Source organism: Entelurus aequoreus, linkage group LG05 (assembly GCF_033978785.1).
Source record: "Entelurus aequoreus isolate RoL-2023_Sb linkage group LG05, RoL_Eaeq_v1.1, whole genome shotgun sequence".
In the NCBI taxonomy this organism is placed as follows: domain Eukaryota; kingdom Metazoa; phylum Chordata; class Actinopteri; order Syngnathiformes; family Syngnathidae; genus Entelurus; species Entelurus aequoreus.
Window position 1 is genome coordinate 70,454,392 of NC_084735.1, and position 72,089 is coordinate 70,526,480.

Here is a 72,089-nt window from a genome sequence, read left to right on the forward strand (position 1 = left end):
AATGACTGATGAACACCTTCGTTCGATAATGAGGGATGCCTCAGCTCAAAGCCTGAGCCCCGACATTATGAACTAGCATCCAAGAAAATATGGCAGGTATCTGGCTTGGGCACATCAGATTAGATCAATGTGTTGCAAATTGAGCAGTTTAAAGTCCTGAATGGTTGGTTTATTCATTATTTTATTTTCAAACGTATACCTGTGGAAAAAGTTAATGTTGATATTTACCTCAGAAGGCTGCAAATAGAAAAGAGGCATTCAATTTTTATTTAAATTGTATTTCATATGCCATTGATATTTTTTTATTATTATTGTTATTATTTGAAACTCGATTTTGCATGTCACTATAAAGTTATATAAGCCTTGCTTGTTCAATATGTAATGCAAAACTTGTTTGGGTCCCTATCAAAAAGGTTAATTTGTTCAACCTTGGCCCGTGGCTTTGTTCAGTTTTAAATTTTGGCCCACTCTGTATTTGAGTTTGACACCCCTTCTCTAGTCCATCTATAAGGCGCTCTAAAAAACATCCAAAACCAACATAAACATTTTATATACATTCTATAAGTATATATTAATTGTAGTAACAATCACATTTATAACAACATGTAATATTTACGCATTTTGGTCATTTTAAACATATGGCGGCGTATTTATACAGACACATCATGTTTACTTTTGCCTTTAACAACAACAACAACAACTACCAATCATGACAGCCTTCATGAAAACCATCCTTGAATACCTTGGGACAAATGATGATCCAGAACTTTATTTTATTGCGCCTGAATATAAGGAGGATGATCTACAAGTTTTAGAAGCGTTGTGTTAAACAGATGTAGCTTTAGTAAAACACCAAGCCTCAAGTAGCAGTATGGACAAGTGCTAAACAAGAAATACAAACTATCGTATTTTTCGGAGTATAAGTCGCTCCGGAGTATAAGTTGCACCGGCCGAAAATGCATAATAAAGAAGGAAAAAAACATATATAAGTCGCACTGGAGTATAAGTCGCATTTTTGGGGGAAATTTATTTGATAAAACCCAACACCAAGAATAGACATTTGAAAGGCAATTTAAAATAAATAAAGAACAGTGAACAACAGGCTCAAGAAGTGTACGTTATGTGACGCATAAATAACCAACTGAGAACGTGCCTGGTATGTTAACGTAACATATTATGGTAAGAGTCATTCAAATAACTATAACATATAGAACATGCTATACGTTTACCAAACAATCTGTCACTCCTAATCACTAAATCCGATGAAATCTTATACGTCTAGTCTCTTACGTGAATGAGCTAAATAATATTATTTGATATTTTACGGTAATGTGTTAATAATTTCACACATAAGTCGCTCCTGAGTATAAGTCGCACCCCCGGCCAAACTATGAAAAAAACTGACTTATAGTCCAAAAAATACGGTACAAACATAAAAAAACAATGTCTTACTGTAGACTGTCTGCTCTTATTAAGATGCAGACTGATGGGATGTTCAAATCTTTCCGTTTAGATGAAACTGGAATCATAATCCACCCGGAGGCAAAAAATTTAAATAAAATAAAAAATAAAGAAAGCTGCCCTCTTTTTTGTGTCTTTCTCGCCATCTCCGGGTCCAGGTTGGCTGTCAAAGTTTACCAACTTCTCAGTTTATGACCACATGCTTCTACTACCCAGGTGAGGGGCATGATTTGTTATCTAGAATTAACTTTTGCCAATTTAGGGGCAATGCAGCAGCAGCAGCTCAGGACTGTATGTCAATACAGCTACCTAACCTCGTTAGCTCTCTGTGTTCACAGCACCGCAAAAATAGTTTGTCTGCGATCATTTAGATCGTACATGATCTAAATGGAGTTTTTTTGGCTGTTTCTTAGAGGGCTTTATGGGCGCAATAGTGTACTCCCATTATCTGCATTATTAGCCACCTCATATTTTCTGTATATTACAAATTAGAATGCACAAAAAAGAAAGACATATGTCTTCTTGTCTTACATTGGGATTGCAAATGACAGGAAAAATTCCAAAAAAAGTGCAGTTCCCCTTTAAAAAACCATAACCATTTACCCAGCTGTTTTGTTGACTAAAACGTTGGCTATAATCCAATCACTTTTAAAAACCTATAGAATGCAACATTACAATTCAAAGTAAACAAAGAAATATGCTTTCAGACCTTTTTGCTCTTTGCTTTGTCCTTAATGATGATTTCATCAGACACCATTGGCTTTTCCTTCTCCTTCTCTTCCTCCTCGTCAGGAAACTGTGGTGGGTTTCCGTACAGCTCCATCTCTCTCTTTAGCTTGTCTGCGCAGGCCTTGGCAAAGACAACATGCATTTGCAGTTAGATTTGTTCATTCACAGAGCAGGTATGAGACCTGTCTTTGGGGAAAAATAATCACTTACTCTGATTGGCATTCCTGTGCAATGGAGGCCAAATGGGAAAAGGCATTTTTTCCCTTTTAAGGCCTGGTAGCCAACTGCAAACTGACAAGGAAAATACATACACATTTGAGAAATAATTTTTAAGTTTTCTTTTTAAAATATATCCAGCTTACCTCACACTTTGACAAGCTGAATGTGTGACCGAGATGCAACCTCCCATTCATGTATGGGTAGGGGAAGGTGACAAAATACTTGTTTTTGCTGTGGAAAGAAGCGTTTTAGGGCAAGTGTGAGCAATAGCAAACGTAGGGAAGGACAATTAATTGAATTTTGTATTCAATTATGGCTTGTCACAATCATAAAAATATGTGCATGCAAATTCCGAGGTCCGTAAAAGGTGAAACAGATGGAGTGCATGAGTGAAAAAGAGCACGTTTGGGATCTCACCATGGTCGCTACTTTTTGCCTAATCAATAATCACTAAACTCACCAAAAAAAGTAAGGTCATATGATTTCCGTGTTCACGTAACCGCGGACAGTCACTTAATTGGCCAATAAAAACAGAATCTGCTGTTAAACGCAGAATATCACAGAAATTGACATAAATGTAAGTGAAATACTGTCATTGTGAGAAGGAACATTTGTTAGGGAAAATAATGTGTCCGGGACCGCTCATTCATCCCCGAAACACTCAATTGCTCTGTTTTGAACTTAACGTCGAAACGGCCACTTGAAACAACGACTCAACTACGAAGCTATCAAGAAAAAAATCCATACAACACATCTCATCTGCTTGTGTTGTAAAAAACATCATCGATGTAAGATCAACGTACAAACAAGCTTTCTCTCTTTTTTTGCAGCTTCAAGTCGTCTCAAAACCTGTCAACTCAGAACAGCAGCACACTTCCCCCCCTTCACAATACCAGAACTCTGCGCCAAATCCGGTCTGACTGCGCTAACAAAATAAAAGTTTCAAAAAGTACCTTACATACTTAAAACACTTACTATTGTAATAATAAACATTAACACGTATTAATAAACATTACAAACGTATTATGCTTTGTTTTAAAATAATGGTCAAAATTTTCCAAAGATGTATTGCACCAATAAATGTGAGGATTTTTGCATTTAATTAACAACCCATCCATCCATCCATCCATTTCCTACCACTTGTCCCTTTTGGGGTCGCTGGAGCCTATCTCAGCTGCACATGGGCGGAGTGGACAAGTCGCTAAAATTAACAACCATTTTATCAAATGTAATATATGACACAAAAAGCACACACTTTATTGGGGTAAAATGAGTGTAAAGATAAACAGAATTCAAAATAGTTTAAATGAAAAAACAGAATTTTATTGTTTTCTATATTGCTTTTGTTATTTGACTTTGTTATTACTATCATACTTGTTGTGGTTTGTTCGTTGAAACTATATTTACAGTTGAGTTTTGTTGGTACAATTAATACTCATGTTTTCAAATGAACATTTAATCGTGTTATTAATGGTTATTACAAGAGCGATCAAAATAACAGTGATTATTTTTGCCATAATCGTCCGGCTCTAAGTGAATGTTTACATCTCGTTTCCATCTCTGCTAAGGCTAAATAAGACGTGTTATATTATCTAAATTGACAAACGGTGCACTGCCTCAACAATTTAATGTGGGAATTAAATCATAAGGTATCTACATCAAAAAAAGAGGAATTGTAACATCCTGGAGGGTAGAGACAAGGCTTATATTAAAAAGCCACCAATAGTACGTGTCCCTCACAATACGAAGGTCCTGGGTTCGATCCTGGGCTCGGGATCTTTCTGTGTGGAGTTTGCATGTTCTCCCCGTGACTGCGTGGGTTCCCTCCGGGTACTCGGCTTCCTCCCACCTCCAAAGACATGCACCTGGGGATAGGTTGATAGGCAACACTAAATTGGCCCGAGTGTGTGAATCTGAGTGTGAATGTTGTGTGTCTATCTGTGTTGGCCCTGCGATGAGGTGGCGACTTGCCCAGGGTGTACCCCACCTTCCGCCCAAATGCAACTGAGATAGGCTCCAGCGACCCCAGAGTTTCCCACACATTCATTTATTTGTGGCGGCCCGCCACGAAAGAATTACGTCCGCCACAATTTTTTATTTTTTTTTGTCCTGTCCAGCTTCTCAGGCAAATCATATGATGTGGATGCCCATAGGCTGTTCAGGTTTACTTTACAAAAGAGAAGTGTAGGATACTTCTCTTGTTGCCTTATTTGTATTTGACCACTACAGTTTTCTGTTTATTTGTTACTGACTGTGGCAGGACACCTCTGCCTCTGTTTCACTTTATGTTGCTGGTAAATAATATGGTTGTAGTAGTAGGCTAAAGTTAAATTATTTAGTATGCACTAATTAAAGGGGCAGAGCTTTAAGAGACATTTTAGCTTTTATATTTTATAAGATATATTTTTTGTAAGAACCACAATTAATAAATATAGTTCAGTGAATAACTTATTGTTCAGATCTGTATATAAATATGTACATAAAGTGTTGTAATTATATTGTAAAATGGATGGATGGATGGATGGATGGACATTTAAAACAAAACTGTTATTATTAATAATTAGTAAGTATACATTTTTTTAGCCTTTTTAGAGAATCATATCACTGTAGTAAATTATGCAAATTACTCGATGATGTCACGGTAACCACGCCCATGGCCACGCCCCCACCGCCACAGGTATCTTGGCAGTTTATGGGAAACACTGGACCCCGAAAGGGACAAGCGGTAGAAAACGGATGGATGGGTATGTATGATCTGCACATTTGTTTTCTTGGCATTCAAAGCCTCTGACCATTTATTTTCCTAAAATCTACTCACTGTGCACTTTCCCCAAGGGTTGCGGGCACATCATTCTCAAAGGCTTTCTCCTTTTCCCATTTAGCTTGGATTTCCAGCTCGATTTTTCTCAAAAAGTCCAACTTTGCTGTTCCCTTGCGCTCCTGCAAAAGCCATGACAAGAAACAAAGTGTGCATCAAAGCAGTTGCAGGTCTGACACTCACCAGTGCAAATGCAATCGTAAAAAGAAGATAAAGGCGTAATTTCATTACAAATGAATATACACTTACAACAAAGAATATAGCAGAATGTCTTAGTCACATATTTCAAAGTCTGTCGGATGTGTTTTAGTACTACTAATCACAAGCTGTTAGCTGACTTTAGCTAGCAGCTACAGAAAGTATGTGGTTAAACATGTCCACGTGTGCTAGTCCTACACTGGCATTATCCACCCAAGAATTCCTCTCCAAACAGCTTACTTACCGTCATCTTGGCACAGGCGATAATGTAACTGTTTTAGTCGGTTGCTTCGCAGAATTAAATTGACAGTATGACAAGGGAAGGGAAACCCACGCCACCGCTCACCAGTGCGCGGCTGATGACATCCGGAAGTCAGCCTCTTCGCAATGCTTTCTGGGAAATGAAGTCCAAGGCAATGTCCTGTGTGATAACGTTCGCTATCCGACTAAGCACTGTACGTCACGACGAGTGGCGGTGACGGCAACGACACGGCCACTCGTCGTGAAGTAACCTGAACTTTTTTAACTATGATTAAAAAATTAAACGACACCAGGAAGCCAGAAGCTGTACCATGAATTGATTAACGTGGACCCCGACTTAATTGATTGAGACTTTTATTAGTAGGTTGCACAGCGAAAAAGTTTTTAAACTTGTTTAAGTCGGGGTCCACTTAAATTGATTCATAACAATAATTAAACAAGTTGAAAAACTTATTCGGGTGTTACCATTTAGTAAGCAATTGTGCGGAATATGTACTGTACTGTGCAATCTACTAATAAAAGTTTCAATCAATCAATCAATCAAGCAGAAGAGGGAACAAGGGGGCTGGAGCCTATCCCGGAAGGCAGAGTACACCCTGGACAAGTCGACGCCTCATATTTAGAAATAAACAAATAATTATAAACTAGCTCAGCATGCCCCTTCTTTCTTCAAGGTGCTTTTGTTCTGCCCTTTATTTTCTAAAAGTAAGTAGCAGATCACCAACTAGATCATAGCTTTTTTAACTCTTCAATATTCAATGGACCAAGTCCATTGAATATTGGCCAATATTCCCTGGAGACCTGTGCAGGCACGAAAGATAGTGAAGTGAATTCCATTCATCCATTTCCTACCGCTTGTCCCTTTCGGGGTCGCGGGGGGTGCTGTAGCCTATTTCAGCTGCATTTGGGCGGAAGGCGGGGTACACTCTGGACAAGTCGCCATGCACCTCATCAGCCAACACGGATAGACAGACAACATTCACACTCACATTCACACACTAGGGACCATTCAGTGTTGCCAATCAACCTATCCCCAGGTGCATGTCTTTGGAGGTGGGAGGAAGCTGGAGTACCCGGAGGGAAACCACGCAGTCACGGGGAGAACATGCAAACTCCACACAGAAAGATCCCGAGCCCAGGATTGAACTCAGGACCTTCGTAATTTGAGGCACATGCACTAATTATCTCATATTATGTTTTGCATATGGTGAATGTTTATTTTCAGCTTGGAGAAAGCGAACCACCAGGTTTAAGTAAATAGTAGCATTTCAGTTTGGGCACATAAGTTTAGTACTGACATTTGTGTGTGAATTTGATTAGTTCTCGCGGAAGACAAGGCAATAAAATTGAACCTGTGCAAAGGTGATGGCCCTATCCGTGAGAAGAGACTACATGTTTAGCCCAATGACAGCATCTGTTTTCTTTTCAGTCACTTACACACAAACGTCCCCTTTATGGCCAAGATGTGCTCTCCTGACTTAGCACACACACAGAGACAGGAGGTAGTTATATTAAACTGATGGTTTGGCTTCTCCAAGTTAGGAGTCCTTCATTTTTGACCTGACCTTGTCCAGGAACTGCAGTCCTGTATAATGACGCTTGCTTGTAATAAAGCAACTTTAGGTTCAGTGCAGCGTCTGCGACGTCTCTTTTGATGCAGCCGCACTGCCAAGTTGTCCTTCTGCCCGGGAGAGGGCGACAAGGCCACAAATACACATGCAGAAGGGCAGCAGATTGAAGCAGCAAATGGGGGAGTTACCATTGCTGATTGAATGTAATGACATCCCAGACAAATGTGATGAATTCCCGACATCCAAAGTAGCTCTCCATTAGCTTCACCTGAAACATCTTATCAATGAGATCCAGCCTCTTGACCATCAGGCTCAAATCATTCTACTCCTTTAGAGAGACATCATTCGAGCTCACAAGGTGATACCAAAGATCAATGTACCTGAAAAATCACCTTTTGCCCAAAACTTAGATATTGGTTATGTCCTGGTTGGCAACATGGACTTTGGGAACAGACACAAACCAACAGTTGGCAGCTTTAAAACAAATGTCCTTCAGAACGGCATACTTTTGGTGTTCGCACCATGCGCAAGTCACGCCCATCTAATAGAAACAGGCATCCCCCAAGCTGCTACTTCGGTTTGAAAACTATCAGAGGCCATAGCAAAAAGATGAATATTGATAGTCTTGGACACATTGTTTTTCAGAAAACAACAGGTGAGAATAAGCTCGCTCTTCCAATGGACGATGAACTCTTTCTCTGAGCGATGGATAAAGAGGTCTTTATCTTTCTTTCAGATCCCACAGACCACTACTTAATAAGAATAAATACCAGGTGCTAAACTGTCTTAATATTCTGAAGCGCACACTTGGCCATGCACCAAAGATGAAATTATATTTTGTAACCTTCACACACAATCATTGACCGAAACCCCGCAAAGCCAGCACCTATACTGCCCAGGGGAAACTGGTACTGGTACCTACCCCCCTTTGGGGTCATCCATCCCAGAAAACAGAACAGATTAGAGTACAATTTGACTCTAGCACACAGCTGGGTGGCTTCTTTCTCAACAATATCCCGTCTCAATATGTTCACCCATGCGATGTTCCTCATCCAGAAAGGCAGCAATCCACCTCCACCTGGAATGTTCTCATGTTTTGTGCCTTTGGGTAGCTTTTTTTGCCCAGTAAAAGCTTTATTAAAACACCGCTTTTGACCAAAAATGTTTAATCAGTCCAACAAAATAATATACAGAAATAGACTTAGACTCAGACAAACTTTATTGATCCACAAGGAAAATTGTTCTTTTTGTTCTAATACAACAATATTCCAATTCCAATTCCAAACGAAACCCGGTCCAGCAACATTCCGAATAGCAATCAACAGAGTAATTGAGAGGACACACAAACATAACACAAGACAATCCAAAGTAGTCAAACAAAAATGAACAATATCAACAACAGTATCAATATTAACAATAATTCCAACATAACAGTGATTAACAATCCCTCATTTACATTGTCACCACAGCCTTTTATAAAAAAAAATTATATATATATATATATATATATCCATCCATCCATCCATTTTCTACCGCTTATTCCCTTCGGGGTCGCGGGGGCGCTGGAGCCTATCTCAGCTACAATCGGGCGGAAGGCGGGGTACACCCTGGACATATATATATATATAAAGAACAATAGTGTCACAGTGGATTACACTTGCACCGCATCTCATAAACTTGACAACACATTCTGTCCAATATTTACCACAAGGATAAAAACACGTCATATTTTAAGTGCATTTAATAGTCAAAACAAATTTAAATAATGGATCCCATATTCCAATATATGACTCATTGTTATCTAAACTAAATGCACTTATTTCTACTGATATCATCTCCATAGCTTGTGTATACCAGTCAGTATGAGTTAGACTATCAGCATCTATCTTTTTTTTTTTTTTTAAATGTTACCGTTTTTGTTATAATGCATATTGAAAGAAATACACTTTTATTTTTCAATGACACGTTATTAAATTGATGCAGATCACCTGGAGTACAAGTTTGCAGTGTCATTGGGATGCTTATATTTAGGAATGTGATTGATTCTTTTGTTGTTTTAAACCATAACTACTTTTATTCTCTGACATTCCCACAATAAATGACTAAGAGTTCCCTCCGCTGCCCGACACTTCACACATTTCTTGCTATCTACTGCACCAATTTGAAAATTGTTAGTGTTAATTACACATTTGATAGAATTTATACATGTTAATATAAGCATGTTGTAATTTTGATAAAAACTCATAAAAAATGTTTAAGACTGAAAAAATTAGTATGTGATGTGTTTTAATCGGTTAAAGATAATGAGTTTTTTGGGGTGGATGGCCTGTCGGGTGGAGGGGGACCCAGGTACCCTCTTTGCCTGGGGTCACCAAATACCTTGAAACGGGCCTGAAAGAACAGACTATATATTGGTTAGTTTTATTTAATTGTTGTTTCATAACTATTAAAGAAAACAATAGTGTCACTTGCATCGCATCTCATAAGCTTGACAACACATTCTGTCCAATATTTACCACAAGGACAGAAATAAGTCATATTTTTGCTTCATTTAATAGTCAAAACAAATGTAAATAATGGATCACATATTCCAATATATGACTCATTGTTATTTAAACTAAATGCAGTTTTTTTCTGCTGATATCATCTCCATAGCTTGTGTGTACCAGTCAGTGTGAGTTGGACTATCAGCATCTATCCATTTTTTTTTTTTAAATATTAAGTATTTGTTATAATGCATATTGAAAGAAATACACTTTTATTCTCTAATGACACGTTATTAAATTGATGCAGATCACCTAGAATACAAGTTTGCAGTGTCATTGGGATGTTTATCTTTTAGGAATGTGACTGATTATTTTGTTGTTTTAAACCATAAATACTTTTATTCTCTGACATTCCCACAATAAATGGATAATAGTTCCCTCAGCTGCCCGACACTTCATACATAACTTGCTATCTACTGCACCAATTTGAAAATGATTAGTGTTAATTACACATTTGATAGAATTTATACATGTTTACCATGAATTGATTAACGTGGACCCCGGCTTAAACAAGTTGAAATACTTATTCGGGTGTTACCATTTAGTGGTCAATTGTACGGAATATGTACTGTACTGTGCAATCTACCAATAAAAGTCTCAATCAATCAATGTTAATATACACATGGGGCAGGACGGTGATACAGGGGTTAGTGCATGTGCCTCACAATACAAAGGTCCTGAGAAGTCCTGGGTTCAATCCCGGGCTCGGGATCTTTCTGTGTGGAGTTTGCATGTTCATTCTGTGACTGCGTGGGTTACCTCCGGGTACTCCGGCTTCCTCCCACCGCCAAAAACATGCACCTGGGGATAGATTGATTGGCAACACTAAATGGTCCCTAGTGTGTGAATGTGAGTGTGAATGTTGTCTGTCTATCGGTGTTGGCCCTGCGATGGGGTGGCGACTTGTCCAGGGTGTACCCCGCCTTCCGCCCGAATGCAGCTAACACCCTCCCTTCCACATAATACCTCTTTGGATTGTAAATAATCAAATGTAGACACTTTTTCTTATACTTTCTGATCTCTCTCTCTATGTCCACTACTTTCTGTACATATCCTACCAAGTCAGTCCTACACTGTTTCAATGTCCATTTCTCTGATGATGCAATTGTTGATCTTGATTGTTGATGACTGAAGTGTTGATACCAACCAAACCAACCCCCCTCCCCCCCATTCCATATCCCACACCCCTGATTGTAAATAATGTAAATATTTAAATGTATATACTCTGATGATTATCTTGTGTGATGACTGTATTATGATGTTAGTATATATTTGATAGTATATATCTGTATCATGAATCAATTTAAATGGACCCCGACTCAAACAAGTTGAAAAACGTATTCGGGTGTTACCATTTAGTGGTCAATTGTACGGAATATGTACTTCACTGTGCAATCTACTAATACAAGTCTCAATCAATCAATGTTAATATACACTTGGGGCAGCACGGTGGAACAGGGGTTAATGCATGTGCCTCACAATACGAAGGTCCTGAGAAGTCCTGAGTTCTAACTATCTTGTGTGATGACTGTATTATGATGTTAGTATATATTTGATAGTATATATCTGTATCATGAATCAATTTAAGTGGACCCCGACTTAAACAAGTTGAAAAACTTATTCGGGTGTTACCATTTAGTGGTCAATTGTACGGAATATGTACTTCACTGTGCAATCTACTAATAAAAGTTGTAATCAATCAATCAATCAGCTGAGATAGGCTCCAGGCTAGCACCCCCTGCGACCCCAAAAAGGGACAAGCGGTAGAAAATGGATGGATGGAATATACACATGTTATAATGTTGATCAAAACTCATAAAAAATGTTTAAGACTGAAACAATTACTGTGTGATGTGTTTTAGTCGGTTTAAGATATTGAGTTTTTTTTTTTGGGGGGGGGGGCCCAGGTCCCCTCTTTACCTGGGGTCACCAAATACCTTGAAACGGGCCTGAAAGAAGTTTTATTTAATTGTTGTTTCAGAACTATTAAGTTGACAAATAATTGGGTCAATTTAAAGTGTTATGGTTGTTTAAAGGCACGCTACGAAATAACGTCTGCGCGCGCACTCGGCGTTGCGACACCTCGAGTGTGTTGTCATGCCGTAAAGCGCTTTGTGCGACCTGCCAGTGGAGAGAGACAGACAGCAGGCCCAGTAAGCTTATACATTTATAGACGATGAAAGCAGGCGTTTTGGATCTCCGTTTCATTTTATAGGCACTCCCACCGTCTCTTTCACGATGATTATAGAGAACGTGGACGCCCTGAAGTCGTGGCTGGCGAAACTACTGGAGCCAATGTGAGTGTTGAGATGTAATGACATTTTTAGCATGCATCCTACGTAGCTAGCTAGCGGCTAGCATCAATGGAGGGGGGGTGCTTGCTTGAAACTGATGGCCAATTCCTGCAGGAGTTAGCGAAGCACCATGGCCGCTCGCTCCCTTGCTTATTCGAGGAAAACAGTTGGACTTTCCATTTACTGTACGGTAACACGTGCTTCCCGTGATACTAGTACTAGTTGCAATAGTAATCAATGCAACTTAGTTAGCTCCCAGTCACGTAACTTTATCCGAGCTGTGTAGCACGCCTCTTAACTACAACACAGCATGCATGAATCTTTATGCATGTTCTGAGATCGTCAGCTAAATGTAATATATATATATATATGCATATGTAAGCTTTCCACGAATGTTACGATATTTACCGACTATTTTGAGCAACATGACATTTGTGTATTCAGGGACAAGCGGTAGAAAATGGATGGATGGAAGTCTATTCTGATTTACACTCAATTGGCAACACATTCCAATCACATCCAACACAAAGTGCTGTTTTGAAATATATATATATTTTTTAAAATAGAAATAATATCAAAATAGCCCTGCATTCTTGACTTTTCAGTATATTAGTCAGGCTCGAAATAAAATATAAAAAAAACATAAACTTTCTGATTTATACTCACTTGGGAACACATTCTAATCACATCCAACACTGCAGTATCACATATTGTTTTCCTTTTACAAAGATAATATTGGCCCGCAGCATATTGTCGGAAAAAAAGCAGAAACCCAGCAAAATATCGGAATGAGAAAAATCATACATTTAAATAATATTATTATACATTTAGTCACCTATAACACAAAGTGTTGTTTTGAAATATATATACCGTATTTTTCTGACTATAAGTCACAGTTTTTTTTCATAGTTTGGCCGGGCTCCAGTGCGACTTATATGTTTTTTTCCTTCTTTATAATGCATTTTCGGCAGGTGCGACTTATACTCCGGTGCGACTTATACTCCAAAAAATATGGTATATATATATATATATATATATATATATATATATATATATATATATATATATATATATATATACACATATATATAATTTATTTCTTTTTTTTAATAGGATTTTTTTAAATAGAAACAATATCAAAATAGCCCTGCATTCTTGACTTTTCAGTATACTAGACTCTCTCGAAATAAAATATTAAAAAAACATAAACTTTCTGATTTATACTCACTTGGGAACACATTCTAATCACATCTAACACTACAGTATCACATATTGTTTTCCTTCTACAAAGATAATATTACAAATTTTTCATTGACACTGGTCATCCTGCGTAAAAAAGATAATCCAAGTATTCTAGCGTCATAACACACCGTTTTACTTTATGTTCTCTGTCTTGCAATTGATCACTTTGTATTTTGCAGGTATGTCCAATTATTTTTATATTGAGTGTCCAGGGGCCATTAGCGAGCCGCAGACTGAGTTTTGTTGGCCTGCAGCATATTGTCGGAATGAGAAAAATCATACATTTAATTAATATTATTATATATTTGGTCACCTATAACACAGTGTTGTTTTGAAATATATATATATATATATATATATATATATATATATATATATATATATATATATATATATATATATATATATATATATATATATATATATATATATATATATAGCATTTTTTAAATATAAATAATATCAAAATAGCCCTGCATTCTTGACTTTTCAGTATACTAGACACTCAAAATAAAATAAAATAAAAACATAAACTTTCTGATTTACACTCGCTTGGGAACACATTCCAATCACATCCAACATTGCAGTACCAAATATTGTTTACCTTCTACAAAGATACTATTACACATTTTTCATTGACACTGGTCATCCTGTGTAAAAAGATAATCTAAGTATTCTAGTGTCATAATAACACACACCGTTTTACTTTATTTTCTCTGTCTTGCATTTGGTCACATTGTATTTTGCAGGTATGTCCAATATTTTTTATATTAAGTGTCCAGGGGCCATTTGCGAGCCGCAGACGTGAGTTTTGTTAGACCCGCAGCATACTGTCGAAAAAAAAAGCAGAAACCCAGCAAAATATCGGAATGAGAAAAATCCTACATTTAATTAATAATATTATATACTTAGTCACCTATAACACAAAGTGTTGTTTTGAAATATATATATATTTTTAGCATTTTTTAAATAGAAATATCAAAATAGCCCTGCATTCTTGACTTTTCAGTATACTAGACACTCTCGAAATAAAATAAAATAAATACATAAACTTTCTGATTTACACTCACTTGGGAAAACATTCTAATCACATCTAACACTACAGTATCACATATTGTTTTCCTTTTACAAAGATAATATTACAAATTTTTCATTGACGCTGGTCATCCTGTGTAAAAAGATAATTAAGTATTCTAGGGACATAACACACACTGTTTTACTTTAATTTCTCTGTCTTGCATTTGATCACATTGTATTTTGCAGGTATGTCCAATATTTTTATATTAAGTGTCCAGAATCAGAATAGTTTTTATTGCCATTGTTTGAGAACGGGTTCACAAACTAGGAATTTTTCTAGTTGCAATCGTGCAACATAAAACACATATAACACAGAATAGGTAATAAAATGAGCTGTAAATGAGCTATCAGATCTTCTTATTGTTGAAGTGTCTGATGGCCGAGGGGAAAAAACTGTTCAGGTGGCGGGAGGTGTGGGTCTGGATCAGATCAGAATAGTTTTTATTGCCGTTGTTTGAGAACGGGTTCACAAACTAGGAATTTTTCTTGGTGCAATCGTGCAACATAAAACACATATAACACAGATTTGGTTATAACAAGAGCTCGAACTGAGCTATCAGATCTTGTTCTAGACTTAGAAAGGAATTCAAAGGAGCTACTGTTAGGAGTTATTGTTCATGTGCCTGATGGCCGAGGGGAAAAAACTGTTCAGGTGGCGGGAGGTGTGGGTCTGGATGGACCGTAGTCTCCTGCCTGAGGGGAGAGGGGAGAATAGTTTGTGTCCAGGGTGAGAAGAGTCAGCTGTGATCCGACCCACACGCCTCCTGGTCCTGTAGGAGAACAGGTCCTGGAGGGATGGGAGCCCTCAGCCAATCACCTTCTCAGCAGCACGTACGATACGCTGCAGTCGATGCTTATCCTGGACTGTGGCGCCGGGGAACCATTTGCGAGCTGCAGACTGAGTTTTGTTGGCATATTGTCGGAAAAAACCCAGTGAACATGTAAAAAAAACCCCAGCAAAATATCGTAATGAGAAAAATCAAACATTTAATTAATATTATTATATACCCAGTCACCTATGACCTATGTTGTCTTGAAATATTTATGTATTTTTTAAGCATTTTTAAATAAAAAAAATATCAGAATAGCTCTGCATACTTGACTTTTCAGTATACTAGACATTCTCTAAATACAATAGAATTTAAATAAAATAAAAACATAAACAAAGTTTAGTTAGTTAATTAATTGAAAAATTAAAATAATACTAACTTATGAATTAATTAATTTGAAAATGTACAACAACATAAAAAAAATTAAATATGTAACTGAACATTAAAGGCCTACTGAAATGAATTTTTTTTATTTAAACGGGGATAGCAGATCTATTCTATGTGTCATACTTGATCATTTCGCGATATAGCCATATTTTTGCTGAAAGGATTTAGTATAGAACAACGACGATAAAGATTGCAACTTTTGGTATCTGATAAAAAAAAGGCTTGCCCCTACCGGAAGTAGCGTGACGTAGTCAGTTGAACATATACGCAAAGTTCCCTATTGTTTACAATGATGGCCGCATGAAGTGAGAGAAATTCGGACCGAGAAAGCGACAATTTCCCCATTAATTTGAGCGAGGATGAAAGATTTGTGGATGAGTAAAGTGCAAGTGAAGGACTAGTGGGGAGTTGAAGCTATTCAGATAGGGAAGATGCTGTGAGAGCCGGGGGTGACCTGATATTCAGCTGGGAATGACTACAACAGTAAATAAACACAAGACATATATATACTCTATTAGCCACAACACAACCAGGCTTATATTTAATATGCCACAAATTAATCCTGCATAAAAACACCTGCGTGTTTGTTATGCTAGCTCCTAGCTCCTCTGCTAGCTCCTAGCTCCATAGAACACGCCAATACAATTCAAACACCTGATCAACACACACAATCACTCAGCCCAAAAGACCGTTTACCTAACCCAAGGTTCATAAAGCTTATATATTTTTAAAAAGTTACGTACGTGACGCGCACATACGGTCAAGTTATCGAATGTTTAGCAGCCAAGGCTGCATACTCACGGTACCTGATATTCAGCTGGGAATGACTACAACAGTAAATAAACACAAGACATATATATACTCTATTAGCCACAACACAACCAGGCTTATATTTAATATGCCACAAATTAATCCTGCATAATAACACCTGCGTGTTTGTTATGCTAGCTCCTAGCTCCTCTGCTAGCTCCTAGCTCCATAGAACACGCCAATACAATTCAAACACCTGATCAACACACACAATCACTCAGCCCAAAAGACCGTTCACCTAACCCAAGGTTCATAAAGCTTATATATTTTTAAAAAGTTACGTACGTGACGCGCACGTACGGTACGTGTTATGCTAGCTCCTAGCTCCTCTGCTAGCTCCTAGCTCCATAGAACACGCCAATACAATTCAAACACATGATCAACACACACAATCACTCAGCCCAAAAGACCGTTCACCTAACCCAAGGTTCATAAAGCTTATATATTTTAAAAAAGTTACGTACATACGCAAAAAAAAGCCAAAGCTGCATACTCACAGTAGCACGTCTGCGTCTTTGTCATCCAAATCAAAGTAATCCTGGTAAGAGTCTGTGTTGTCCCAGTTCTCTACAGGCGTCTGTGTATCCAAATCAAAAGTCCTCCTGGTTAGAGTCTCTGTTATCCGAGTTCTTCCATCTTGACTGCATCTTTCGGGAATGTAAACAAAGAAGCGCCGGCTGTGTACTGTTGTGGCTGACTACGTTCGAAAAATACGTCCATTTCGCACCGACAACTTTCTTCTTTGCTTGCTTGGCTTCCTTCTCCATAATGCAATGAACATGATTGAAACAGATTCACGAACACAGATGTCCAGAATACTGTGGAATTATGAAATGAAAACAGAGCTTTTTCGTATCGGCTTCAATGTGGAAGGCATACCCGTGTTCGCCGGGCTACGTCACACGCATACGTCATCCGCAGAGGCGTTTCGAACCGGAAGTTTAGCGGCAAATTTAAAATGTCACTTTATAAGTTAACCCGGCCGTATTGGCATGTGTTATAATGTTAAGATTTCATCATTGATATATAAACTATCAGACTGCGTGGTCGGTAGTAGTGGGTTTCAGTAGGCCTTTAATATTTTTGTACAGGAATAATTTTTGACAGGCTTGGTTATGCAGTTACACAATTGTGTTACAATTATGTATGCTTACTGGGGAAAAAGCAACAGTAAAATGTAAGAAATAAGAGCCAACAAATCAGAATGTAATGAGAAAAAGATAAAATGTTCTGATAGTTGATAATAATAATATATTTAGTCAATTATAATACAAAGGTGACACAACGTTTTGTCTTTACATCTATATAATAACTGGCTTTAGCATTGTTTTTAAGAATAAAAAAATATACCAAAGTGACCCTCGAATACTTAAACATATTTTTTGTATGCGGCCTTTGGTGGAAAAAGTTAGAACACCTCCGATTTAGGGTGTTAGAATGTCTTTACCAGAAGTTGTGTACATTTTAGTTATTGTTTTCACAAACACGAAACATTTTGAAGAAGTCTTACATAAACCGGCAATTTACTGCCATTTGAAGCATATTTGAGTCTGTGGGTAAAAGATAGTTTTTCATTTAATTTTAATTCACGTTTATTATTTAAAATGCATTTAAAAAAAAACAATCCGTCGTCATGTCTTTCATAATGATTGTGAACACTTGGAACTGCACTTTTTTAGCAATCATTAACAATCCTTATGTAAGACAAAACAAACATGTTTTTCTTTTTTTATGCGCTCTAATTTGTAAACAAATTTTAGCAAAAATCAACCAACCATGGACCCAATGGGAGTGGCTCTATTCCGCCTACAAAGCGCTCTAAGAAACATTCAATGCTGTAAGTATATATGTAATGAAGAAACAGGCACATTCATAATAACATGTAATATTCACACGTTTTGCTAATTTCAAGCATATGGCAGCGTATTAATTTCATAGACACATCACAACTTTTGCTTTTTCCTTCAACAACAACAATGACCACAACTCACGACAGACTTTGTGAGAGACAACAAACATAAAACATACACTGTAGAATGTCTGCCCTCACTAGCAGGACGACTGATAGGATGTTCATATCTTCCCATTTAGATGAGAAATGAATCATAATCCTGGCAAAGGGTTCAAAAAAGGTGAAGCAAACACTTATCTTGTCTTTCTCGCCATCTGCTGGTCTAAGATGGCTGTCAAAGTTGACCAACTTATTGGTTTATGGCCACATCCTTCTTCTATCCAGGTGAGAGGGCATGATTTATAATCTAGAATTAACTTTCCCCAACTCAGAGTCGATGCACGAGCTCACCAACCCATGTAGTCAATATAACCATAAGCTCTCTGTGATCAATGAGCCGCTAAAAGAAGGTCCTTAATGTTGGTGCTTATAATAACAATATTGCTAATACTTGGTTATAATTCAGGTCACAAAATGGAAATGGAGTAAATTTAGCGGTTTTTGGATGTTTTTTTTTTACTATGCTTTAAGGGCGCAGTAGACCCAATCAAGTCATGACTCTCATTAGCTCAATTGTTAGCTGACTTTGCTGGCGTTTATTTACGATTTAGAAATATAGATTAAAAAAAAAAAGGTATGTGTTCTTGTCTTACATAAGGATTGTGAATGATAGGCAAAATAAAAAAAAGTGCAGTTCCCCTTTAAGCCCTGTTTTAGATGTACAAAGACGACTTGGCAATATTCCACCTTTTGAGGTAGCACCCTCTTTCACAGTGGTTCGTAAAAGCGGTCTTTCTTCCATGTGTTCTGTTTGAACAGCTCCGACAAGGAATAGGGAAACAAAGTTGACCCCCCTTTCATAAAATTCACACAGCCTGTAAACGGCACAGGTGAATAAATGCAGGTTGCGTGTGGGAGGGGGGCTACTGATATTGACTTTATGATTTTTGCATTTAAATGTTTTATATCTTGTATGCAGATGTGATGCCGATCCCTCTGCTTTAGCCAATTATGTCGTGGCTCTGGTGAAGAAGGACAAACCGGAGAAGGAGCTCAGAGCGCTCTGTGCCGATCAGCTCGATGTCTTCCTACAAAAAGGTATACTGTACCTAGCACACACCAGACATATATATATATATATATATATATATATATATATATATATATATATATATATATATATATATATATATATATATATATATATATATATATATATATATATATATATATCACGTTTGTGGCACTAATTAAATTAGAAAGTGGGGGGGTGATGGGGGGCATGCCCTTCAAACAGTTAATGTCATTACGAGGGAGGTTCCAATTTAAGTTGTGTGCTGCCGATTCCGATACCCAGCACATGCATTAACTGTACATTTTTCAATTTATTTAGGGTGGCATGGTATTGGTAGAGGAAGGAATCTTAGGGCACCACACGATTTGCTTACGATTACTATTCAGGAGATACGATTCGATTAAAAATGTATTGACACATCTTTAATTGATGTATATTGATGCAGTATTACGTTTCTTTTCGTTTCACTAAATAAGCAGTCATCACTTGCAACTTTTTTAAAACAGTGCATTTGTAATAAGAAACAGTTAAATTAATTCCCATTACATTTATTAAACTAATGGAAATGTGTGCAAAACTGGAACATAGGTTCCGTAAAATAAAGAGGCTGGTCGGATCTCTCTGTGAGGTGGCCTGCTGTTGTCAGCCAAATTCTAGAACTGTCTGCAATAACTATATTTACAATAAATATAGTAATGACTATCAAATACATAATTATCGTACATTACGATGCCTTTGACCCAGCCCCCTCTCCAACATCTCTTGACTTAAATGTGTCGGCAAAGATTCTCACATTTAAAACAAAAATGACGATTGTAGACATTTACTAATTGACTTTTACAATCGCCCATGTCTGAATTGCGATGCATCTAAAATAAGATTATTTCACCCACCTCTAGTTTTTGACAGTTTAACAACAGCAACACAATATTTAAACTAGTTCCTTATTTTATTGCATACAATTGTTTGAGCAAAACAAAGTCAATAGTACACAATAACTAAACACAAGCAAAACTACGCTCTGCTACTACATCATTTGGGTTTTGCCCTCAAAGTCATCCTTTGTCCAGGGAATTATTTCCCCAGTGTGTAATCATTAACAAAACAACAAAAAAATTATTTTGAGAAAATGGAAATATTGATCAGATCCTTCTAGTATCGATCATATACTGATACGACCCTTAAAATCAACACCACCAGTTTATGGATCAATCCGATCCTCCATTTACGTGTTGTGTACTGGCTGTGACAATGCTGACACACCAACAGTGTGTCAGCATTCCTCTCTCTAACTCTTAATAATCTATCTATTATTTTCTTGTTGATAACAGCTTACTTTCTGCTGTAACATGTTTCCATTTACACTTCTTAAACTTTACTAAGCGCTTATTTCTTGGTGTTGTTTAACTTAGCTTAGTTATTATTAGCATGCCTGATCCTGGCTTGCTCACGGTGTGTAACATTCCCTCATTCCCCCACGGTGTGTAACATTCCCTCATGCTCTAATGATAATAATACTTGATAATGATACTTAAAATACTAAGAAATGCAGTTTATTTGTTATAATGGAGATGATTATTATTAGTTTAAGGGTGTGACCCCACACTGTGTATGCCGATTATATGCTTTTTCACAAAAGTCAGCCCATACCAATCGGTGGCCAATCGATCCGTTCATCCCTAGTCATGACAGGCATAAAATATCTAAATTTGGAAGGATTTAATTAGGGATGATGTTTGATAAGAAATGATTGAGTTCGAGCCTATTATCGAATCCTCTTATCGAACCGATTCCTTATCGATTCTCTTATCGAGTCCAGATAGGTTGTTGTATATGGAAAAAAACACACAATATTTGGTTTAACAAAAGCTCACTTTTATTATATAAGAAAAAAATAAAATCTAATAAATGAATAAATATTGACTGTTACCCCTCTAAAAAAATAAAATGAAATAAATAAATATTGACTGTTGTTACCCAAAGTATATTAAGTGGGATTTTTAAGAAAAACAAATATATACAGTAGCACAAAAACAACCTGTCTCTGTGATCACTATAGGTGTATAAATAATAATATAGTGTTAAATAAAATCAGTCCCTTGGGCACAAAACTGAAAATAATACAGCTCTCCAAAAAGTGCACTTCTGCTGCTATTTGACATAACTGTTTGTTATGATGCTTTGACATTTTTGCACTTTATTTCTTTATTGAAAGAAAATTCTATGAAGAGAAAAGTTGTTTGCAAATGTGGTTACAATGCTAAAAAATTAAAAGTTAAAGCTAAAAAAAGAAATACACTTTATTGAGTTAACATTATTTCTTTATAGGGGGAAAGATGTGATGTTATGAGCTAGGAATATAACAACTACACTACCCAGCATGCAACAGGAGTGACGAGCATGCGCGGTAGCCCCGAAAAGTGTTGTTGCATGTCACCACCCGGCAGCTAAGAATGAGGTTATGAGCACGCTGTGAAAGTAAACGTCAAGAATTCAGCCAACACGCCTCGTCTGCATTATTTATAATTAGACAGACAACACATATACAGTGTGATTTTGTTTTGTTTACAAGGAAAGAAAAACAAAAGTAAAAAAAGGGAGATGTCATATATGTATGTGCTGCGGTTGCTTTAAGAACGTTGCGACAGCTGCCGTAAAGGAGGTGCGTTGCTAGCCTTGTTGCTATGTTTCCGGTTGGTCGTAAAAGTGTTCGTCATGTGTTTGTACCCTGCTCAAATCTCTCAGTAATGTTATTCATTGGATTATACCTTTTGTTTTGAACTTGATAACACCTTGGAGCGCTTTTTCCGGTGCATTGTTTTTCCTGCTTTCCCTATCTGCGCCTAATGACTGAGCTACGTGACGTCATTTACTGTGATGTCACACGGAGGATTTCTGGTCGGGACGGGATTGGTCCCAGGGATTCGAATAAAGAAGCAACTCTTTTTCTTTACTATAGTGGTCTCGATAACGGGTACCGGTTCTCAAAAAGGGATATGAGTCCGAGGACTCGGTTCTTTTCTTATCGAACAACCGGGAAAACCGGTTTCGAGTATCATCCCTAGATTTAATCCCATATAAACAGATCATAATTAAAACATGGGCGGCACGGTGGAACAGGGGTTAGTGCAGGTGCCTCACAATACTAAGGTCCTGAGTAGTCCTGAGTTCCATCCCGGGCTCGGGATCTTTCTGTGTGGAGTTTGCAAGTTCTCCCCATGACTGCGTGGGTTCCCTCCGGGTACTCCGGCCTCCTCCCACCTCCAAAAACATGCACCTGTGATGAGGTGGCGACTTGTCCAGGGTGTACCCCGCCTTCCGCCCATGTGCAGCTGAGACCCCCCGCGACCCTGAAAGGGACAAGCGGTAGAAAATGGATGGATGGATAATTAAAACATTTTACTGTTAAACATCTAATCATTTGATGTCATATTTCATGTCATATTTATGCTGTGTCTCTTTTTAAAAGTTTAAAGTCCAATAGAGAGACAGAGTGGAACATCGGCACCGTTCACCAATTGCATTTTGTTTACTGTAGATCCTCAAAGCCGCCACCAGAGGGTAATATGACAAATATGACTAGATGGTATTTAGTGGCTAGATTCTATGGGTTTACAGTACTTTGAATGGGTAGGATTTCACTGACAAATAATTGCATTATTTGACCATCTTATCCCTTGTTTATTATTTAATTCCAGAGACTGTAGGCTTTGTGGATAAACTATTTGAAAGCCTGGCAACCAAGAACTACCAGGGCAACCCTGTTGCTAAGGAAGCTCTGAGAGAAGTAAACCTCCCTGCAGCCAAATTGGATGCTGTGGAAGTAAGAAATGTATAATCATTTTCTGGATTTCTACTTTCCTAACATTCCAAGAAAGACTTTTGCTTTTTTAAGACATTCTTTTATCTCTCTTTTTTTTACACAAAAAAAGGTGGAGGCTCCAGAGGATGAGCGGGAAAACAGGCGGAAGAGAAGTCCTCTGAGGAACCGCTCCGACTTCAACGAGTCCAGGTTTGACCTAATTACTCCTACACATTAGTGATGGGTGATAGGGCCTGAAATCTATATTGTAATATATAATGAAACATCATGTGATAACAATATACACCACAATATATTATTTGGCATATAAATGGAAATAAAGCCGTTTAAAAGGGTTGGCATCTGACACATGCGGTATCAAATCTGTCTACTTGTTAATTTACTGTTAATATATTAGATTCTGTTGTAACATGATTCTTTCTACACTTCTGTTAAAATGTAATCAGCACTTGTTCTTCTGTTTTTAGTTTAGTTCAGTAGTTTTGGGCAATACAGCAAATGTGGGTATCAATCCAATACCAAGCAGTTACAGGGGCAGTACTGGCCATACCAATGCTGATACCGATACTTAACATTTTTAAGATACTTTAATGATTACAAATGAAAACACAGGATGGTGGTATAACAATGTCAAATAAATATTGTTGCCTTATTCCGACAAACCAAACAATCCAGTTGTGATCGATTGAATGCCCCCAGATTACAGTGACCTGGATGAATGAGAACAATCATATACTGTACTTATTCCCACTGCATTCAATGTGGTCTGCCACATCGCTTAAGTGTCCCGCGACGTAAATTTATGTGGTCTTCCACGTCATTCAATGTGGTCTTCCACATCTTTCAATGTGGTCTTCCACGTCTTTCAATGTGGTCTTCCACGTCTTTCAATGTGGTCTTCCACGTCATTTAATGAGGCGCATCACGTTATTTAATGTGGTCTTCCACATCATTTAACGTGGTCCCCGGCATCATTTTATGTGGTCTTCCACGTCATTCAATGTGGTCTTCCACGTCATTCAATGTGGTCTTCCACGTCATTCAATGTGGGTTTCCATGTCATTTTAAGTGGTCTTCCACATAATTTAACGTGGTCCGCGACGTCATTTTATGTGGTGTTCCACATCATTCAATTTAGTCTTCCATGTCATTTAATGTGGTCATCCACATAATTAAATGTGGTCATCCACATAATTAAATGTGGTCATCGACATCATTTAATGTGGTCTTCTACATCAGTGGTCCCCAACCACGGGGCCGCGGCCCGGTACCGGTCCGTGGATCGATTGGTACCGGGCTGCACAAGAAATAAAAATTTTTTTTTAAATTTTTTTAATTAAATCAACATAAAATAAACAAGATACACTTACAATTAGTGCACCATTATTGGGGAAGAATGGCGTAGTGGGTAGAGCGGTTGCAGGTTCGCTCCCCGTCTCTTGCCATCCAAATTGCTGCCGTTGTGTTCTTGGGCAGGACACTTGACCCTTGCCCCCAGTGCCGCTCACACTGGTGAATGAATGATGAATGATAGGTGGTGCCCGGAGGGGCCGTAGGCGCAAACTGGCAGCCACGCTTCCGTCAGTCTACCCCAGGGCAGCTCTGGCTATGAAAGTAGCTTTCCACCACCAGGTGTGAATGAATGATGGGTTCTGATTTCTCTGTGAAGCGCTTTGAGTCTCTAGAAAAGCGCTATATAAATCTAATCCATTATTATTATTATTATTATTGGCTCTGATTGATATCCTTTGGTTTTTGCCCTTGAAGCCCTCCTGTGTCCAATGACTCATTTCCCGAGTATGTAAACAATTATGATAATAAAAAATATTTATCTAATCACTATAGTATCGACTATATACTGCTACTTTACTTGGTATTGTTATTGTTGATATTTGTATCAATTTGTCCACCCCCAGTTTACATTCAATAGTTCTAGCTTAGCACGGCTTCAAGGCTTGTATCCTCTTAAGGTGTGCAGTGTAGCATGTTTAGCTAGTCCCTGTCTGTAGTTTATTTGCTGCCATGGAGGCCAGGATGAGTGACTTAGAAGCAGCTTCGCACCGTAGACTGACATTCGCTAACATTTAGCGTTCGCTTACTGCTGTCAAATTTGCGGGACACAGAATGTGTCATCAACATTATTACAATATGACGAGAATATTAAAAAGCTCTATTGCAGTTGTTCTCAAACTTTTTTCATCAATAACCACCTCACAAAACACTTGTTTTTTTCTAGGACCACCATATTGACCAACATTAAAATAAATGTGAGCATAGTAGGCCTAAAGATTAATTTCAAACAAGGCAGAGGTTTTATTTAACAAGTAGATTTGATATTTTTGGCTGCTGTAACATCACATACAGTTTGAACAGTAAAACTGTGTTTGAATATATAATTGATTATTTGGCGTACCACAAGATAAAGCCTGCGTACCACAGTTTGAGAGTTACTGCTCTATTGTATGCCAAATTCATATAATTCATTCCGTCTATATCGTGCGACCATAAAACCTTGAATTACTACTATTTAGACATAAAAAGAGGCATAATAATAGTTGTAATTTAAACTTTTGCCTTCTTATTTTGGTTGCGCTTAATCCATTTAATGTTTTCAACCTCACAGGAGTCGCGAAGACAGGAGGCGGGACGAGCGCAAGAGGCGGGACTTTGATCGGCATGGGAAAAATAGCAGTGGCGGCGGCGATTCTCACCGTGAGCGAGAGCGACACGAGCGGCGCAGGGGGTGTTCCCGCGGGAGGAGCTACAGCAGGAGCCGAAGCCGGAGCAGGAGTGGCAGCCGGGGGAAGAGCAGGGGACGAGGTGAGAAACAACAACAAGCAGAGAGAGAGAGAGAGGTTCAACTATATTCAGGAATATTTTCAACCTGTTGGACGCTCCTTCAGTCAAGATAAAATGTGGAGCGCTTTGCATGTACCTCAGAGGGGATTTAGTAACACAGGATGGAGTTATTATCCTCCAGGTTCACGATAATTTTTTTATGTGCGCTCTGATGTGTTGATGTTCTTTTTTCTTACTTGTTGCTTCTCTCGCAGACTTCAAGTCAAAGTTTGAGGCGGAGCGGAAGGACGTTGACGGCTACAACTCATCCAACACAGGCGGCTCCCAGCAGCCTCAGCAGCACACGTCGTCTCTCCTGCCCACGCCGCCGCACCCCTTCTTATCTAATGCAGGCGGGCTGCCAGGGCTCGGCGGCCTTCCCGCGGCAACACCGGTGCACATGCCTGATGGCACCACCGACAGCTGGTCCGGCTACTTCGGAGCAAAAAGGCAAGACGGCGTCGGCAAGCCGTTCAGCAACAAGAGCCTTCCTCGCAAACAGCGGTGCAGGGACTACGATGGTAAGGAATCATGTTTTGTAATAGACTCCCTAATTAATGTAAACAATTACGCGCCTCAAATAGGTGCTCTAGAGTTGCGCAATATTGACAATAAAAATATATACATTTGGACGACGATAGAGCTTTTAAAACTATTGTCATATCGTGATAATGCATGTTGATTCTACGTGCAAATTTGATAGCGACAAGCAAAGGAACGTGTCAACGCAATGTAGCATCCTCGCTAGCGGCTATAGTCCCTCCACAGTGCAAAGCAACGTCACTAATCCTCGCCTCAATGATGGCAAATTAGGTGTCATCCCTGAAGGACTAAGAATAGCTAAACATGCTACGCTTCACACAGTGATAGGATATGCTAACTGCAAGATAGAGCTTTTGTTGTATTTGTTTTTGATAATGTTTACAAATTCAGAAGATAAATCCCAAAAAACAAAGGATTTAAATCAGAGCTAATAGTGGAAAATTATTTTGATATTGAATTGATGTTGTCATACCGCTATCCTGTTTTTTTCTGATTATAATTCAATTATCTTAAACATTTTAAGTATCAGTATCAGCATTGGTATGGCCGATACTGCCCCTGTAACTACTTAGTATTTGATTGATACTCAAATTTGTTATATTGCCCATGCTGCAATATATATCGCGAAATAGATTTTAGACTATATCAGATATTATGACAACGTATTTATTTTGCGCAAATAAGAACAGAGGTCTGCTAGTCACTTCAGTTGAGTACCGTACTATCTGCCACGATTTGGGGAACTACTGAGTGTTGTTTTGTAGAATGCAGTAAGTGTGCTGTATCAGCCGTCTAGTGTTGTTTCTCCCTATAGGGGTTATTGATGAACCTGTTTAGTGTCATCACTAATGACCACTAATGTTCAGCGCTCAGGCTCTCATCCCTAGTGGGAGGTGGGGAAAGCAAGCAAGCAACGGGCTCAAGCACACCTCTCCAGAGGTAGCCAAGACTCAAAGATATCCTGCGCCCCCTGAGGCTGCTGGCGCTATCACAATAGCAACACTCATCCCTGAAGGATCTGTTCCCATAATGAGACACTGCAGTACATACTGTTTGCTTTAGCCACACAGAATCTCAACAAGTCTACAATGTGTCTATCAACTGTAGCTCACATTGTCTGTTGGGATTACTTTTAGCGTTATACATGAATGAGTACTGTACTGACAACATCTTCTAACGCAGAAAAGGGATTCTGCGTCCGTGGCGACCTTTGCCCGTTTGATCACGGCAACGACCCCCTCATCGTAGACGACGTCAGCCTCCCCAACATAATCCCCTTCCCGCCACCACCCGTGATGCCACCTGCTGGCCTTCCCCGGCTGCCGCTCATCACTGAGCCACCCCCCACCCTGAGGATACCGCCGCCTCCGATGCCGCCGTATGGTCAGCCGCCGCCACCTGGTGTCTTCTCAATGACTCGTAAGTAGTGTGGATACAGTGTCTCACAACCATATTTATTACAGTGTACCTTTTCAAGGGACAATAATATTAGGAGAGTCCCGATCCGATTTTCACTACTTTTCCATGCACTAAACTAGTCGGACTTCACAAAATACAAAAAAACTGAATGATTTGAGAAATCAAAGTGTCCATGCACTTTCTCTAATCTGCAACGATTGGTCATACGCCATGTGCCTCTGTACACAGAGGGGCGCTTATTTCATTTTAGCGCGGTTAAATGAATTCCTTTTCCGGTTGACCTTTGACATCACACTAGCCAATTGAGGATCCTTACAACTAGTTTTAAGTGATGTCTGCTGTAATTACAAATATTATGTCTCTAATGGCTATGCTGATGTTAAATAGCAGACAGCATCAATAAATGATACTGGATTGCGCTACAAACATGACGCTACTACCAAGAATACATCAGGACAGATGCAGGACAAAAGGAAAGACAGACCGGCGGAAGAGATTTTTGCGAAGGAATTTTCGGACAAAGAATCATGGAAACAAAACTTTTGATTGTCTCGGAGTTCATTCATAAGGCTCTGTGGATTAATGGAAGGAGTTTTAAATCTGGAGGCAAAGACCGTTCGTGCCACCGTCGATACTGTTCCAGATGAAGTTTGCAATGTTCTTGACTATCTTGCCAGTTGTTTGGAATACAGACTTATTCTTAATCAGTTTGGCTTGCACAAATTCAGCATGAAGAGGTTTGTGTATGCTTTATTATTCGCCTTTAGTATACCTGTTTCATTTTCTTGCATCTCATCCGTATTTCCTTCGGGAGTCCGAATTAAACCGACATTTTACATTTTCTTAGCTACCTTCTTAAATGAATCTCCGTTTCTTGTTTTTGACCATTGATGCACTCAAAATGTTTTGTTCTTTTTATTCATAAAGCAAATAGAAAGTTGCCTTTTGAAGACAATTGTTGCTATATTTTTATTGAATGGTATCTGGTTCCGGGTTGTACCACATGCGTTGAGAATGGTGCATGCACGCATGCACCATACGAAGGGTCTTCTACTTGAGAGATCTGGTTCTCAATCGCATAATCCAGGTGTGTTAGTCCGACATTTGAAAAAATAGAACACGATCGGATTAAGGTGTTTCCATGGGTTTTGGAGGCTTATTTAGAGCCAAACTTTTTGAGAAATCGGACTAATTTAGTGCATGGACACATCCATGTATCAAATATCGGATGATTACATCTAAAATCTCAGATACAAGCAGTTCTGCAGTGTGTTTACTTGTGAAAAGCCCTACAACCAATTAACATGTAAATGTCCTCCAATAGCACACAAATTTGATCTTTTCTTGTATTTTAGTGAAGTAATTTACAAAAGGTAAACATGGAAGGCCATATTGTAGGCTAGTAGGAGCTAACAGCTAAACACACAATTACACACAAACTAGACATACGTAATGAGTGTCCTTAATTGAACAATATTGCAATTTAAACATATTTGCCAATATAAGCAAGTATCAAATATTTATAGTCACATATTACTTACAGATACAACGCCTCCAGAGAGAAGCGTATTATAAATTATCCAGTAACACACATGTCCGCATCCTTCCCTTTACTGCGTCATTTGCTTAATTTAATGAAGTATTGTGAACAATAAGTGTCGCCAAAAACTGATTAACACGCCACTTTAAAAGCATAAATTTGTAATAAGGTTGCTGTTTTTACATACCTATCATTGTTATCATTAATTTCACTTGATCAAGTGTGTTCTAACATTACACACTATAAAATAATAAAAGTATGAATGACTTGTGCTGATATCGAATCATAATAATATCGACATCTGCCAATACCCAAGGCTCCAATATTGGTATTGTATCTGAAGTGAACAAGTTGCATCTGGACATCCCCAAATACTATTATAAACTTAGATGTAGGTCGGTCAGTGTAGAGCTGGTATAGAACTCTACATTTACTATCAACATATCGTCGTTATTGTCTAAAATAGCTATAGAAAAATACATTTCTTGCTTACAGTTAAGCAGGGTTGTAGTGGCATCATTGTTCGGGGGCTGCATGACTGCTGTCAGCACTGGGAAGTTGTGGTTCCTTAAGGGAAACATGAATTGGTTGTCAAACACAATATTGACTGTATTTTCGTCATGTCCTGTGCTGTACACAGACTAGTTAACGTTGTATTCAAGTTCATGTTTATTGTTCTATATTTTGAGTATTTGTGGTTAAAATTATTTTGGTTTTATCTTATTTTTAGAATTATAAATCAGGTCAGATCAAATTGTCTCGCAGACTACATTTGGCCTATGGTTAATAGGTTGCACACCCCTGGTTTAAATTGTACTTAAAATATTTTATTTCATTGTGGTCAATTTTATGGTACTTCTTTTTTTCCCAATTGAATGTTTTGTTTCTCAGTCATTAGCCAAATTAATGTTTGTTTATGCAGCTCAATAACTGTCTTAATGTCCAATGAGACAATAATTGAGAGTCAGTGAGTGAAGAACTCGCTATCAAGAGACATTAGTTTGGGCTTGTGTCTCCCTCAGGACCTCCACTAATAACAACCAGTGGAATCGAAACCCCCAACCACCAATCGGCAATCACGTCGTCGCCCCCTATCGGACCACCTGGCGTGGGGTTGCCGCCAAATCTTCCTCTGCCTCCTCTACCGCTTCCTTCCTCATCATCGGTGTCGCTCCGCCCAAGATATGCCCAGTCCGAATGTAAGAAGATTGGAACTGTTTGTTTTGTAGGCGACCTGCTTGGGAGGGAGGATTATATGTTAAAGTCTCCATCATATTTCATTTGTCATATATAATGAAGACTTAAAAAAAACGTGTGTGTGAATATATATATATATATATATATATATATATATATATATATATATATATATATATATATATATATATATATATATATATATATTATATATATATATATATATATATATATATATATATATATATTATATATATATATATATATATATACATATATTATATATATGTATATATATGTATATGTATATGAATATATATATTATATATATGTATATATATGTATATATATATATGTATATGTATATATGTATATATATATATATATATATATATATATATATATATATATATGTATGTGTATATATATATATATATATATATATATATATATATATATATATGTGTGTGTGTATATGTTTTTGTGTATATATATATGTACACATACTTTTTCTTTTTATTATATTTTTTTGTTTCTTTAATTCTTTATTTTCTTGATTTTTGTTGTTGTTACGGTCTTAAAATTGCAGTATCTTCTGTTGACCAGAGGGTGACAGTGCTGCTTTTAAAGTCGTTATTCAATTCAATAGTTTTTTGTCATGCGTGCATGCAGTTCCTATTTCCATTTAAAATGATGAGTATTACAAGATACAGTATACATGCAGTATGCTTCTATGCATCATGTTCCCTTTTTTAACATAAAGCATATATTGTTATGTATCCATACAACAGATAACTACGACCCAGAGGGCTATAACCCAGAATCTCCAGGACTGACCGGAGCGGGTCGGAACCAGTATCGGCAGTTCATTCCCCGAGTGCAGACGCAGCGCTCCAACCTCATCGGCCTCACCTCCAATGAGGGGCAAGGCTGCAGAGGTAGCAAGTTCTTAGTCTTGTCACACAATACATCAAAAAGTCTTAAAACTAATACAAAGAATCATAATTTTATATAACTCTTTCAGCTGCCAACATAGTGATCCAGACAGAGCCTGCCACGACTCCTAGTCCAGCAGGATGTTTTAACACAGAGCAGTACAATAGGAAGAGAACCCTGGGCTGTGCAATAGCCGAGGGGCCAACGATTAAAAAACCCTGGATGCAAAAGTAAGAATTGAAGAGCTTTTTTATTGTTGGGAATGAGATGGTTATCGATTCACGTAAAATCAAACGGTACCATAATTCGATACCTTTTGTTGCACGTGACGCCACGTCCAGTTGTGGACTCGGCACAGGCTTAATCACTTGGCGGGCAAACCGTAGTATTCATAGTGGACTGCTTTTAGGTAATGTTGTGATTTTCCATGCCAACAATGCAAGCATGCCTGATCAAAAACACTCAAAAGTCAGGTTGGTACTGATGTTACAATCAAACAGTTGGTGTTTAATAAAAACAATACTTGCAGTATAAACACTTTGTAGGGCTCAACAAAAGACAAGGCTGGCACATTTAACTTGATGGGAAAAGACTACTTCCTGACTATGGCAACACCCCTATGACAAACTGGAATGAATACATACTTAAAAATGGGACTCAGAAGTGTAAGAAAACAAGATGTAACAACTGAAAAATTGTTGCCGTTAGGTACCGTACCGGTATAAATTCTCAGATACCTGGAATTGGTACTGTATCGTTTCAGATGTGAAAGGTACCCTTGCCTAAATAGCAGGTGGTTTACATGCTATTATTTAAAATCATGGTTAGATTTGCCGCAATTTTGTTTTTTGATAAAAAAATTTAAAACGGCTCTTGGAAAAGGGGTAGTTGTCTTACAGTATATTCACGGGGGTCTTACATTTGGTTCATACGGTACGTCTTTGTATTCACATGGTATTGAACCTCTGAATAAATGCCTGCTGTTCCTGTGGCATATTTATGTAAAATCTCTTAATTAAAGCTGAAAATCTTTGCTTCAGTCACATTTTCATAGTTTTTTAATTTTTTCATTATGATATAGCCTGACTGTATTTATTGTTTATTATTAATCATCAGCTGCTGCGATATATCACAGAAATAATCATGCAATCACTGCAAGTGTCCAAATACGTCAGCACTGATCAAAAATGGGCAGAATATGTGTTACACGTCACTTATTGCCGGAATTTTTTTTGCTTTAGGCCAAATTTTAACAACCAGCACAAAGGCGGCTTTCCAAAGAAGAATTTCTATGTCAACACCAAGCTAGAGGTGCGCAGTATCCCGCCTGACCTCAACACCATCACTAAACTCAACGAGCACTTCAGCAAGTTTGGGACCATCGTCAACATTCAGGTAAAGAAAGTCAGCAAGGAAAAAACATCTATTCCACACTTCATGAAGAAGCTTTAGCTCTTACTTTTTTCCTCGTTTCAGGTGGTGTTCGGTGGCGACCCCGAGGCGGCGTTGATCCAGTTTACGACCAACGAGGAAGCCAGACGAGCCATGTACTCTGTGGAGGCTGTCCTCAATAACCGCTTCATCCACATGCGCTGGCACCGTAAGGCCAGCATGCTGGGGATTCGCCCGATGGAGCAGATCTCGGGGAATCAGGTGGCCTGCTCTCAGGTAAGGTCACTGGAAAGGAAAGTAAATTAGTAAACGCCTCTACTCTTTCTTATCACAAATTGTACTTTTATCTAAGATCCCGCAGCACAATCCTGCCGCGTATGTGCTGAACAAGCATCGGCCGGCAGTAGCAGTTGGCACTACAACCACGAGCACGCCGGACAACCAGAACCCTGGCACGGAAGCTGCTAACGTACGTTTTTATGTGTGTAGAACCTTACTAGAAAACACAAAAACAAGATAACCGGTATAATGGAGCTACAGAAAATAGTTTTTACCTTACACGGCCACACAACGTAAACATGTTGCATGATCAATAGGGCTGGGTAAAATAATCTTAGTCATTCTAGACAGAATGACTAAAAATAATCCACAAAAATTAGAACATGCGTTCCACTCGCCTATGCTCTAGCACATGTATGGACGGGGAAACAGAAATGTTATATAATATTGCAATTTTTTTTCCTCCCACCAGTTATATATAATTATATATTATAATATACACTACCGTTCAAAAGTTTGGGGTCACATTGAAATGTCCTTATTTTTGAAGGAAAAGCACTGTACTTTTCAATGAAGATAACTTTAAACTAGTCTTAACTTTAAAGAAATACACTCTATACATTGCTAATGTGGTAAATGACTATTCTAGCTGCAAATGTCTGGTTTTTGGTGCAATATCTACATAGGTGTATAGAGGCCCATTTCCAGCAACTATCACTCCAGTGTTCTAATGGTACAATGTGTTTGCTCATTGGCTCAGAAGGCTTATTGATGATTAGAAAACCCTTGTGCAATCATGTTCACACATCTGAAAACAGTTTAGCTCATTACAGAAGCTACAAAACTGACCTTCCTTTGAGCAGATTGAGTTTCTGGAGCATCACATTTGTGGGGTCAATTAAACGCTCAAAATGGCCAGAAAAAGAGAACTTTCATCTGAAACTCAACAGTCTATTCTTGTTCTTAGAAATGAAGGCTATTCCACAAAATTGTTTGGGTGACCCCAAACTTTTGAGCGGTAGTATATATATATATATATATATATATATATATATATATATATATATATATATATATATATATATATATTATATATACCGGTAATGTATATTATATATACTAATTATACATATAAATAGCCAGAATGTATAAAAATAATCCACAAAATCGGAACATGCAGTACACTTGCCTATGCAAAAGCGCGTGTATAGGTGGAGCAACATATAAATGTATAACAATGTAATTTTTCCTCCCACCAGTTATGTATGATAAATAGCCAGAATGACTGAAAATAATCCACAAGATCAGAACATGCGGTACACTTGCTTATGCATGGGCACATGCATTGGCAGGGCAAAATAGGAATGCTGTATAACGAATGCAATTTTCCTTCCACCAGTTATGATGATAAATAGCCAGACTGCCTAAAATCAGAGTATTTGTTACACTTGCCTATGCAATAGCACATGCATTGGCAGGGCAACATAGAAATGTTGTATACTATTGCACTTATTCTTCTCATCGGTTATGAATGACAAATAGACAGAATGCTAAAAAATAATCCACAAAATCAGAACATGTGGTACACTTGCCTATGCACTAGCCCATGTATGAGCGGAGCAACATATACATGTTGTATAATTAATGCAAATTTTGCTGCCACCAGTCATAGATGATAAATAGCCAGACTGTCTAAAAACAATCCACAAAATCATAGCATGTGTTACACTTGCCTTTGCACTAGCACATGCATTGGCAGGGCAACATAGAAATTTTGTATATTGCACTTTTTCCTCCCACCTGTTATGAATGACAAATGGCCGAAATGTCTAAAGATAATCCACAAAGTCAGAACATGCGGTACACTTGCCAGTGTATTAGCCCATGTATAGGCCGAGCAACATATAAATGTTATGTAAATAATGCAAATGTTACTGCCACCAGTTATAGATGATAAATAGCCAGAATGACTACAAATAATCCACAAAATCAGAACATACGTTACACTTGCTTGTGCACTGGCACATGCATTGGCAGGGCAACATAGAAATGTTGTATAATTAATGCAATTTTTCTTCCCACCAGTTATGGATGATAACAAGGATGACTAAAAATAATCTACAAAATCAGAACACTCAGTACACTAGCCTATGCACTAGCACATGTATGGGTGGTGCAACATAAAAATGTCGTATAATAATGCAAACTTTCCTCCCACCAGTTATGAATGATAAATACCTAGAATGTCTAAAAACAATCCACCAAATCAGAACATTTGCTACACTTGCATATGCACTAGCGCATGTATGGGCAGAGCAACATAGAAATGTTGTATAATGACCGGTTATGGATGATAACAGTCCCCATGCACAAAAATAATAGCTAGAATTAATGCAAATTTTCCTTTTACCAGTTATAGATGATAAATAGCCAGAATTACTAAAGTGGTACACTTCCTTGTGCTCAAGCGCATACAATAGCAGGGCAACAGAGGAATGCTGTATAATTAATGTCAAATTTTCTTCCCACCAGTTATGGTTGATAATTATGGCTAAAAATAATCCACCAATTCAGAACACTATGTACACTTGCCCATGCACTAGCACATATATGGGCGGGGCAACGTAAAAATGTTGTATAATGATACATTTTCCCTCACACTAGTTATGGATGATAACAGTCCCCATGCACATAAATAATAGCTACAATGACTACAAATAATCCACAAAATCAGAACATGCGGTAGTGAGACATGCAAATGTTCCTCCCACCAGTTATGAATGATAATCCACAAAATCAGAACATTCTGTACACTTGACTATGCACTAGCATATGTATGGGCAGAGCAACGTAGAAATGTTTGATAATTAATGAAAAGTTTCTTCCCACCTGTTATGAATGACAAATAGCCGGAATGTCTAAAAATAATCCACAAAGTCAGAACATGCGGTACACTTGCCAATGTATTAGCCCATCATGTACAGGCAGAGCAACATATAAATGTTATATGAATAATGCTAATTTTGCTGCCACCAGTTATAGATGATAAATACCCAGAATGACTAAAAATAATTCACAAAATCTGAACATGTGGTACAATTCCTTGTGCATAAGCACATTCATTAGCAGGGCAACAGAGGAATGTTGTATAACTCATGTTATTTTTTTCCTCCCACCAGTTATGACTGATAAATATGGCTAAAAATAATCCACAACATCAGAACACTCGATACACTTGACTATGCACTAGCACATGTATGAGCAGAGAAACATAGAAATGTTGTATAATAATACATTTTCCCTCACACCAGTTATGGATGATAACAGTCCCCATGCACAAAAATAATAGCTAGAATGACTACAAATAATCCACAAAATCAGAACACGCGCTAGTGAGACATGTCATACTGTATTGTAAATGATCACGTTTAAAAGTGAAGTCTTGTTGTTCGTGTCTCTCAGCTCGCTACAATGACCTCAATGTGTTGCTAACGTTCTCCTTCTCTCGCCTGCCTGACTCTGTACGCCACTTAGGTGACGCCGGCGCTGACAAACCCCCATAAGAGCCCCTCTTTCACTTCTAACCCGCTTAAGTTGTCCTCCAAGTGTCTGGGGAAAACGGCCAAAGCACTGGAAGCGCAGGAAGCCCTTAAGAAGAAACAGGCACGTCGCTCAATTTTTTAATATGCATCACGCCGCTGCAACACACTGTGCTATTTGACTTTTTGTGATTGAATGTGCCATATGTCATTTATTCTCATTCAGGAGGCGTTAAAACTCCAGCATGACTTGCGGAAGAAGAAGCAAGAAATGTTAAAGACGCAGATTGAATGTCAGAAGGTAAGTATTTATGTCCAAGCTAGATGCATAGTAGGGGTGCACAAAAAAATGTATTCACATCAAAATCGCCATTCTTATTCATGCCAATTCTGAAACGATTTATAGTTTGCAAAAAATCAATTAAAAGGAAAAAGTTTTCTAATTAAAGAAAAAAAACAATTCTCAAAAATTCTTTTTTTTAGACCATTTCAGTGCAACCAGAAGAATAAATGATAATGATAAATGGGTTATACTTGTATAGCGCTTTTCTACCTTCAAGGTACTCAAAGCGCTTTGACAGTATTTCCACATTCACCCATTCACACACACATTCACACACTGATGGCGGGAGCTGCCATGCAAGGCGCTAACCAGCAGCCATCAGGAGCAAGGGTGAAGTGTCTTGCCCAAGGACACAACGGACTTGACTAGGATGGTAGAAGGTGGGGATTGAACCCCAGTAACCAGCAACCCTCCGATTGCTGGCACGGCCACTCTACCAACTTCGCCACGACGCCCTAGCTTTTCTTTTGTAATTATTATACCAAATAATACACTGTGAGAATCGGTTTTAATCAATTCTAAATCAAATTCTTACCCCAGACATCGGAATCAGAACGAGCATAGATAACATTGCTCTTCAGCTGATTAGTTTGTGGTGGTTATTAACCTCACCATAATCGGATGGCCTGAAAATGAATAAGCAGGTCAATTAAATCATACCTCAAATTAAAGGCCACAATGAAAGCTATATGGCACTTATTTTGTCAGTATATCATTGTATGATGATGCAATGGCTAAAATAAAAACGATCATGTCGGTAATTTAGGCTAGATACCCAATTTGAATTTGTCGCACTAGGCGCTGATTAACCGTCTGGAGAAAAACCGAGGCATGAAACCTGAGGAAAGAGCCAACACCATGAAGACCTTTAAGGACCTGACCGAAAAGATAGACCAGCTGCAGAACGAAATTCATCCATCGGCCCAGGTGTCCAAAGCCAACCACAACCAGCCCAAGACCAAGACCGACGTGAGACGGCGACTCCATATGCTTATTCTGACGGACGAGGCAGAATAATTCATTTTTGGTTCATTTCTCTTGTGCAGGCCCAGAAGGAGCTGCTCGATGCTGAGTTGGACTTCCACAAGAAGATGAGCTCTGGAGAAGACACCACTGACCTGAAGAGGAAGCTGGGGCTGTTGCAGAAGGAGGTAAAGTCACTTGAACACCATCAAGTTCCATCCATAATCCACATTGTCTTCTAGATATAACTAATGAAAACCTAATGAAATCAAATCTGGCAGTTGAGTTGAGTTTGAGTTTATTTGGAACATGCATGCATACAACATGATACATCACAATTTCCAGTTTCTCTATTCAACATGTTCTAAAAGGAGTAGGAAGAAGCAGATTTATTTAATACTACACCTTTTCCTTTACATATCAGTTGCTAAAACTCTTGTTCACTTCCTGTTCTCAATTTATTTACAATATACTCCATAAGTAATAACAATAAAAACAAATAAACAATAATTGGTGAAGTAAGTTATATTTTATATGGTGAGAAGAGTAAGATTATATTTCAAATTAATGGATGGATGAGAAAAATTCAGAATGTTTATCATGGTTCTTCTTCTTTGTACTTTGTAAACACTTTAAGTTTGACGAGTTTCTTGAAGTGGATCATATTAGTACATTGTTTGATTTATTTGCTTAATCCATTGCATAACTTAATTCCACATACTGATATACTGAACATTTTAAGTGTTGTACGGGGTTACAAATGTTTTAAATTACATTTTTCTCTAATAATATATCTTTCCTCTTTTGTTGAGAAGAATTGTTGTATATTCTTGGGTAGCAGATTATAGTTTGCTTTGTGTATAATTTTAGCTGTTTGCAAATTCACTATGTTGTGATAATAACATATGTTCACATTTTTCATTCATACACATGTAGGTAACACAGAAAAATGGATTAAACTGAAATTGATTACATAGATATTTGAATATAGGTGAATCTAAAAAAGAAAGTAGAACGCACTTTTTGAGGTGTAAAAAGTCGCCAGTGAGATCTGTTTATTTGTAATGATCCCCATTAGCTGTGCTCTTGCTAACAAACACAAAAAAAGTTTTATCGACTGTGTGCAAAATCTAATGAATCAGATATTCGACTATGAAAATCCTTAATATATCTTTTTTTTTTTACTACACAGTGAAATATTTGAAGAATGTGAGAGTTCTACTATTAAAGTTAAACTATTGATATAAATGAGCTTTTAAAGATATTTTAATTAATGGACTTATGGTATGTTCTTGATTGACCATGGTGAAATGTATTAAATAAATAAATACAGCATACTTGATGTTGCAGGTTTGCTCCCCGCCTCTTACCATTCAAAAAAATCGCTTCCGTTGTGTCCTTGGGCAGGACACTTCACCCTTGCCCCCGGTGCCGCTCACACCGGAGAATGAATGATGAATGAATGAGTTGTAAAAATGAATGATGAGTTCTCACTTCTCTGTGAAGCGCTTTGAGTGTCTAGAAAAGTGCCATATACATCTTATCCATTATGACAGGGAGATGACAGGAGAAGATGCAGTCAAAGTGGAACCACATAAATAAGACCGCCCACAAAATGGCGCATCATTTATGATCTTTACAACATAATCTATGTAGACCACAAGGAAGTGTTTTGAATGTAGAAAAGACTGAACAATATGACCCCTTTAATCCATCCTTTCCTCCCCCAAAACAGCACAATTTTAACATGTAGCATGCTTTTAAAAAAGAAAAACAAACGTTAAAATGAGAACAAAAGTTTGAAAAACACAATAAAATGTAATACAAACAACTGCAGTAGTTTTATTAAATATTGTAAGAATAATTTACAGTGTTTACCTCTTCCAGCAGACGGAATAGGACTTCGAAATGCTCTTTGGTCTGTTCTGATTGGTGTCTTGCAGACTCATTAGATCCAACAGGAGAGAGCATTAACAATGACCATAACTTTGGCTACCAGGTAGCAGCGAGGAATTGCGTGAAAAAATCGAATGTTCTTAGTTATGGTGTCTTCCACAATATTGCTGTGCAATATGGACCAAAACTGATATCACAGTATTTTTAGGACTAATCGCGATACACAGTATGTATCGGTATTTTAAACAAAACGTGCAAAGTGTTTAGTTTCAACTCAACACCACATTACTGTTACTATGAGTGAAACTTATTTTAAAGAAAAGTCATATTAAACACTAATGGAATTACTCTTTAATACATGTAATTAATTACTCGGGAAAGTAATTAATGTGTTTCTTAAACAACTTTTATTTGCATGTTATATGCAGTTGAGAGAACTTTATGAGGGCAGTGCGTGTGTGTGTGCGCCTTTAAAAGGTGGTGTCTGTTGCCAAGTGACGTGTGACTTCAGCGAGGGTTTCAGCTGAACTGTTGTTGTTAGCTTTGGCAGTTAGCAGTGGCAGTTTGTCGGTTCTGGCGGGCTGTTTTGTTGGATCTTTTCACCGGCTTGTGTTACTTCTGGTTAATAAAGAGGAGCCGCCCCCCGCCAGTTGCCGGAGCTCGGGTGTGGGTACATTAGCTGTGGGCGAAAGCGAATGTGGCGGGGGATCAGTGACACATCAAAATATATTGGTATGGCGGTATCGTCTCAAATATATATATCTCTTTATTTGTAATACCGGTATATTTTATTTCCCCCCACAATCAGAGTAGTGGGGGAGAAGAGTGGTTCCAATGGTTATTTCCATATTTAGCTATGAGTAGTAAAAGTGGATGTTTTTGGGCAGGTCTTATGGGGATCACTGTGACATTTGCTCTGCCAACGAGTGGTAGGGATGCTTGTAATTCTCACTACTTAAAGCACATCAAAAAGCCAAGACACCGCTCTTATCTCAACATATTTGTAAGTTGAGGTACCACTGTACAAAGTTAATACTAAAATAATATTATAAATACAAAATAGAATATTGCACTATTTTAATTGTTTTATAAAATGCTGATACTTTGTTATATAATTATAAGTGTTTTATTAATTTATAAAAACTTAATGGGATGATTTTTCTTAGTTTCTATTTCCATACCAATGTCTTATTGAGTAAATGATGCAGACATGCTCAGCGTCTCATATCTGACATTATACTTGCTGTGCTTTTGAATTTGAATCATCATACAAGTAGTGCGCTTTATTTTGCCATAATCGCTTCAAGATTTAATAAATTGGTTCCACACAATCAGTACAATTATTTTGGAAGTCTATCCCTAAAAATTGACATTTTCTAAAACCAAAATGTTCTGTTGAAGTCATCTTTTCTTTTTTTCCCCCATAAAAGCTGTAAGCAGTATCTTAGCGAAGCACTTCAGAGTCGCTTGGTGCCGTCCCACTGAAACACAGCACAAGCGAGGGCTTGTTGTGTCACAACATCGGCCGAATAAGAACACATCTTTTGATAGTAACACCCGTCCTAACATGTTTTTTTTTCCCTTCCCGCTCCTTCCCTCGTGCTTTCTACATCAGATAGCTGTTAAAAATGCATCACCCCGCAGCCTGCCCCCATTCAATCCCAAGACAGTCCTCCTCGTGCACATTAAAAGCGCAGACACTTTTAGCGAGCCCTGAGGAAGTGCTAAATGCTAACGAAGCCCAATCAGACGTCAGCCTCTTTGCGCGCGCTTATGGAGGCCATCTCATTAAAGTTTGAAGCAAATCACGGGCGGGCGATGTGAGGGAGAAGTGAGCAGAGGACCAAATGGAAGTCAAGTCAGCGAGAGAGGTGAGGGAGTGAGGGAGCAAGGTGGGACATCTAATTTAAAAGTAGGAGACGGCAAGTTGAAGGAGTGTGATGACAACCGTAGAACTTCATGTGACCCAAGCAATACAACACAAATCGGATGCTAACATGAATAATAGCATACTAAATAAAACCCAACCATGTTTTTGTGTCTCAAAGGGTGAGTAGTTTGACTTAATTGTACTTCTAGTCACTTGATTTGTGTTTGGTATCCATGACGATAGCATAGTGACAATGGCGCCGCGCCTTCTTCATAGGCAACGCAACTGGGCATCCTACGATCCCCGATGTGTCGCGGCCGAGGCAGAGGGAAGACGCCACCAGAAGCCGGCGCCACGCACTTCGGCCGCGCCAGGGGTCGCAGCCGCGGAGGGGGTGGCATCGTCAACCGCATGGTGGTAGACCACCGACCCAGAGCCCTCTCTATCGTAGGGGTCACCAAGGAGGAGAAGGAGGAGCTCATGCAGCACTTTCTGGTGAGGCACGCTTAAAGGACGCGTAATAAGCCCCGCCCACACGTTTTTCACTTCAATATGTTTGATTTCTAGAATTATGGTGAGATCGAGGATCTCCGTGACCAGGACGCCACCGGTGTCGTCATGACCTTTAAGACTCGGAGCGAAGCCGAGAATGTAAGTCACATGATTTCTAAATATAGCCTAGGTGGTTATTCCACTAAACTGCAGAAGACGGGGCGTTAATTTGTGCTTCTGAATCGTGAAAACTCATTTTATACTACAATCTAATGTTGTTAATATTATTAGGAGTGTGCAGATACAACTTCTTCACTTCTGATATTGTAGCCTTGAGTATTGGCCAACACCGATATTAACCCGATATGATATCAGTGCAAATCATACATACTTCTATTTTTATGTAGTGTGGAATGTTAGAAAAGGCTTGAGAACAATGGTAGGTATGAACATTACTAACCTATAACATATTTATGCTGTTGAAGCGGAGTGTTAATTTGTTTTTAGGTGACACTTAGTGGTCACAATAATTCATTCAGTCAAGCTTATAACACAGTAAATTGAATAATGTAGACATGTTTGTTACTGAATACATTCTAATACTGCCTTGGGAGACTTTGTATCTGTAAGCAATATGCAACTATGATGATTTAATACTTAATTTTATTGACACACCTGCTGTTTCGGACTGCAATATTGTTCAATTAGAAACATTTATTACGTACGTCTAATTTGTGTACCATTGTATACACATTATACTTTGTATACCCATAAAATACAAAATAAGACCAAACTTTTGTGCATATTGGAGGACATTTAAAAGTTAACTGGCTATCCAGCTTTGCACAAGTAAACTCGCTGCAGATTTTAGATGTAAACCGATATCATCCCATACTTGTTTTTTGGATGATATTGGACCGATATCAATATTAGATCGGGCAGGATACTCCTAGTTAATAAATTAGATAATGATTTGGAGTAAATGAGAAAGTGGAAAAGTAGCTCTTTTTGACTACATGTTGATATATTAACAGAACCAATGATGTAATAGCAGCAAGGAGCAAATTGCTCAGTCAGCATGATGAGTTAATTGTACACAATAGCCTTACAAGAGTACTGCATATGTGAGTAGAAAAAGCTGCTGGATGTTGACCATTCATCTTTTAGAGGTATTCAACACTACTTAAGTAGGTTGCCTCCAGCCATACCTGATTTTGTTGTTGTTGCTTTTGTCAACAACATACTTGGCAACTATAAGAGACGCAGCGGTTCGCCGAATTGATGCCTGCCTTTACGGTACTTGACATGTGCGCTTTCAGACCCTCAATAACTTTGCCCTTTGCGTCGTCTAGGCTGCCAACCAGGGAGCCAAGTTCAAAGGTCGCATGTTGCAGATTTCCTGGCACAAGCCCAAGACGCCGTCTGTCACCACAGAGCCAGAGGAGGAGGAGTCGAAAGGCGACGACAACACGGTAACACAATTACTCTGTTATTGGTTGGTTTGTCACGTCACATAGCGAACAGCGCTCCAAGCTCCGCCCACACATCACAACATACCGTATTTCCTTGAATAGCCGCAGGGGCGTTAATTCATTTAAAACCTCCTGTCACTCCTGCGTTTACCGGAAACCGGCGGAATGGCCGTGCATGCGGTAATTATTTTAAAACCTCTTCTCACTCCGGCGTTTACCAAAAGGAATCCATACAATTTAGGCGTGCGCTTTGAGTGTGATGTAAGCATACCATCATGAAAAGCACATTTAATTAAAAAAAATGTTATTATTGTCTTACCTGTACTTATAAATGGAGTCCATTTGCAGCTCCTTCTGACCAAAAACATCGATAACTTGTTTATAGAAGTCTTCCTTATTTTCTTTCTTCAGTTTTAAAAGTCTCTGTTTCGATGGAGATATTCCTTTAATTATTACCTCCTGCTTCGATTGAAAGTCCAGTTTAGAAAACTGTTTTATTTTAGATACCGGTATGTAATCCTCCTTGTTAAAAGAAAAAAAAATCTCTTGCTGCGTGTGTTCACTTCTTCTGCAGTACCGGAAGTCGCAAGAAGGATCACTAGCGCGGCAGCGCCCTCTACCACCAGGAGGCGGGAGTCATTTAATGACTTATACAGTATTTCACACACGCAGCTACGGTATATTAATAAAACATAGCTGCTTACTGTTCTCTTTAGCATACTGTACCGGTATTCAATAGCTTGGACCTTAAATCCTACTGAAAAGCTCTTTATCTTTTTTCCTTCGTGCGATTGTAAACTACTGAAAGCAGCTTCCTCCATTTTGAAAATGAGGACAGATGCGTCACTCGTGACGTAACGAATTTGACCCGGTGGAAGTTCTAGCCATATGCTAAATATTTTGCGAAACGAGTTTGACCCGGCGAAAATTATAGACATGCGATAATAAAATTAATATTTTGCGAAAAAAATTTGATCCAGCTTCAATAATAAACCGGCGATAAGGCCAAGCATGCGTTAATTATTTTGAGAAACGAGTTTGACCCGGCAGTAATTGTAGACGTGCGAATACTATATTCCCTGCGCCAATTCAAGGAAATACGGTATTTATGTTGCCATAAACTTTTTTCATAAACAGCTTGAAGAGTTCTACTTTCCGACAGTCTGAAAGTCCGTAAATGCGTCGTGACTGGTCAAAGCAATGAGCTTGAGCAACACAGACAGACTATTATGGGATAGAACCACATTGTGTGCAAATTGAGACGGCTGCGGTTGATATTTAAAAAAAAAAAAAAAAAGAATTTTTAACAAAAGCTACAATATTTTATGATCAGACAAAAATACCATTTTGTCACTTCAGTCAGAGAAGACGAGGCCGTAGTGACTGGGACCTAGTCACTAAGTCAATTTCCTAGCATTCCCAGCATTGTTATTACAATTATTACTCTTTAGCGTGTTACTTTGTACGGACATGGTTGAATAGTTAGAGTGCTGTCATTCTTAGTCGTGTACAATGAAATTATTACTACTTTTGGTGAGAATGTCACACTGAGTAAGAATGTAGAAATGGGGGATATGATCTAAAATTGATCACAATCTGTGATAACTATATATGCAACTATATATTATTTGGTATACCAAAGATAATAGAACCATTTCAAAACAAGCTCCAAAGGCTCCTAATTTAGCTGCTGAAATATATGGTAACATATTTTTATTTCGAGTTATATTATTTTGCTAACATTATTATTCATCTACTTGATAATTTACTGTTAATATAGGGTTACTTTCTGTTGTAACATGGTTCTATCACACATCTGTTAAAATGTAATAAGCACTTATTCTCCTGTTGTTTGCATACTTTACATTAGATTCGGGAGAGACTATAAATTTGGGTATTTTATCAAATACAGCAGTATTGGTCGTGTCAAATGTTCAAGATCATTGAGTCCATTTTGATCTTAATTATGATAAGACAAAAACCACAAAAAACTATCCAGCCTCCACTTTCTACCGCTTGTCCCTTTTGGGGGTTGCGGGGGGTGCTGGAGTCAGATATTTACAATTAAATTGAGAGCAGAGCTTGGTAGCCCCTGAACTAGGTGCCAAAGGGGAGGGGTTAAGAAGAAGGTGAAAGAGGGAGATTTTGGAGTGATTCACCTCAGGTTCCTAGTATAGAACCATAAACCACCTATCAGCCAATCAATCAAAGTTTATTTATATATCACAAGTGTCTCAAAGGGCTGCACAAGCCACAACAACATTCTCGGCTCAGATCTCGCATCAGGACAAGAAAAAAACCTCACCAAAAAACTTTAAATGTTCATAAAAGAGTACGGCAATAAAACTCTTTAAAATAAATCAAATAAAACCATATTCAAAAATAAAAACTATCAAATAAAAACCTACACTAACTAGTCAATGGGAGTTTAGCACAAGGCCACTTGAAAATGGACTACCTAAGAAACAGAATTTGTAATCAGATCAGAGATATTTACAGCTAATATTACCTCCAGTAAGACCCACATTACTCACAGTCGCTGTCTGAAGCTTCTTTCTATTCAAGCACACCCTTCAAGTGCTCCACCACATTCTGACGGAATGGCTGCATTTACAAAGGAAAGGTGGCTAATGGTTGGTCGTCAGGTGGTCCATTTTTAACCCGGTCCGATATGCGCTGCCTTGCCCGGGGGTCACAGATGACTTCCAGCCCACCTCCCACTCCAACATCGATCACCAAGAGATATCAAAAGAGATTATTTTCTAATACATGTGATTTGGCCCACTTAGATATTGTTTTTTTTAAATCAGCTATGCACTATAGTATTTTATGCCTGGGTGGGGGTCTTGCTTTGGAAAGATTGTGTACCCCTTTCAGAGATCACATTTAGTTCCCCTAAAACATTCACATGTTGCATGAGATGAAGTGTTTATTAACTTTCTGTCTGTAAAATAAATATTTTCATTAGCAATTCTGTAATCTACTAGACATCATTTCATGATTAATATCCAAAATTGTACATTCTTAATAAATGACAGTAGAATAAGCACACATCTGATTGAGGAGTCATAGTATAACGACCTGGAATTTACACCTTGTTTAGGTGTTGAAGTTGTCCAACTTTGTGTGTGGCCATAAACGCATCAGTGGCTAATTGCCATAGTGTATGTGTTGGTGCAGGTGAGAGAGAGAGCAAGCGACTGCTGTTGATATAACAGATGACAAAGACTTGCTTTTGGCTTGGTTTGTACGGTAGACAATGACTAGTTTTGCTAGATAGAAGTATTTTACACATTTTTTGGTGTGGTTATGGCCGACAAACAATTTTGCTAAATAAAGGAACCGATGGAATTCCTGTCCTCCTTAAATTGTCTCAACAGACGTTTCAATAATTTAACAGTGTTGACAAACATTGTTTTATTTGTTGTGGCCGCCTTTCGTCACCTGTTACTCACAGTTGCATTGCAAAATCATACAAAACAAATGATTTGTTTATTTTGTTTAGAGTGGGATTTGATTTTGTGCGCGGCATAGATTTGCTGTGCGCAGAGGACGCGTGAGCAGTGCGCAATTGCGCAGGCGCGCACCTTAGAGGGAACGTTGACTGCAGGTACTTTTTATTATAGTCGCCAGTGAGGAAAAATCCATAAATGAGCCGTTCCGTTTTTTTAAGCCGCAGGGTGCAAAGCGTAGGAAAAAAGTAGCGGCTTATAGTCCGGAATTGACTGTACTATAGTAGGCTAGTGTTCTTATTTGCTGAAATGAGTCATGCAGGTTTGACACCTGTGCTTTCAACAAGTATTTAATGTGCTAAAGCAGTGGTCCCCGGTATCGGTCCGTGGATTGATTGGTACCGGGCCGCACGATAAATAAATAAAAAATATTTTAAAAAATAAAAATTATTAAATCAACATAAAAAACACAAGATACACTTACAATTAGTGCACTAACCCAAAAAACCTCCCTCCCCCATTTACACTCATTCACACAAAAGGGTTGTTTCTTTCTGTTATTAATATTTCTGGTTCCTAAATTATATATCAATATAGATCAATACAGTCCGTAAGCACACATGATTGTATTTCTTTATGACAAAAAAATGTAAAAATGAGCGGTCCGCAGCTACAAAAAGGTTGGGGGACCACTGTGCTAAAGTGCTGATGTCATCAAATTATCTGATCGCTGTGTGAAAGTTTGGGATGTTCTCCTCGTAAGTTTCTCTCTCTCTGCGGCACTCCTAAATCTTTCACCGAGCGACATCCTCCGCGGAAAATCAGGACGAGATCGTCGGAAGCAAAGAGCATCTTTGGCCTCCCTGGGACGACCGTCTGGAGGAATCGCTTTAGTGTTTCCTTTTTCTTGCTCTTTACACATTTTCGGGCTCGGGTTAAGATGTTGTTACAGTTTTAGCACACACACACAAATTGTGTGCTAAAGTGACGTAATAGTCAAATGTGTCGGAGTATTCACGTAAACACCAAACTTTTGGCGAAGACCATTTAGAGCAGGGATGTCGTTTTCATTGAGGGCCACATCGCAGTTATGGTCGCCATCAGAGGGCTGCTTGTAACAGCAAATAATGTATGAATTTGCCTCTGGATTTCATTATTAATTATATATATATACATATATATTTGTTAAAGTAGACTGTCGATTTTACAGTAAAAACTTTAGATTTACAAAATTTTACTGTAAAATAGTGTTTTGTTTTGTTTTTTACAACATTTTATGGTAAATGGAAAAACGGGGGGGCAGTGGGGAGTAAGCTGGCAGCTTAGGTGGCAGAATTTTACTATTAAATGTACATTGTTTTTTTACAACATTATATTGTTAAAGGAAAAAACAGTACGAGCTCTTTTTTTTTATTCTGGCAACTTAGCTGCCAGTTTTTCTACCGTAAAAACAAATGTACCGTCTTTCCATATACACCAGGGGTGTCAAACTCATTTTAGCTCAGGGGCCGCATGGAGAACCATCTATTCCTATGTGGGCCGGACTGGTAAAATCATGGCATAATAACTTTAAAATACAACTACGGCAACTTCAGATTGTTTTCTTGGTTTTACTTTGGCCTAAAATAGAACAAGCACATTCTGAAAAAAGGACATATCACATATGATCCTCTTGACAAAACAATTCAAGTTAGTTGAAAAATCTGCGGAAAAAAATGGTACAGTTTCAAAAACTCCATGAAGAACACAATGAATTTAGACTTAATCTCAGTGTATCTACAAAGCAATTCAACTTTAAGTCACAGCCCATGTAGGATTGAACAAAAAACATAAGAAAGCATAAATAAAAACTCCTCTATGTATCAACTACCTCATTTGTCTTTCCACTGTTCACTTTCTTTGAATTTTCACAGAAGAAACTAATTTTCACAGAACCATATCAATGTGTCTCATGCAGCATTTTAAGTGGGGTTACCAATTGTTTATTTTACTCCTGTGTGTTTTACGTTGGGTCAGGGGGGAGGAGTCCCAGCCCCGCTACTGTGTACCTCTTGCTTGGTATACTTGCTCGCCCCAATATAAACAATTTGCTTGCCTAACAGAATTGCTATTGCGACATCCAGTGGACACATTTAGAAAAACAGTTTATTTAATTTAAAAATGCAGCTCAATTTTACACTGACTCATCTCGCGGGCCGGATTGAACCTGTTCGAGGGCCTGATCCGGCCAACGGGCCGCATGTTTGACATCCCTGATATACACAGTTTAAAACAAGATTTTACAGTCAAAAACTGGCAGCTCAGTCAACAGAATTTCAACGCAAAAAACAGTAGTAGTTTTTTTCAATTTACAGTAATATGCTGTAAAGAACAGCGTAAAATTTACTGTCATTTTTATTAATTTGATGAATATTGTGCTGCAAATTTAAGTATTTTTATTTAGACTAAAACATGTTTGGAAAGTATAATATACTGTAATATTTGTTGCAATATTGGATACTATTAAGTTTAAAAGGCATCCAATTTCAAGCAGTATATATATTTTTTCTGTCAAAATGAAAAAAATCAATTACATTTAGTGAGAAAATATTAAGTACTTCATTGACACATTTCCAAGTGTTTGCGGGCCAGATAAAATGATGTCGAGGGCCAGATTTAGGTCCCGCGTCATGAGTTTGACACCTCTGATTCAGCGGGTCTGAGCATTAGTTGATAACTTTGAAAGAAAGTAGAGCAAAATGAACTCTAAGGTTATCTTGTATCAGAGTCTCCACTTTGCAGCAGCAGCCCTCAAGTCTCCTGCATTGTTTTTAGTCACGGGTGCTTCTGTCAGCCCATGTCAAACTTTGCTTTGTTGTCATTTGCCAGCAAAAGGAAGGCGGCTCTTATTTACCCGGCGAGGAAGAAGAGGAGGAAGAGGACGAGGACGAAGACGACAAGTACGAGAGCCGATCTTGGAGACGATGAAGCGGCGACCCGAGGACCTTTTTTTGTCTCTTCCTCAGTATTTTCAAACGAGTCATTTTGACGACTAAGCAGAAGTCTTCTTTCCTTTCCGAGCGTTTTCTTTCTTGGGGAGTTTCCTCCACTCCACAGCCTCTCCCTGCTGCTGAGAAAGGTGTTGTTGGACGTAGAAAAAGTAAATACCTGGAGGTGAAATTGGAGTGAGGGCTGTCAGTAATGCACAACATTTGTGTCTACTGTGAAAAGGTATTTTTATACATACTGTATTTAATTCACTAAAACTAAATGATAATTGTGACCCTCACTCAAGTCTTTCATCACTTTATTTATTTTTCTCTCCTTTTTTTCCCCCCCTGAGCCACCCTGCAGTTACGACAAAGTTTACACCTCGTAAATATTCACGCAAGGGTCACATGACCCATGCTTCCGGTCCTCGGCTAGACACAAAGTGTTTGAATGTAACAGCAAGATAACCCCCTTTTTTTTTTTTTGGTAAATGACTTTTTTTGTACACGTTTTAAATGTACTTAAGAGGAATTAATGGTGATTTTTCTTTTCCATTTTAATCTGTGTGGTCCAAAAACAAAATATTTTGAGCCATTTCCCCTCCCTTTTATTTTAAAACATTTTTTTAAGCAAAAATGACAACCAAGCTCCACTTTTTTGTTATTTTTTTCTGTCACTTTAATTTGATTATGACACTTTTGAAGCATTTAAACATGTCCGACAAAAAAGGCCCACTATACATTTCTTCTGTATTTTTACTAGCATTTTATTTTAATTTAATATATCAGCTGGGTAGGCTCCAGCACCCCCCGCAACCCAAAAAGGGACAAGTGGTGGAAAATGGATGGATGGATATCATCAAAAACTAGATTTGTTTTCCTTTTTTCCTTTAATTTTGCTCCCATTTTGATTTAATTGGCTGGCCAAGAAAATAACTAAAAAAAAAACTTTTGAAACAGTAGCAGTCACATTTTATTCAATCTGTCCTTAAAAGAAAAACACTACAGATTTTTTTTTACTTTTTATTGAATATCGTGAGGAAAAAAAACTGTTTGTAAACCAGCTCTGGTCCCATTTAATTCATGTCAATTTTTCCCTCAAAAACAATTTTTTTCGCCCCTGTATTCCCTTTAAATATATTTAATTGCGTCTGGTCGGGCAAATCAACTTAAAACCTATTCCAGTCACATTTTTAATTCATTTGTTGTTTAAAAGTCCTCTAAAAAAATGGTAGAAAAAAACATTCCTTGAATTTTCATATCTGGCAAAAAAGAAAAGGACATTTAGTCATCCGAATATGTTAATGTCTTTAAATTAATTGTTTTTATTGCAGGAGAAGGAATGCAATTATTTTTTTCCCTAATTCTAACAGTTCCCACACACCCTGATGAAGAGTCACATGTTTTTGAGTTTGGAGTGAAAAACCAAAATAATATTTATTTGCTTTCCGGCATGTTAAGTCCATTTCACAATTTCGATGACGTCATCACAAGGTCACGGTTTGTTTTAAAAGAACGACTGAGTGAACTGTCCCACTTTTCTTTTGTACTACTACTACTACTGTACGCTATACGCCGTAGTGCAAAGAAACAAAAATGTATGTTTATCTGATAAAAGTTTTGCGATTTGTTACTGTTTATATTGCAAGGATGTGGATGTATTTTTCTTCATGTATTATTTTTCTTTGTAAAAAGATGGATTTCTAATTTACTATATAGCATGTTTGCTTTTGCCAATAAAGATGAAGGAATGGGCTGCTCGGGGAGGGAGAAAAGATCAAAGAAAGAAGGGATTTAAAAAAAAAAGAAAAGAAAAAAAGATTGAATTTGGGCAATAACAACAAAACAAAATATTGGCAAAGATATATAAAAAAAAAAAAGCAGGCAAAAGCATTCCAAGAAAATATCATCTTTAACTGATTGTGCTGTCTTTTGTTTTTGCACCTCAGACATTTTAGTTGATGCCAGAGAAAGGGATCACACCATAACAGATACACACACTTGTTTTATTATGGAATATTATTGCGCCCCCTATGCAACACAAGCTTGCCCTGAAACACACATTCATGTATTTGTTACCTTCTTGAGACCTCTGAAAAATGCCAACCTCTCTCGGACCACCCTTTGTAGATAGGTAAACATTTGTATTTACAACATTAATAATATATACATACTATGCAAATATAAAAAAGCTTGTGAAAAATTAGTTGGAATTTCACAAGAAAAACTTTTAATTTTGACAGTATTATAATAGAAGTCGTCATTTTACCCGGCGCGAGTCAAAATTTTACAAGACAAACATTTGTGCAATATTATGATAAATGTTGGAATTTTACTCCATAACAGTCGCAATTTTACAAGAAAAGCTTAACATTTTGGCAATTTTATGAAAAGAGTCATTTTACTCAGCAAAAGTCACACTTGTATGAACACTTTAAAATTTGGGCAATATCAGAATTTTGCTTGGCAAAATGACAAAAGTCATAATTTTACTCAAAAAATGTCACTATTTTACAAGAACAAAAAAATTGGCAATATTGTGATAAAATTCAGAATTGTATTTGACAAATGTCACCATTTTGCATTAAAAAGTAATCATTTTAAGAGAAAATATTTCAATGTTACAGAAACAAAGAATATGAGAAATTGTTCCCAATTTTATAAGAAAAAAAGTTGACACATTGTGAGGAAAAAGACTGCTCTTAGTTAATTTTATTTAATGTTTTGTTTGTAACTGTTTTTTAATCATTATTTAGTTCGTATGTCTCTATATACATACAGTATTTATTTTAATTTTTTGTATTAATTTTGGCCAAAGGGGGCGTATTTCAATTTCTTACACACACTTATTACATATGTTGGCCAGAGGGGGAGCACTTCACATTTTTACACACACTTGTCATTTTATATGTTGACCAGAGGGGGAGCCCTTTTAAAACGGATAAATTTGAAAAATCCCTCCTTTTTGGGACCACCCTAATTTTGATAGATTTCACCACCAGGGTTGCAAATGAGACGTTCTCTATTAGATGCAATGGTTTTCCATATTGGGACCATGATTTATGTCCTAACTTGTTCACCGGTCCTCATATGGAAGCTACTTTTCCCTGTTGATGTCTCAAGAAGGGTAGAAATACAAGAACACACACACACATTGATGACAGTTCCCAAACAATGAGTACTGAATTATAAACGACTTAGTGCATATTAGGAAAAAAGAAAGCGTCAGAGTGAGAAAAGGGAATTCATGCTTTATTCAGAGGAGGAGGATGCGTGTGCGCGTGCGTGAGAGAGAGAGAGAGAGACCTCCACCAGGGCAGACATTTCCAAGGGAAGAGAGGAAGGCAAATATAGTTTGTAAATATTAGGAGCGTTTGTGGGTTAAACATCTTGACTTTGTGTTAGAAAGTTTGCCCATGCCTGCTCTAATTCTGTATAAATACATCTATTTTATTAGCTTTGTATTAAACATATTATTTATTTCTTATGTACATATTTTTGGGAAATTTTAATGATTCTAAAATGGGAAAAAAAAACATGACACTTCCGTTATTTATATTGAGATGCCTTTAATGATTTTACATTTTTACCTAAATATTTTTTTCTTATTATTATATTACGTATTTACATATAAAAAATGTGTTTTAGCTTTGAATATATATATATATATATATATATATATATATATATATATATATATATATATATATATATATATATATATATATATATATACATACATATGTATATATATATATATATATATATATATACATACATATGTATATATATATATATATATATATATATACATACATATGTATATATATATATATATATATATATATATATATATATATATATATATATATACATATACATATATATATATACATATATATATATATACATATATATATATATACATATATATATATACATACGTATATATATATATATACATATATATATATATGTATATATATATATATACATATATATATACATATATATATATATATATATATATGTATATATATATATATATACATATATATACATATATATATACATATATATATATATATATATATATATATATACATATACATATATATATATATATATATATATATATATATACATATACATATACATATATATATATATATATATATATATATATATATATATATATATATATATATACATATATATATATATATATATATATATATATATATACATATATATATATATATATATACATATACATATATATATATATATATATACATATACATATATATATATATATACATATACATATATATATATATATATATATATATATATATATATATATATATATATATATATATATATATATATATATATAATTCCTACATTCTCATGATTCCAGAATGGGAGAAAAAAACATGGCACTTCTGTTATTAATATTAAATTGTTTTAGTGATTTTACATAGTTTTTACCTTGACCATATTTGAAATTCTATTAAGTAATTAGATTTATTTACAGTATATGATTTGTTTTAGTATTTATTTTACATTTAAAACTGAATATGTTTTATTATAAATAATATTAAGTGTTTAAATATATTTGTATTTGTTTTAGTTTTGCATTAAATATAACTTTTTTCTTTACGTTCTAAAAAGGTAAAATAATGCAGACACTTTCATTATTATAACAATTATTTTAATGATTTTACATGTTAACTTAATCTTTTTATTTGTAACTATATTAAGAATGTATATAAAGTCCAATGATTTGGTTTCGCTTTTCAATAATCTAAAATATTCTGTTACATGATTTTCTTTTTTAACATTTTAATGATTCTACAATGGGTAAAAAACAACAATACTTGTTATCAATTTTAAGATTGCTTTGAATATTTAGCATTTTGCTTAACTTCAATCTTTTTAATTATATAAATGATTTTTTTTTTAAAAAGAAAAAAAATAGTTGTTTTAGCTTGGTATTAAATGTATATTTTAATATTATTTATATGTTGTCGTTTTTTTTTTACATTTTAATAATTCTAGAATGGTAAAAAACACAACACTTTTGTTATTATTTTGGGGGACGGCGTGACACAGTTGGGAGAGTGGATTGAACCTGAGGGTTCCTGGTTCAATCCCCACCTTCTACCAACCTCGTCACGTCCGTTGTGTCCTTGAGCAAGACACTTCACCCTTGCTCCTGATGGGTCGTGGTTAGGGCCTTGCATGGCAGCTCCCGCCATCAGTGTGTGAATGTGTGTGTGAATGGGTGAATGTGGAAATACTGTCAAAGTGCTTTGAGTACCTTGAAGGTAGAGAAGCGCTATACAAGTATTTACCATTTATTAATATTAAGATTGTTTTAATGATTTTATACTTTAACTTTTTATCCTACCGAGTATTTAAATATATTATTATTAGATATGATTATGGACATTCTCTCTCTCTCTCTCTCTCTATTTATATATATATAATATTGTATTGAAACACATTTATTATATTATGTTTATATTGCAATATTTATGAGGGTTTTTTTAAGCACATTTTTACGAGTTATCCTTGTTTCTGGGAAGTTTTTTTTAACAAAAGTAGAGTTATCTTTACATTTGTGCGCTGTCACTACAGTCAAAAGTGAATGTTTAAATCAGTTATGGTCCATATTTTTTTAATCAACCTTGTTTTTCTATCCACTTTGGGAACTAAGAAGGATGAAATGTCATGTTTTGTTGTTTTGACGTCTTGACGGGAACTATTTGACACGTTGTTGGCTGCACAGTGAAGTGACAACTTAACCCCGGAACAGACAAATACTGCATATGGCATCACGTGTAAGCTAATATTAGTCAAATCATGTATTACTTCTTTGTTATTTGTAGGAAGTGGAAGGTAACTGTAGTTCACCAAGGCGACCACTAGGTAGCGCAGCAGCAGCAGCCCGGGATGGAATGGACGTGCTGGTCTACGATCAAGCGGGTAGGTAGTCGAGGTCTCACAAGATTTCTTTGTCTCCACTAAGTGGTGATGAATAGGAAGATCGTAACGGATGCTGCTACATTATTTACACGCTGAGGGAAGCCGACACGCGAGCGGCTCGATCACATGAACTTGCAGCGTCAGCGGTCTTTGCACCCCCCCCTACCCCTACCCCTCCCCCGCAAAGTCCACTCTTGTAAAACTTCAACTATACAATACATTTGTCACAATCATGAGCTGGCCATGGTGCTGGAGTACTCCAACATTATTGACAAAAATACGTAGAATATGCATGTGAAAAATAATTGAAATTAAATCCGCGATCGAGTGGCAAGTAATTCTACTTAATAACACAATATAATTAAAATGTAATAATGTATTACAGCTTTGTTGTTTCATCTACTTGCATAAATATTTACTTTACATAAAACAATAACATTTTATCGGAGAGAGGGAAGTCTGGGCTTCTCTGCTTAGGCTGCTGCCCCCGCCACCCGACCTCGGACAAGCGAAAGAAAATGGATGGATGAATATTTTATCGGGTTTATCAGGTTTTTTTCTGAATGTGGGTTTCATTATTGAATCATAATAAGTACTATTTGAGCATCATCATTATTATTATTATTATTATTAGGCCTGGAATTTTGTCATTTTAGGGGCAAAGCCACTTGGCTTTCGGGGTGGTCAACATTTTTTAAGGCATAAAGGTCAAATGTCAGGGCAGGAAGCCTACAAAATAAAACAATGATGGTGAGTCCACGGTCATAAATGCATCTTAAAGGGTTAAGGACGATGACATTTTTAATGTGCATTACTTTCAATTAAATAAACAAAGCTGTTGATTTCACAGAATTGTTTTTTTCTGAATCATTTCTTTCTTTTTGTCCACAGTGAGGACAACATGTCGGGGCTTTATGTTGTTTGGAGCACGGCCAGGAGGGTTCACTTCATGCGGCTTTCATTCACGTTAGACTGCCGTCTTACATAGCTTATGTTGAGACTTTGCGGGCGTGGCGCATGTGGGGGGAAAAGGAGAGCCATGGCCGTCGTTAAAAATTCCTGCCCTGGGACTCCCAACACCACTTTTTGACTTTGATGCTAAACTGATTGTATTGTACAATATGTCCCGGCCGGAAATCTGCGTTCAAAGAACTCCGGCTTATTAGTGATTTCCAGAGCCCCCAAAAAAGTCTGCGGGCTATAGAGCGTTTTCTATTGGGGCTCCAGTACTCTGGAATGCCCTCCCGGTAACAGTTAGAGATGCTACCTCAGTAGAAGCATTTAAGTCCCATCTTAAAACTCATTTGTATACTCTAGCCCAGGGGTCACCAACGTGGTGCCCGCGGGCACCAGGTAGCCCGTAAGGACCAGATGAGTAGCCCGCTGGCCTGTTCTAAAAATAGCTCAAATAGCAGCACTTACCAGTGAGCTGCCTCTATTTTTAAAATTGTATTTATTTACTAACAAGCTGGTCTCGCTTTGCTCGACATTTTTAATTCTAAGAGAGACAAAACTCAAATAGAATTTGAAAATCCAAGAAAATATTTTAAAGACTTGGTCTTCACTTGTTTAAATAAATTCATTATTATTTTTACTTTGCTTCTTATAACTTTCAGAAAGACAATTTTAGAGAAAAAATACAACCTTAAAAATGATTTTAGGATTTTTAAACACATATACCTTTTTACCTTTTAAATTCCTTCCTCTTCTTTCCTGACAATTTAAATAAATGTTCAAGTAAATTAATTTTTTTTATTGTAAAGAATAATAAATACATTTTAATTTAATTCTTCATTTTAGCTTCTGTTTTTTCGACGAAGAATATTTGTGAAATATTTCTTCAAACTTATTATGATTAAAATTCAAAAAAATTATTCTGGCAAATCTAGAAAATCTGTAGAATCAAATTTAAATTTTATTTCAAAGTCTTTTGAATTTCTTTTAAAATTTTTGTTCAGGAAAATCTAGAAGAAATAATGATTTGTCTTTGTTAGAAATATAGCTTGGTCCATCCATCCGTCCATCCATTTTCTACCGCTTATTCCCTTTGGGGTCGCGGCGGCGCTGGAGCCTATCTCAGCTACAATCGGGCGGAAGGCGGGGTACACCCTGGACAAGTCGCCACCTCATCGTTTGGTCCAATTTGTTATATATTCTAACAAAGTGTAGATTGGATTTTAACCTATTTAAAACATGTCATCAAAATTCAAAAATTAATCTTAATTTAGGAAAAATTACTAATGATGTTCCATTAATTCTTTTTTTTATTTTTTCAAAAAGATTCAAATTAGCTAGTTTTTCTCTTCTTTTTTTCGGTTGAATCTTGAATTTTAAAGAGTCGAAATTGAAGATAAACTATGTTTCAAAATTTAATAGTCATTTTTTTCGTGTTTTCTCCTCTTTTAAACTGTTCAATTAAGTGTAAATATCATTAATTATTAATAATAACATAAAGTTAAAGGTAAATTGAGCAAATTGGCTATTTCTGGCAATTTAGTTAAGTGTGTATCAAACTGGTAGCCCTTCGCATTAATCACTACCCAAGAAGTAGCTCTTGGTTTCAAAAAGGTTGCTGACCCCTGCTCTAGCCTTTAAATAGACCCCCCTTTTTAGACCAGTTGATCTGCCGTCTCTCTTTTCTGCTCTTCCCCCCTCTCCTGCGTGGAGAGGTTATCAGGTGAACACAGATGAGGCGCTAGATGTTCAAAGTCGGGACCCAGGATGGACCACTCCTCATGCAGGGTCCCCTGCTGACCCCACTATGGACTGGACCGCCCTGAGATCGGTAGGTTGTGAGTTCAAATCCCGGCCGAGTCATACCAAAGACTGTAAAAATGGGACCCATTACCTCCCTGCTTGGCACTCAGCATCAAGGGTTGGAATTGGGGGTTGAATCACCAAAAATGATTCCCAGGCACGGCCACCGCTGCTGCCCACTGCTCCCCTCACCTCCCAGGGGGTGATCAAGGGTGATGGGTCAAATGCAGAGAATAATTTCGCCACACCTAGTGTGTGTGTGACTATCATTGGTACTTTAACTTTAACTTAAAGGCCTACTGAAATGCATTTTTTAAAAATTTAAACGGGGATAGCAGATCCATTCTATGTGTCATACTTGATCATTTCGCGATATTGCCATATTTTTGCTGAAAGGATTTAGTAGAGAACATCGACGATAAAGTTGCAACTTTTGGTCGCTGATAAAAAAAGCCTTGCCTGTACCGGAAGTAGCGTGACGTCAACAGTTGAAAGGCTCCTCACATTTCCCCGTTGTTTTCAATGCAGCTAGAGCAATTCGGACCGAGAAAGCGACGATTACCCCGTTAATTTGAGCGAGGATGAAAGATTCGTGGATGAGGAACGTTAGAGTGAAGGACTAGAATGCAGTGCAAGACATATCTTTTTTCGCTCTGACCGTAATTTAGGTAGAAGCTGGCTCATTGGACTCCACACTCTCTCCTTTTTCTATTGTGGATCACGGATTTGTATTTTAAACCACCTCGGATACTATATCCTCTTGAGAATGAGAGTCGAGAACGCGAAATGGACATTCACAGTGACTTTTATCTCCACGACAATACATCGACGAAACACTTTAGCTACGGAGCTAACGTGATAGCATCGGGCTTAAATGCAGATAGAAACAAAAGAAATAAACCCCTGACTGGAAGGATAGACAGAAAATCAACAATACTATTAAACCATGGACATGTAAATACACGGTTAATGCTTTCCAGCCTGGCGAAGGTTAACAATGCTGTTGCTAATGACGCCATTGAAGCTAACTTAGCAACCTGACCTCACAGAGCTATGCTAAAAACATTAGCTATCCACCTACGCCAGCCAGCCTTCATCTGCTCATCAACACCCGTGCTCACCTGCGTTCCAGCGATCGACGGTGCGACGAAGGACTTCACCCGATCACAGATGCGGTCGGCGAGACGGAGGAAGTTAAGGTGAGTTCGGCGGCTAGCGGGTCCGCTATCCATCTCTGTCCTCCTGGTTGTGTTGCTGTAGTCCGCCGCTAATACACCGATCCCACCTACAACTTTCTTCTTTGCAGTCTCCATTGTTCATTAAACAAATTGCAAAAGATTCACCAACACAGATGTCCAGAATACTGTGGAATTTTGAGATGAAAACAGAGTTTTTTGCATAGGATTCAATGTGTCCGAATACTTCCCGTTTCAACGATTGACGTCACGCGCATACGTCATCATAAATAGACGTTTTCAAGCGGAAGTTTAGCGGGAAATTTAAAATTGCACTTTATAAGTTAACCCGGCCGTATTGGCATGTGTTGCAATGTTAATATTTCATCATTGATATATAAACTATCAGACTGCGTGGTCGGTAGTAGTGGGTTTCAGTAGGCCTTTAACTATCAAATTATTAACTGTATCCACTGGACATTGATTGCATCGGTCAGTTTTTGAAAACAAGTTGATCTAGAATTGGGATGAATAAAAATCGCGATTCGGATGTGAATTAATTTTTTTGTGCACCCTAATTATTAGCGTTAAAGGTTTATGTTTAATAAGTCATAAAGTATTTCAATGCTTCTATGATAGAATCATACACATGTGAGGAATGCATGACTGGCAGAGTGGTGGAAGATTGTTGCGCATGTGCAGGGCAGGCAGGTCCACCTGTTGTAAGACGAGCTGCTGAGGAGGAGGAGGAGGAGGAGGAGGAAGGTGTACGAGTGCAGTCGTTGCGTGCTGTCAGTACGGACTTCTTCTTCCTCCATCAAAGTTAACGCAGGAAGAAGAAGAAGAAGATGATGATGATGACCATGGACGGCAAGCAGCACTTGAGCCACCCCGCCGTGCACGAGAGCATGCGCAGGGCGTGTGTGCAGACTCCATCCCAGGTAGGTTTTGTGTGGAAATGTGACTTTCTTCCGTTCCTCCTCCTCCTCCCTCCATATGAATTTTTATGACCTGCCTCTTCCTCCTCCTCCTCCTCCTGCCTGACACAATTCCCCACTGAATCCCAGCATGCCGGCTTGCAGCTGCAGGCCAATATATTGGGGGGCGGCGTGGAGGAGAGCCTGCTGGCGCGGGCAGAAGCTCTGCAGGCGGCGGCTGACAGCATCAGGAGAGACGCCTGCACCTTCCATACCATGAGCACCTCCAGCTCATCTCCTTCCTCCGTCTCCTTGCACATGCCCGCCATCCTCACGCCCCAGAACCATCATCATCATCATCACCACCACCACCAGCTGGAGGCCGGGGACCTCCTGGAGCACCTGTCCAGCAGCCTGGCGGTGAGCGGGATGGGCGCCCCGGAGCCCGGCATGGCGCACCACCACCAGCACCACCACCTGCAGACCATGGGGCAGCTCCACCAGGCCATGGCCGCCATGGGTCACCCTCACCCGGCCATGCCCGCTCACGCCGACGTGGAGTCGGACCCGCGCGAGCTGGAAGCCTTCGCCGAGCGCTTCAAGCAGAGGCGCATCAAGCTCGGCGTGACGCAAGCGGACGTGGGCTCGGCCCTGGCCGACCTCAAGATCCCCGGCGTGGGCTCGCTGAGCCAGAGCACCATCTGCCGGTTCGAGTCCCTGACGCTGTCGCACAACAACATGATCGCGCTGAAGCCGGTGCTCCACGCCTGGCTGGAGGAGGCGGAGGCGGCGCACCGGGACAGGAGCGCCAAGCACGAACTCCTCGGCGGCGGCGGCGGCGGCCCGGGGGATGACGCCAGGAGGCGGCGGCGCACTTCCATCGCCGCGCCGGAGAAGCGCTCCCTGGAGGCGTACTTCGCCATCCAGCCCAGGCCCTCCTCGGAGAAGATCGCCGCCATCGCGGAGAAACTGGACTTGAAAAAAAACGTGGTCCGAGTGTGGTTCTGCAACCAGAGGCAGAAACAGAAGCGCATGAAGTACTCGGCGGTGCACTGACATTGAACGCATCGCCAGGCGAAACATTTGTGAGGCAGCTCTTCTTTGTCACTGCTCAGCTTTTTGGGAGCATCTCTTCTCTTTTTTTCATTTGAGTGCACTTTTTTTTTTTAAAGCATTAATCAGGAATTGTTGGGACTCACGCTTGTGCTGTAACGACACTCGATGTCACGTTCAGGGATATTACGTCACTTTACGTCATTTGACGGACGGACCATTTCAACACAAAATCACGTTGTTTTTCCCAAGTGCAAATGTTACTGATGGTGGCTTTAAAAGGCTCATTATTCTTATTCTTATCTTAGTTGTTGAAATCATACAATTCCAACTGTGTGGATTGTTTTCCTCACACACACATATTTCACAAAGTTGTATTCATGTTGAAGGAAAAAATGCTGCTATCCTTTATTAATATTATATTTATACTGACTTGTCACTTTATTAGGAACACCTGCACAGTGTGACACCTTTTTTTAATAAAAAAAAAAGGCTAAATTGGGACCAATTTAAAAATGTTCATATCATTATTTTATCCATGTTACATTTATTTTAAATATTTGCATACGGTATCTTATTGGGTTGTGTAGAGAACATCATATTTCCTCACCGTTTTTAAAAATGTTGAATTGTAAAAATGTAATTAATAAATACCTGCTTATTTTCGAAAGAGTTAATATTCATCAATCCTTTTATTCAGTATCATTTTATCCATGCTTTGTTAATTGAATATTTTATACATAAACTGTCCTCCCACCCCCAAAATACAGGGATTAAATTAAATATGCACAATGAGTGTTTTTTTATTTATTTATACATACAGCCTCTTTATTTGGTGGACTTTTAATTATGGATGATGAATGGATCCTTTTACGATTATTGTTATTCAGTAATGACAATGTAATATTTATTATACATTGGCGCAAAAATTAAGTAGAAGCAAGGGATTTATAGCTGGAGGAAGAGCAAATGTATTTCTGCAGCTAATAGGTATTCTTAATGATATTATTTCATTATTATTTTCAATGATTGCATTTTTGACAATTTATCATGCAATTTATGTACTTGTATTAAAAATATTGTAGAGAAAAATATGGTATTTACCTCTAACTCAATTATAAATATATATATATATATATATATATATATATGTATATATATATATATATATATATATATATATATATATATATATATATATATATATATATATATATATATATATATATATATATACATATACACATACATATATAGTCAAGGTTTTCTTGGTTTATCCGTTATACAGGGCTCAATACCGGGGTAGAGCGGAATATACGTTAGGTCAGGAAAAAACACAAGAGTCTATATCATCCCTACAAGCCTGTTTCGCAGGTTTCCTTGCTCGTCAGGGGATTTTATAAATAAATAAATATATACCGGTAAATAAAACCTGCGAAACAGGCTTGTAAGGATGATATAACCTCTTGTGTTTTTTCCTGACCCAACGTATATATACATATTTACATACACACTCTCTCACACACACACACACACACACACACACACACACACACACACACACACACACACACACACACACACACACACACACACACACACACACACACACACACACACACACACACACACACACACACACACACACACACACATATATATATACTGTATATATACACACATACATATACTCATATGTATATATTATACATATATACTGTATATATACACACACATATATATATATATATATACACTACCGTTCAAAAGTTTGGGGTCACCCAAACAATTTTGTGGAATAGCCTTCATTTCTAAGAACAAGAAAAGACTGTCGAGTTTCAGATGAAAGTTCTCTTTTTCTGGCCATTTTGAGCGTTTAATTGACCCCACAAATGTGATGCTCCAGAAACTCAATCTGCTCAATGGAAGGTCAGTTTTGTAGCTTCTGTAACGAGCTAAACTGTTTTCAGATGTGTGAACATGATTGCACAAGGGTTTTCTAATCATCAATTAGCCTTCTGAGCCAATGAGCAAACACATTGTAGTATTAGAACACTGGAGTGATAGTTGCTGGAAATGGGCCTCTATACACCTATGTAGATATTGCACCAAAAACCAGACATTTGCAGCTAGAATAGTCATTTACCACATTAGCAATGTATAGAGTGTATTTCTTTAAAGTTAAGACTAGTTTAAAGTTATCTTCATTGAAAAGTACAGTGCTTTTCCTTCAAAAATAAGGACATTTCAATGTGACCCCAAACTTTTGAACGGTAGTGTATATATATATATATATATACATATATATATATATAGACACACACACACACACACACACACACACACACACACACACACACACACACACACACACACACACACACACACACACACACACACACACACACACACACACACACACACACACACACACACACACACACACACACACACACACACACACATATGTACAATATATACATTTCGCCACACCTAGTGTGTGTGTGACAATCATTGGTACTTTAACTTTAATATATATGTATGTGTGGATATGTGTGTGTATTATGGTTTTTCGACCATTACGTTATAAGGAAAAATGAAAATGCTTCTTCCCCCCCAAAAATGTACTGCACTTTAAAGACAACATACAGTATATACAGATATAATTGTATTAATTTATTTTAATCATAGGTGTATTATTCTCATTATTTACCCTTTACGATTTATAGAGCAATTTATGTTTTAGTTATTTTTTAAAAACTTTATTTTAGTTTGAAAATATATCTTAAACATTTAGTATAAAGCAAGACAATCATAAATATTGTATTATATTTTTTTAAATGTTGTTTTGTTTTACATTGACTTTGAATATACTGTAGATCAGGGGTCACCAACGCGGTGCCCGCGGGCACCAGGTAGCCCGTAAGGACCAGATGAGTAGCCCGCTGGCCTGTTCTAAAAATAGCTCAAATAGCAGCACTTACCAGTGAGCTGCCTCTATTTTTTAAATTTTATTTATTTACTAGCAGGCTGGTCTCGCTTTGCTCGACATTTTTAATTCTAAGAGAGACAAAACTCAAATAGAATTTGAAAATCCAAGAAAATATTTTAAAGACTTGGTCTTCACTAACTGACAAAGAAACAGATAACAGATTTTGGGTCCAGTTCAAAATGTGACATGATTTATTTAAAAATTTGAGTTGACTTTTGTATTTTACATGAGTTATTATTTGTACAAACATGGTGCAAAGTAATTCATGATTTGTTAATAAATGTTAGTGGCTAGCTAGTTAAAATGGGATATTGTGATTTCACAAGACTGTCTTAGAAGTGTTCATTTGAAAATGTTCAATTTGAAAAATGTGCACTTAGAGAACATATAAAAATAAAGTGTTGCATATTGATATTTATCTGTTTCTATATATATTTATTGTGAGAAATCATTAAGGTGATCAGTGTTTCCACAAAGATAAATATCATTAATTAGTAATAATAACATAGAGTTAAAGGTAAATTGAGCAAATTGGCTATTTCTGGCAATTTATTTAAGTGTGTATCAAACTGGTAGCCCTTCGCATTAATCAGTACACAAGAAGTAGCTCTTGGTTTCAAAAAGGTTGGTGACCCCTGCTGTAGATAATTTTTAAAATGACTTAACAAAATAAAACCTAAATATTTTTCTTTTCTCGCGGGACCATCACTGTGGACTGTGTCCAGTCCAATATTTAATAATGTATTAATATTAATACACAATCGGTCTGGAAATTATGCTAAACATACAGAGGTTGGATATATGGGCCACTTCTTTAGGTACACCTGCAATCAATTTCCCAGCATTGTTCTGATTCTGGTTGTGCACGCGGCCATACGGCTGTTTAAAATACATATTAGGAACACACCTCAATACTGATAAACATACAGGATGTGATTATCAGGCGTTCCTAATGAACTGTGCATGTAAGGAGCAGGTTAAACAGGGTCTGCAGGGTGGTGTTAATTCATAATAGATGTTGATATGAGAAGCGGGGCTTTGTGTCTTGTTGGTAAGTGGAGCTGAAAAGCGTCATGTGGCCAACTCTAAATAATTTACATTCTCATGCAGCAATCTCACATTGGAGTTCAAAAAAGACTTTTGGGAAGGGTGCAAACACATTTAAAGGTCTGTTAGTGACAGAATGGGGATATTGCTCCGGAAGAAGCTTCTTATACGAAAACACAGACAAGGTTGTCGTTGCGGTGCGGAGGGTAAGGGAATGCAGCCCAAAATCAATAATTTATCAATAGCCAGTAGCGGCAAATGAGAATGTACAAGACTCTTCTCTATTAGTCAGCTTCTATCAGCATCACAACGCACGCGCACAGACTTACAGGCTGGGATAATGAATGTCGTCTTCATGGAGATGATGTCCATCTGTCTGCGTGTTTCTCTAGAGGAGTCCATCACGTCAGCTGGAAGGGACAACCACAGACGAAACACACGCCATTGGTTTGTTGTACACCAAAGAACACAATACATACAAACATCATCATTAAATAGAACAACACAACACCACAACGGGGCGGTATAGCTCGGTTGGTAGGGTGGCCGTGCCAGCAACTTAAGGGTTCCAGGTTCGATCCCCGCTTCCGCCATCCTAGTCACTGCCGTTGTGTCCTTGGGCAAGACACTTTACCCACCTGCTCCCAGTGCCACCCACACTGGTTTAAATGTAACTTAGATATTGGGTTTCACTATGTAAAGTGCTTTGAGTCACTAGAGAAAAGCGCCATATAAATATAATTCACAATTCACTTCACATTATGGATATTTAGTATTCCTAATATTGTGTCCCCATGAAGTCACTAAATAGGGTAATCATAATGGCAACAGTTGGCACTTTTAACAATAAAAACAACATGTGTTTTTTCTGAAAAATAGTTAAATTAATTGCCAGTTTTTTTTATACTTAAAATGGCTGAAATAGATTGATTCAGTTTATGTTGCTTATTTAAATGAGTTATTTGAAGTAAATGCTGGTACAATTATGTATATTGTATGGACACAGCAAATACAACTGAATAAATAAATGAATACAATGCTATTTTAATAAAACAATATTTTAAAAAAAATAGCTGTCGTAGTTTTAAATTCAGGATTTTTTAAAGGCTGAGATTAAAATTTAATTAACTGTTTATCAATTATTAATTAATCGAAACAATTATAGTACATGGACAATGGTCAAGGAATAATTTTCTTATGTGGTGACTTTAATATTGACTTATTGAACCCTAACAAGCAAAAGTCTATTGGGAATTAAATTATGGAATGGATTAAGCAAAGCAATCAAACAATGTACTAATATGATCCACTTCAAGAAACTCTTCAAACTTAAAGTGTTTACAAAGTACAAAGAAGAAGAACCATGACAAACATTCTCAATTTATTTCATCCATCCATTCATTCATTCTTAAAGTAATCTTACTTATCTCATCATATGAAATATGACTTACTTCACCAATTATTATTATTAAATTATTACTATTATTTATTTATTTGTATTGTGATTACTTATGGGGTTTATTGTGAATAAATTGTGAACAGGAAGTGAACAAAAAGTTTTAGCAACTGTTATGTAAAGAAAAGGGGTAGTATTAAATAAGCTCTGCTTCTTCCTACTCCTTTTCGAACATGTTGAAAAGAGAAACTGGAAATTGTGATGTATCATGTTGTATGCTTGCATGTTCGAAATAAACTCAAACTCAACTCAACAATTATAGTAGCATAAAAAGTATTACATGAGTTGTCATATCATTATATACTAAGCATACATTAAAAAAGTTAGAGAAATACATTAAAGTAATTATGTTTACCCCGAAAGGGACAAGCGGTAGAAAATGGATGGATGGATGCCATTTAAATGAAAAAAAAAAAAAAAACTGTCTTCATTTTTACTCAAATTTTTTGTGTGGCATTTTTACCTACTCAAATGGCAAACGATCGGTACTTACGCGGCACAATAACCAAACCCCCTCACATTGAACGCCACATCCCCCTGTTCACGCGCTCGTTCACACACCCATAGCGTAAGCTGCCGAGCAGGGCGCTAACCGCAACCCATGAGGGGAAAAGTGGGTCAAGTGTCTTGACTGGATTCGAACCTGGAACCCTAAGAGCTCCGCCGCCCCTTGCGTAGTTGGTCTGTACATCGCAACTACTTTGAGATGAAAATATGGACATGCATGTTTTTAATTTCCCCCCTTGTGGCTGTGACCAGAATAGGGATGGTGTCGGTGCAACTCTGGTACGGGTACCACCAGAATCTTGATTAAAGTACAGTGTTTTATAGTGTTACTGTTCAAACTGTGTGTAATGTTACAGTGGCCAGAAATATTGAATCTACTTGCTAAATAAAACCTCTGCCTCATTTTTTAAATGAATACTTAGGCCTACTACGCTTATGGTGCTACTTGGAGAGCCAAGTTTTTTTCAGAAAACTAGCGCCCTGGTCGCTAATAAACCTCATTTTCTTGATGACAAAGGGGCAAAACATAGTCAGCAGGCGGGCCTGAAGAACAGTGTGATACTCCGCATTCATTATTCAAAGTCCTCTCCATTATCAGAGTGCCTTGAGGAATAAGATTAGCCAGCCAGAAAAAAATTCACCACGATGTGATTTTTTTAATCTTTTTCTTTCTTTCCTGCTAACAGCACTTAAACCAGACCTGGGCATTATGCGGCCCGCGGGCCGCATCCGGCCCTTTGTGCGTCCCTGTCCGGCCCGCGTGAGGCCAATTATAAATTACAAAATAAATTTAAAAATGTATCTATGTCGAGTGTGCAATACAACGGTGCTGCTTTTGTTTTGAAAATCGTTATTTGTATTACTTCCGTGTGGACGTATGCGTGTGCGTGATTGTGAGTGAATGTGAACAGCTGCAATCACAAATTACAAAATAAAGTTGAAAAAACATCTATGTCGTGCGCGCAATACAACTGTGCTGCTTTTATTTTGAAAAGTATTACTTATGGGCGTATGTCCGTGTGTAACCTGCGAGTGAAGGTGCACATGCAGCGACAAGTGATGCACGGTTTACACCCGAGACGCTAAAAAGAGAAAAGTTGATGAAGAATGGCGTGTTTTCAACAAGACATGGACTGTAAAGCAACGTTCCCTCTAAGGTGCGTGCCTGCGCAATTGCGCACTGCTCAAGCGTCCGCTGCGCACAGCAAATATATGCCGCGCACCAAATCAAATCCCATCTGAATTCTAAACAAAATAAACATATTTATTCTATGTAATTTTGCAATGCAACTTTGAGTGACAGTGACAACAAGCGGCCCTAACGGTGTTCGTCAACACCGCTCAATTGAACACCGTTCAATTATTGTAACGTCTATCTATCGAGATGCTTCGAGGACAGGAATTATATCGGTCACTTTATTGAGCAAAACTGTTTATATTCGGACATAACCACACCAAAAACATGAGTAAAACACTTCTATCTCGAAAAACTAGTCATTTTCTGCCGTACAAACCAGGCCAAAACCAACTTGTCATCTGTCACCAACACGCATACCACTAAACCACTGGTGCGTTTATGGCCACACAAAAAGTCGGACAACTCAAACGCCACACAGTTACACTATGACTCCTCAGTCATACGTGTGCTTATTTTACTGTCATTTATTATTAATGTTAATTTATTTATATTAGTCATGGAATGCTGTTACACACACTATGTTGAAGTATTACTATTATTATTATTATTATTATTATTATTATTATTATTATTATTATTTATCTTACAGTATATATCAAAAATAATATTGAGCAAAATTTAATTGAAATATTGTCGATGTGGCCCTCCAGCAGTGCCCGGGTTGCTCATGCGGCCCCAAGGTAAAAATTAATTGCCCACCCCTGACTTAAACAGACCGGAAGTCAGCACAACATTAAATATCGACACCAAGAGGGGGTGGGAAAAGGCTAGCAAGAAGGAAGAAACGAAGGAGGAAAAGGAAGTAGGAAGAGTGAGTGATAAAAAGTTTGACATTGTGTCATCCCGACTGTCCCAACTCGTTTCTTCACGGAGCGCCACGTCAAGGTGAGTCTCTGCCAGCAGGCTGACAGTGAGGCGGCGCGACAAGTGGGGAGCACCCACAGGACACCATGGGTGAGGAGGAGGGTGGGTGTCATGCAAAGACTTGAAGTGAAGTGAATTATATTTATATAGCGCTTTTTCTTCAGTAACTCAAAGCGCTTTTACATCGAGAAACCCGTTTTCTACAGTTCAGTGTGGGCGGCGCTAGGAGCGAGGTGTCTTGCCCAAGGACACAATGGCAGTGGCGAGGATGGCACGAGCTGGATTCGAAACCAGGAACCCTCAGCTCTGCCACCCCCACAACTCACGTGGCGTAATGATCACCTTCCGTGGAAAGTTGGGAATATTGTTGACATTTGTGTTGATGCCATATCATTTCAACTGAAACAAAAAATACATCGTAATTGTAAAATTTAGGCACGTAAGAGAGACGGATTCCAGACATCCCCCCCAAAAAAACAAGGTTCCAAAGTCACGGGAGGGTGAAGTTGGTGGCGAGTCGCCAAGCCTTGTGTGACCGCAGCCGGCGAGGGAGACTCAGGTGGCGGTGACGCGTTGAACGCCGGTGCATGTGGCGAGGCGGGCGACCACGGAACGGCCACACTCTTGGCCGATGAGGAGGGGGCGTGTGGGCGTCTGATGTCAGGTAAGCTGGAGGTCGCAGAGGCGACTCCAAGACAAACACAGACGATGGGCCCGTGGGATGGCTCGCCGGAGACGAAGATTGTGGCGACATGGGACGGCCTGCCAGAGATGAAGATTGCGGTGCCGTGGGACGGCCCGCCGGAGACAAGGATGGTGTTTCCAGAGCTGGAGCAGCAGGCACCTGGGCTGTCGGCGTGTCCACAGCTGGCGTCTCATTGGAAGAGGTGAGAGCTGTGCTTCCTCTGTGCTGATGACACCCAACTCTACATGCCCCTAAAGCTGACCAACACGCCGGACTGTAGTCAGCTGGAGGCGTGTCTTAATGAAATTAAACAATGGATGTCCGCTAACTTTTTGCAACTCAACGCTAAGAAAACGGAAATGCTGATTATCGGTCCTGCTAGACACCAGCATCTATTTAATAATACCACCTTAACATTTGACAACCAAACAATTAAACAAGGCGACTCGGTAAAGAATCTGGGTATTATCTTCGACCCAACTCTCTCGTTTGAGTCACACATTAAGAGTGTTACTAAAACGGCCTTCTTTCATCTCCGTAATATCGCTAAAATTCGTTCCATCTTGTCCACTAGCGACGCTGAGATCATTATTCATGCGTTCGTTACGTCTCGTCTCGATTACTGTAACGTATTATTTTCGGGCCTCCCTATGTCTAGCATTAAAAGATTACAGTTGGTACAAAATGCGGCTGCAAGGCTTTTGACAAAAACAAGAAAGTTTGATCATATTACGCCTATACTGGCTCACCTGCACTGGCTTCCTGTGCACTTAAGATGCGACTTTAAGGTTTTACTACTTACGTATAAAATACTACACGGTTTAGCTCCAGCCTATCTCGCCGATTGTATTGTACCATATGTCCCGGCAAGAAATCTGCGTTCAAAGAACTCCGGCTTATTAGTGATTCCCAGAGCCAAAAAAAAGTCTGCGGGCTATAGAGCGTTTTCTATTCGGGCTCCAGTACTCTGGAATGCCCTCCCGGTAACAGTTAGAGATGCTACCTCAGTAGA

At 37.9% G+C, this 72,089-nt stretch overlaps 3 protein-coding genes across 7 annotated transcripts in view; 2 read left to right on the forward strand and 1 right to left on the reverse strand.

Annotated features, from left to right (window-relative positions):
• LOC133650960 (leucine--tRNA ligase, cytoplasmic-like) overlaps positions 1 to 5,899 on the reverse strand; it is a 47,494-nt gene extending 41,595 nt beyond the window's left edge. The window contains exons 1-5 of one of the 2 annotated variants that reach the window (XM_062048775.1): positions 5,772 to 5,899; positions 5,228 to 5,349; positions 2,553 to 2,640; positions 2,401 to 2,481; positions 2,171 to 2,311 (exon numbers count right to left, since the gene is read on the reverse strand). In XM_062048775.1, the coding sequence (XP_061904759.1) occupies positions 2,171 to 2,311; positions 2,401 to 2,481; positions 2,553 to 2,603 (273 nt within the window). In that variant the 5' untranslated portion in view covers positions 2,604 to 2,640; positions 5,228 to 5,349; positions 5,772 to 5,899. Of the gene's footprint in view, positions 1 to 2,170; positions 2,312 to 2,400; positions 2,482 to 2,552; positions 2,641 to 5,227; positions 5,350 to 5,669 lie in introns of both variants that reach the window. The other variant, XM_062048774.1, reaches the window with a different exon arrangement.
• Positions 5,900 to 11,889: 5,990 nt separating this feature from the next.
• On the forward strand, positions 11,890 to 52,070 carry rbm27 (RNA binding motif protein 27). 3 transcript variants are annotated; one of them, XM_062048777.1, is made up of 22 exons: positions 11,890 to 11,956; positions 12,019 to 12,100; positions 19,374 to 19,492; positions 23,168 to 23,301; positions 23,402 to 23,481; positions 25,916 to 26,112; positions 26,346 to 26,651; positions 27,856 to 28,092; positions 30,655 to 30,831; positions 31,621 to 31,767; positions 31,854 to 31,995; positions 33,007 to 33,160; positions 33,242 to 33,433; positions 33,510 to 33,626; positions 36,971 to 37,099; positions 37,202 to 37,276; positions 38,117 to 38,287; positions 38,365 to 38,469; positions 42,324 to 42,542; positions 42,615 to 42,698; positions 43,892 to 44,011; positions 50,332 to 52,070. In XM_062048777.1, the coding sequence occupies exons 2-22, from the start codon at positions 12,042 to 12,044 to the stop codon at positions 50,428 to 50,430; spliced, it is 3,063 nt and encodes a 1,020-aa protein (XP_061904761.1). In that variant the 5' UTR covers positions 11,890 to 11,956; positions 12,019 to 12,041; the 3' UTR covers positions 50,431 to 52,070. The 3 variants fall into 3 exon arrangements, with proteins under 3 accessions (XP_061904761.1, XP_061904760.1, XP_061904763.1); XM_062048776.1 differs by having other exon boundaries at positions 11,892 to 12,100; XM_062048779.1 differs by having other exon boundaries at positions 11,892 to 12,100; positions 23,168 to 23,292.
• Positions 52,071 to 59,119: 7,049 nt separating this feature from the next.
• pou4f3 (POU class 4 homeobox 3) lies at positions 59,120 to 63,279 on the forward strand. 2 transcript variants are annotated; one of them, XM_062046492.1, is made up of 3 exons: positions 59,120 to 59,211; positions 61,182 to 61,299; positions 61,426 to 63,279. In XM_062046492.1, the coding sequence occupies exons 2-3, from the start codon at positions 61,207 to 61,209 to the stop codon at positions 62,329 to 62,331; spliced, it is 999 nt and encodes a 332-aa protein (XP_061902476.1). In that variant the 5' UTR covers positions 59,120 to 59,211; positions 61,182 to 61,206; the 3' UTR covers positions 62,332 to 63,279. The 2 variants fall into 2 exon arrangements, with proteins under 2 accessions (XP_061902476.1, XP_061902477.1); XM_062046493.1 differs by lacking the exon at positions 59,120 to 59,211 and having other exon boundaries at positions 61,153 to 61,299; positions 61,441 to 63,279.
• Positions 63,280 to 72,089: the final 8,810 nt, after the last annotated feature.

What these genes read in the sequence shown, in the direction of transcription:
- rbm27 (XM_062048777.1), top strand. Translation starts at nt 12,042, where the DNA reads ATGATTATAGAGAACGTGGACGCCCTGAAGTCGTGGCTGGCGAAACTA. An exon ending in TCCGACTTCAACGAGTCCAG is followed by an intron (nt 23,482 to 25,915) that starts GTTTGACCTAAT and finishes TCAACCTCACAG; the next exon opens with GAGTCGCGAAGACAGGAGGC. An exon ending in AAGCCCTTAAGAAGAAACAG is followed by an intron (nt 37,100 to 37,201) that starts GCACGTCGCTCA and finishes ATTCTCATTCAG; the next exon opens with GAGGCGTTAAAACTCCAGCA.
- pou4f3 (XM_062046492.1), top strand. Translation starts at nt 61,207, where the DNA reads ATGATGATGATGACCATGGACGGCAAGCAGCACTTGAGCCACCCCGCC. An exon ending in GTGTGCAGACTCCATCCCAG is followed by an intron (nt 61,300 to 61,425) that starts GTAGGTTTTGTG and finishes ACTGAATCCCAG; the next exon opens with CATGCCGGCTTGCAGCTGCA.